General features: G+C 43.1%; 1 protein-coding gene and 1 long non-coding RNA gene across 2 annotated transcripts; both read left to right on the forward strand.

The window, feature by feature from the left end:
* The first annotated feature begins 25,719 nt into the window (after positions 1-25,719).
* LOC123429602 lies at positions 25,720-26,928 on the forward strand. Its single transcript, XR_006622712.1, has 3 exons — positions 25,720-25,776; positions 25,866-25,970; positions 26,901-26,928. It is a non-coding gene; the product is annotated as an uncharacterized LOC123429602 (long non-coding RNA).
* Positions 26,929-34,095: 7,167 nt separating this feature from the next.
* Positions 34,096-35,362, forward strand: LOC123429603 (MADS-box transcription factor PHERES 2-like). The gene has a single exon (XM_045113628.1). It carries the CDS (start codon positions 34,136-34,138, stop codon positions 35,174-35,176), a length of 1,041 nt encoding a protein of 346 aa, XP_044969563.1. The 5' UTR covers positions 34,096-34,135; the 3' UTR covers positions 35,177-35,362.
* Positions 35,363-72,089: the final 36,727 nt, after the last annotated feature.

The raw sequence follows: 72,089 nt of genomic DNA on the forward strand, positions 1-72,089 counted from the left end.
CATCATGTGACTCCGGTCCATATCACCATCATTGTTTACACCTCCACTATTTACCGCTTTCATTTACTTTTCCGTTGCAATCACTATTAGCTTCCCGCTTTTGTTTTGATCCTTTGCAAACTACAATGCCGGAGAGATTGACAACCCCTATGTACTCGTTGGGAGCAAAGTTATTTTTTTGTGTGCAGGTCCACGTCTTCTGCTAGCGCCAGGGTGGAAGACACCTACTTGTTGATCTAATGAGTCCTCCTGGTTCGATAAACCTTATAGTTCCCGTGTGAGGGAAAACTTGTTGCTGACTACATCTCAAGCTTCCACTTGGGGTAACCAACAAGGTGCGAGAAGTATAAACATCATCTCGTCATCAGCGGATAAATGTTTCACTTTGTAACTCTCCTCTTGGGAAAGACTCTTCGACCACTAGCTAAATTGCTTCTTTAAAGGATCCACGGAGTATTTGGGAAGGCCCCTCCGAACTGGCTCGGATAGGGGAACATCCTCGATATAAAACCACTCCGAGGGCCATTAGTCGAGTTCCTTCTTCGGTGTCCCAATCTGGTATCCTAGGCGGCTATGCACCACACTTCGGCTCCGCCCACTTCCAGGATTGTTGTTCCTATGGTTCGAGGAAAGACGTAGAAGTACCTTCTCTAGAGATAAAGTGGGGCTCGCAACCCAAGAACGTCTCGCATAAGGCCACAAAGCCTGAGATATGGAGGATGGAACCGGGGGTGAGATTGTGGAGCTACAACCTGTAAAATTTCAATAGCCCCCTTAGGAACGGGTGAATGGGGAATCCCACCGCTCGCAGCAGGAAGGGAACGAAGCAAACTCGCTCTCCCCTTTGCAGGGAAGGGAAGTTTTCCGTGAAAGCCTTCACATCAATGGAGGTCAGACCAGTGCGAGTAGGTGCGAGATTCGATTGGGGAAGATATCCCTACGCTTCAAGCTCATGCAGGTGGAGGAGAGAAACAAAGCAACTCGCCCATTCCCCCGGAAGGGTGCCGAGGGGGCGCGAAGAAGAACCAGCCATGACTCCACGACGTTAAGAGCTCTAGGGTTCTTGGCGAGGCTGAGATATGATGGGGCCTCAAGACAGATTTTGGTGTGTTTATAAAGGGCGCTACCCCTGTTTGCTATAAGGAAAGGTTTCGTCAGGGATTGCCAAGGGTGTTTGCCTCGACAAAAGCACGCGAGAATCGAGAAATATTGTTAATCTTTGTGCAGAATTAAAAGCTGTGGGCCCCGTGATGCTTCAATAATTGTGAACCGGTCAAAAACCAAGATCATCATTTCTTGCTTGGAGGAGACGAAGGAACTCGACTTGAAAGCTGAAAAATTTGGCCGTAATCATCCGAAGACCCATATCAGCGTTGAAGGCTAGTTCGGGGGATACTAAGGGAGTCCGGGATTAAGGGGTCCTCAGGTAGTCGGCTTACTATGAAGAGGTCGGCCTGATGGGCTATGCCTATGATGGACCGGGTGCTGTGATTGTCTCGTATTCAAGAAGGACATCACCGAAGACTGGCGTAGCGACCAAGTAAAGTAGACTAGGTCGATTGCATGTAACCCTAGGCTCCCCCGATGACTATATGAACTAGGGGTCCTCATCCATGTAGACGGATTATGACACCTAGGGTTTAGTATACACGATCTCGAGGTAGACTCTGTAATCATCATCCACATCAATATAATCAAGCAGGACGTAGGGTTTTACCTCCTTAAGAGGGTCCGAACCTGGGTAAACATTGTTTTCTCCTCTCTCCTGCAACCCATCGATCCAAGGTCCATAGTTCGGGACCCCCTACCCGAGATCTGCTGGTTTTGACACTGCTAGTGGTCACAGCGAAGTTGTTGGTGTAGATCGTCGTCATGATGGTTGCCCCGGCAGCGGTCCGTCACCACTAGGAGAGAGGGGGGAGAGCCCCCTTCCTTCTTCTTCTTCCTTAGTCTCCCCCCTAATGACTTGTTCAGTTCAACCTCCTCCCAAGGGGTTTGGAGATTGGAGGGGAGTTTGTCTTATAGGGGATTTAATTGTTGGAAATATGTCCTAGAGGTAATAATAAGTTAGTTATTATTATATTTCCTTGTTCATGATAATCGTTTATTGTCCATGCTAGAATTGCATTGGTTGGAAACTCAAATACATGTGTGGATACATAGACAACACACTGTCCCTAGTAAGCCTCTAAGGACTAGCTCATTGATCAAACTTGGTCAAGGTTTCCTGAGCATAGACATGAGTTGTCATTTGACAACACGATCACATCATTAGAAGAATGATGTGATGCACAAGACCCAAACTAAGAACATAGCATGTGATCGTGTCCGTTTATTGCTATTGTTTTCTGCACGTCAAGTATTTTGTTTCTATGACCATGTGATCATGCAACTCCCGGGCACCGGAGGAATGCCTTGTGTGTATCAAACGTCACAACGTGACTGGGTGACTATAAAGGTGTTCTACAGGTATCTCCGAAGGTGTCTGTTGGGTTGGCATGAATCCCAGACTGGGATTTGTCACTCTGTATGACGAAGAGGTATCTCTTGGGCCCACTCGGTAATACAACATCACAATGAGCTTGTAAGCAATTTTCCTAAGGAGTTATTCATGTGATATTGTATTATGGAATGAGTAAAGAGACTTGCCGGTAACGAGATTGAACTAGGTATGGAGATACCAACGATCGAATCTCGGGCAAGTAACGTACCGATGGACAAAGGGAACAACAGACATGATTGATTAAATCCTTGGCATCATGGTTTGATCGATAAAGATCTTCATAGAATATGTAGGAGCCAATATGGGCATCTAGGTCCCCTATTTTTATTGGCCGGAGAGTGTCTCAGGTCATGTCTGCATAGTTCTCGATCCTGCAGGGTGTGCAGACTTAAGGTTCGGTGTCAATTCGGTATAGTTGAGTTATGTATGTTGGTGACCGAAGGTTGTTCGGAGTCCCGGATGTGATCCCTAACATCACGAGGAGTTCTGGAATGGTACGGAAAATAAGATTGATATATACGAAGGAGGTATACAGGTTCCGGAAAGGTTTCAAGCATTACCGGTAAAGTACCGGGAGTGATGAATGAGTTCCGGGGGTTCACCGAGAGGGGCCACCCACCCTGGGGGGGCACATAGGCCTAAGAGGTGGTGCACCATCCCCTCGTGGGCTGGGCGGCTAGCCCCTATGGGCCTATGCGCCCAAAGTGAGGAGGTGGAGAGGAGTCCGAATAGGAGGAGGACTCCTCCTAGCGCCTCTACACCCAATAAGGCGATGGCGCCACCCCTTCCCCTCCCTCCTATATATATTGGAGAGGAGAGAGGCAGCCGCACCTGAAAAGGTTCTGGTGCGCAGTGATAACTCACAAGTATAGAGGATCGCAATAGATTTCGAGGGTAGAGTATTCAACCCAAATTTATTGATTCGACACAAGGGAGCCAAAGAATACTCTCGAGTATTAGCATTTGAGTTGTCAATTCAATCACACCTGAAAGACTTAGTATCTCCATCAAAGTTTTAGTAGCAAGGTGGTATGACACTAACGATAGCGGCGGTAACAGTAGCAATAGTGATTTGTATAGCAAGTGTGACAACAGTGGCGGTAAAGTAACTTAGCAAAGACCGGTATAGGAAAAGCTCGTAGGCATTGGATCGGTGATGGATAATTATGTCGGATGACATTCATCATGTAATAGTTATAACATAGGGTGATATGTAACTAGCTCCAGTTCGTCAATGTAATGTAGGCATGTATTCCGTATTTAGTCATACGTGCTTATGGAAAAGAACTTGCATGACATCTTTTGTCCACCCCTCCCGTGGCAGGCGGGTCCTAATGGAAACTAAGGGATATCAATGTCTTCTTTTAATAGAGAACCGGAACAAAGCATTAGCACATAGTGAATACATGAACTCCTCATACTATGGTCATCTCCGGGAGTGGTTCCGGCTATTGTAACTCCGGGGTTGCCGGGTCATAACACATAGTAGGTGACTACAACTTGCAAGATAGGATCAAGAACACACATATATTGATGAAAACATAATAGGTTCAGATCTGAAATCATGGCACTCGGGCCCTAGTGACAAGCATTAAGCATAGAAAAGTAGTAGCAACATCAATCTTAGAACATAGTGGATACTAGGGATCAAACCCCATCAAAACTAACTCGATTACATGATAGATCTCATCCAACCCATCACCGTCGAGCAAGCCTACGATGAGATTACTCACGAGGATGGTTGATGATTACGACGACGTCGATTTCCCCTCTCCGGAGCCCAGAACGGACTCCAGATCTGCACTCCCAAGGAAGAACAGGCGGTGGCGGCAGCTCTGTATCGTGAAATGCGATGAACTCTTCTCTCCTAGTATTTCTTGGGCGAGAGAGAATATATAGAGTTGGAGTTGGAGGCTGCGGAGCCACATGGGCCCCACAGGGGGCGCCTCCTGGGCGCGTGGGCCCCTGGCTCCGTGTCTTTGGGTAATTCTTGAGCGAGTATTTTTTATATATTCCAGAAAAAATCCTCGTAAGTTTCCAGGTCACTCCGAGAACTTTCATTTCTGCACAAAAACAACAGCATGGCAATTCTGCTGAAAACAGCGTTAGTCCGGGTTAGTTCCATTCAAATCATGCAAATTAGAGTCCAAAACAAGGGCAAAAGAGTTTGGAAAAGTAGATACGATGGAGACGTATCAACTCCTCCAAGGTTAAGGCCTTGCTCGTCCTCAAGCAATTCAGTTGACAAACTGAAAGAGACAAAAGAAAAACTTTTACGAACTCTGTTTGATCTTGTTGTTGTAATTATGTCTAAGTCATATTCGGATTTTTAGCAAGTTCATAAGCTAACCACATAAGCAATAACATTTAGGTCTCATGGTGTACTCATATCAATGGCATAATCAACTAGCGAGCAAGAATAATAAGTTTCAAACGTCAACACTTCAATCAAAACAATCATGATACAATATGAACAAATGGTATCTCGCTAGCCCTTTCTGAGACCGCAAAACATAAATGCAGAGCACCTTTAAAGACCAAGGGCTGACTGAAAATTGTAACTCGTGGCAAAGAAGATCCAGTCAGAGTCATACTCAATATCAATTAATAGCAAAGCATAAAAATGACGGAGGTGTTTCTAATTGGTGCCTTTTATAAGAAGAGGATGACTCAACAGTAATGTAAATAGATAGGCCCTTCGCAGAGGGAAGCATTGATTTGCAGAGGTGCCAGAGCTCAAGCTTTTAAAATAGAGATAAATAATTTTGGGTGGCATGCTTTCATTGTCAATGCGATGACCAAGAGTTTTCACCATCTTCCATGCTACACATATTGTAGGCGGTTCCCAAACAGAATAGTAAAGTTTTGACTCCCCCACCACCGATCAATCACACTCCACGACTAGCCGAATCCTCGAGTGTCGTCCATACCAACAACAATCCAGGGGGAGTTTTGTTTGCAATTATATTTTTGATTTGATTTGAGCATGGAACTGGGCATTCCGATTACCGCCCCCTTTCTCGTGAGTGATAGTGAATAAACACGTATCGAGGATAACACGCCTAGCATGGAAGATACTAACCGCCCCTTGTCACCACATGAGCGGTTCGGGCCTACAAAACAGATTATTATTTGAAGATTTAGAGAGTGGCACATGCAAATTTACTTGGAACGGCAGGTAGATACCGCATATAGGTAGGTATGGTGGACTCATATGGAACAACTTTGGGTTTATGGAAGTGGATGCACAAGCAGTATTCCCGCTTAGTACAAGTGAAGGGTAGCAAAAGACTGGGAGGCGACCAACTAGAGAGCGACAACAGTCATCAATATGCATTGAAATTAACCAATGTTGATTGCAAGCATGAGTAGGATATAAACCACCATAAACATGAATATCGTAGAGGCTATGTTGATTTTGTTTCAACTACATGCGTGAACATGTGCCAAGTCAAGCCACTTGAATCATTCAAAGGAGGATACCATCCTATCATACTACATCATAATCATCTTGAAATTCATGTTGGCATCCAAGACAAACCATTATAAGCTCCTAGCTAATTAAGCATGGCATCAGAAACTATGATCTCTAAGTTGTCATTGCAAACATGTTTCTCTCATAACAATGCTGAATTAGGAACGATGAGCTAGTCATATTTACAAAAACAAAATAGGTCGAGTTCATACCAGCTTTTCTTGGCTCAGTCACTTCATCATATATCGTCATTGTTGCCTTTCACTTGCACGACCGAATGATTTGAATAATAGTAAGAGTGTTCGTGCATTGGACTAAGCTGGAATTTGCAAGCAAACTCAGAGGAGAAGACAAAGTAATACGGGCTCTCTGATAGATAAACAATGATGCATATGAGAGCCACTAATCATTTTAATCATGGTCTTCTACCTCGACCCAACGAAAAAGAAAACTATTTACACGGGAAAGCTCCCAACAAGCAAAAGAAAAAAACAGGAAATCTTTTTGGGTTTTCCTTTTAATTACCACTAAGCAAGCTGGAAAGTAAACTTACAACTATTTTTTTGTTTTCTCATTTTTAAACAAACACACGAGAAGAAAGCAAGAAAAATAAATAAACTAGCATGGATGATACAATGGAAAAGTGTGAACACCGACTATCAAAGTGAATGTGTGAGCATGAATATTAAGTCGGTGAGAAACACGTAATCCTCCAAGCTTAGTCTTTTGGCCTAAGTTGGTCTACTCCCAAGGAGGGAAGTAACCGTCCCCGTGGTACTCCGGAGTGTACTGAGGGTGCCACTGCTGGTCCGGGCGATATCCAAAATCATAATGGGGCTTGTACTCGGATGCGGCAGCTACCGCCTGAATAGCTGCCTCACAGAGGCGAGCAACCTTCGCCCCCCTCTCATACTCCTCTGCCTCTCCTCTGGTTATGTAATATCTCCGTTTTCCCTAAAAGTCAAATAAGGCAGGAGCAGGAAGGGTAATATGGAAAACACGTTGTCGGTTAAATATTAACCGGTATAGGAGGGATTCATTATCCCTCTCAAGGAACTGATAATGTATCATAGCGGCGCGGTCAAGGAAAGTTGTATGGAGCGGGGGATCTCCTGTGCGGATGGGTATTCCAAGAAAATTTGCTATGCGAGTGGCATAGATCCCACCAAAGAAATCCCCTTCATTAGCATTATTATTTAGCCTCCTCACAATTATAGCTCCCATGTTGAAACTTCTATCACCCATTATTGCGCTCTTAAGAATACTAAGGTCAGGTGCGCACAGGTGACAATGCCCATGCTTGCCGAAGAGGGCAAAATAATGTAAGGCAGGAAAATGAATGCTCCCCATGGTAGCCTGCGTAATATCTCTAGTTTCTCCAATAGTTATACTAGAAATAAAATCTCTAACCGAAGACTTACGAGGGTCATCGGGACTACCCCAATCAGGTATCTTGCAAATTCTATTAAAATCCTCTAAATCCATAGTATACGATTTGTCATAAAGATCGAACAGTATGGATGTGTCATGGCCAACTGAAATTTGAATCTACGAACAAAAGAGGCAATGAGTGTAGTATACTGTTCACATTTATTGGAGATGAATTCTTTGAGCCCGGCGTTGCGAACGAATGTATCAAACTCGTCCTTGAAACCTGCATCGATCATGAATTCATCGGAAGGCCATTCACATGGTTGCACCAGTGCGTTCCTCGGCTGATAAGGATCGGGCTCCCGAATCACGAGACGGGGACCCCTTTTGCTTGAGGAACCACCATGATAGTTTTTCATGAACATCTCCCTTTTTCTGAAATTTTTAGTGACTCGAAATAAAAGTGAACAAGGCTTAACAAAACTCATAGCAACTACTCCTACAAGTGCCTAGAGGCCAGATCATGCATCAAAACTACTTGTGACCAACTAAAATTAACATGCAAAGCTTAAGAACAGGGTCACCAAGGAAGCAATAATATGCAATGAATAAAGCACTAGAACAAAAACTAATTGGACCAATGGAGGAGTCACATACCAAGGAACAATTCCCCAAAACAGTTTGGTGAATGGGGCTTTGCACAAGGAGATCAAAAAATGCAGCAAAATGAGCAAGAACACGGGTTTGAGTTGTAGAATGATTTTTTCTGGAGGTAGACGAACAAGATGGATGCTGGAATAAGTGGAGGGGGCCACATGGGACCCACGAGCCTGCCAGACGCGCCCAGGGGGGGTGGGCGCTCCTCCTGGGCTCGTGACCCACTGGTGCATCCCCCTGACTAGTTATCTATCTCAGAAATTTTTAAATATTCCAGAAAAATCATACTTGAATTTCAGGGCATTTGGAGAACTTTTATTTTCAGGTCACTTTTCTATTGAACGGAAAATGCGGAAAACGGGAAAATAAAGCTAAATTTATTATTTTTCCACTAAACAACACAAAGTAAAAGTTGGGAACAGAAGGTTATGGCTTCTAGATTCATCCATCCCATGGTCATCAAAAGAAATTCATCAATGAGGTTGATCAAGTCTCCTTGACAAACTTTTTTCGAATCACATAAAACCGGAGAGTTTTTGAATAATCACTAGATTACTCATACGTCTCCAACGTATCAATATTTTTTTATGGTTTCATGCTATTATCTTGTCAAACTTTGGATGTTTTGTATGCCTTTTATATATTTTTTGGGACTAACTTATTAACTCAGTGCCAAGTGCCAGTTCCTGTTTTTTCCATGTTTTTGACCCCTTTCAGAGGAGGATTTTAAACGGAGTCCAAACGGAACAAAACTTCCAAAAAGATTTTTTCCAAAACAGGAGAAGATCGGGAAGCCTGAGAATCAGGGCAGGGGCCACCAGGGACCCCACAAGCCCCCTAGCCGTGGCCAGGGGGGTCGCGTCTCCCAGGCTTGTGGGCTCCCTGGGCCACCTCTGCCCTAGGTCTTTCGCCTATATATTCCCTAAAATCCGATAAAAAATCAGGAGATCATCGAAAGTACTTTTCCGCCGCCGCAAGCTTCTGTCTCCGCAAGATCCCATCTGGGGCATGTTCTGGTGCCCTGCCAGAGGGGGGATTCGGATACGGAGGGCTTCTTCATCATCACCAAGACCTCTCCGATGATGCGTGAGGAGTTCACCATAGACCTACGGGTCCATAGCTAGTAGCTAGATGGCTTCTTCTCTCTCTTGGATCTTCAATACAAAGTTCTCCATGATCTTCATGGAGATCTATCCAATGTAATCTTATTTTGTGGTGTGTTTGTCGAGATCCGATGAATTGTGGATTTATGATCAGATTATCTATGAATCTTATTTGAGTTTCTTCTGATCTCTTTTATGTATGATTTCATATCCTTGTAATTCTCTTCGAGTTGTGGGTTTTGTTTGGCCAACTAGATCTATGGTTCTTGCAATGGGAGAAGTGCTTGGTTTTGGGTTCATACCATGTGGTGACCTCACCCAGTGACAGAAGGGGTAGCAAGGCATGCATCGTGTTGTTGGCATCAAGGGTAAAAATATGGGGTTTTCATCATTGGTTTGAGTTTATCCCTCTACATCATGTCATCTTTCTTAAGACGTTACTCTGTTCGTCATGAACTCAATACACTAGATGCATGCTAGATAGCGGTCGATGTGTGGAGTAATAGTAGTAGATGCAGAAAGTATTGGTCTACTTGTCTCGGACGTGATGCCTATATGTATGATCAGTGACTTAGATATCGTCATGACTTTGTGCGGTTCTATCAATTGCTCGACAGTAATTTGTTCACCCACCGTAATATTTGCTATTTTGAGAGAAGCCTCTAGTGAACACTATGGCCCCGGGTCTACTCCACACCATATTTTCAGCCTTACTCTTTTACTTCGTTGCACTTTCCGCCTTCAGATCTCACTTGGCAATCAATCTTGAAGGGATTGACAACCCCTTTATAGCGTTGGGTGCAAGCTCTTTTGTGTTTGCACAGGTACTCTGGACTTGACGAGATTCTCCTACTGGATTGATACCTTGGTTCTCAAACTGAGGGAAATACTTACTGCACATGTGCTGCATCACCCTTTCCTCTTCAAGGGAAAAACCAACGCAAGCAAGTCTCCGTCAACGTGTCAAATTCTAGCACTGTTGTTTGAGAAGTAGCAGAAGGATTTCTAGCGCCGTTGCCGGGGAGGATCAAGTCAAGAACCCATCCAAGTAAGTGTCGCAAACTCATCTCTTGCATTTACTTTTTTGCCTCTCGTTTTCCTCTCCCCCACTTGTGAAAAACAAAAAAATTTAAAAAAATATTTGCCTTTTTCGTTTGCCTTTCCGTTCGCCCTTTTGTCTCGCTTGCTCTTTGTTTGCTTGTGTGCTTGCTTGCTTGCCGAAGTCACCATGACTGAAAACACCAAACTTTGTGACTTTTCGAATACTAATAATAATGATTTTATTAGTACTGTGATTGCTCCCGCCACTAGTGCGGAGTCATACGAAATCAATGCCGCTTTGGTGAATCTTGTTATGAAAGAGCAATTTTCCGCCCTTCCTAGTGAAGATGCCGCATCCCATCTTAATACCTTCATAGAGCTTTGCGATATGCAAAAGAAGAAAGATGTGGACAATGATGTGATTAAATTGAATCTTCTTTACTTTCTCGTTGCGAGATAGAGCAAAAACTTGGTTTTCGTCTTAGCCCAAAAATAGTATCGTTTCTTGGGATAAGTGCAAATATGCTTATATATCCAAGTATTTTCCACCGGCTAAGATTATCTCTCTCCGTAATGATATCATGAATTTTAAGCAACTTTATCATGAACATGTTGCACAATCTTGGGAGAGAATGAAATTGATGATTAGAAATTGTCCCGCTCATGGCTTGAGTCTTTGGATGATTATACAAATCTTCTACGCTGGCTAGAATTTCGCTTCCAGAAATATCTTGGACTCCGCCTCAGGTGGAACGTTCATGGAAATCACGTTAGGAGAAGCCATGAAACTCCTAGACAATATCATGACGAACTACTCTCAGTGGCACACTGAAAGGTCACCTACTAATAAGAAGCTACACGCTATAGAAGAAATTAACTCGTTGAGTGCTAAGATGGATGAGTTAATGAATTTGGTTGCTAGTAAAAGTGCTCCTTTAGATCTTAATGGCATGCCCTTTTCTTCCTTGATTGAGAGTAGCAACGCTAGCTTGGACGTTAATTTTGTTGGTAGGAATAATTTTGGCAACAACAATGCTTTTAGAGGAAACTATGTTCCTAGGCCTTTTCCTAGTAACTCCTCTAATAACTTTGGCAACTCCTACAACAATACTCATGGAAATTACAATAGATTACTCTATGATCTAGAGAGTAATATCAAAGAGTTTATCAACTCGCAAAAGATTTTCAATGCGTCCACAGAGGAAAAACTACTCAAAATTGACGATTTGGCTAAGAGCTTTGATAGAATGTCTAGTGATATTGATGCTTTGAAAGTTAGATGTGGTCCTCCCAATATCGATATGGATGAAACTTTGAAAGCTATGCGTGTTTCCATGAGTGAGAGCAAAGAAAGAACCGCCCAAATTCGTTCTAGACATGAATGGCTTAAAAAGGCGTGTTCTCGTGATAAGAATCACGAAGATCTTAAAGTGCTTGGTGTGACTCCCATTGAATCTTCGTTTTCTTGTGTCAAACCTAATGATGATGGGGCTGGATATGAATCCACTTTGGTTGAAAAACACCCCAATGATTCGGAATCCATTTATCTTGATGCTAAAAGCATTGAAAGTGGAGTAGAAAATATTAAAACTTTGAGTTGTAACGAAATTACTACTTAGGATTTCAAGGAATTCAATTATGATAGTTGCTCCTTGATTGAATGAATTTCCTTGATGCAATCCATGCTAAACTCTCCACACGCTTATAGCCAAAACAGAGCCTTTACCGATCATATCGTCGAAGCTATGATAAAATCTCTTGAAGAGAAACTTGAATTGGAAGTCTCTATCCATAGAAAGTTTCATGATGAGTGGGAATTTACTATCAAAATCAAAATCAAAAACTATTAATGCAATGATTTGTGTGATCTGGGTGCTAGTGTTTCCGCGATTCCAAAGTCTTTATGTGATGTTCTGGGTTTTAATGAGATTGAAGACTGTTCTCTTAATTTGCATCTTGCGGATTCTACTGTCAAGAAACCCATGGGAAGGATCAATGATGTTATTATTATTGCAAATAGGAACTACGTACCCGTGGATTTCATTGTGCTTGACATTGGTTGCAATCCTACATGCCCTATTATTCTTGGAAGACCTTTCCTAAGGACTATCGGTGCTATTATCGATATGAAGGAAGGGAATATTAGATTTCAATTTCCTTTAAAGAAGGTCATGGAGCACTTTCCTAGAAAGAAAATAAGATTGCCTTATGAATCCATGATGAGGGCTACTTATGGTTTGAGCACCAAAGACGACGATACGTGATTCTATCGCCTTATGCCTAGCTAAGGGCGTTAAACAATAGCGCTTGTTGGGAGGCAACCCAATGAATTTATTTCTTTTCTTTCTATTTTGTTGCATCCACACCATCATAATTCTGTTATGATTGTGTCTTTTGTGTTTCTTTTTGTGTTTGAGCCAAGCAAAACCTTTATGACTAGTCTTGGTGATGGTTGTTTGATCCTGCTGGAAAAAGACAGAAACTTTTCGCTCACGAGATGATTTTTCATTTTTATTCAGAAAGAGCTTTTGAGTTGATTCTTTTTTCCACTGGTTTATATGCCTTTTCCCAGGCAGTCATAATTTGTCAGAATTGTTGAGGTACCAGAAGTATACGAAGTCTACAGACTGCTACAGACTGGTCTGTTTTTGACAGATTCTGTTTTTGTTAAGTTGGTTGCTTGTTTTGATGAAACTATGGATAGTATCGGGGGGTACTAGCCATGGAAAAGTGAGAATATAGTAATCTAACACCAATATAAATAGGAATAAAGATTTCTACAGTACCTAAAGTGGTGGTAGTTTGTTTTCTTGTGCTAATGTTATCACGAGTTTCTGTTTAAGTTTTTGTGTTGTGAAGTTTTCAAGTTTTGGGTGATGTTATCATGGACAAAGAGAAAAGGAGTGGAAAGATCTTAAGCTTGGGGATGCCCAAGGCATCCCAAGCCAAATTCAAGGAAACCAAAAATCCTAAGCTTGGGGATGCCCCGGGAAGGCATCACCTTTTTCGTCTTCAATCCATCGGTAACATTACTTGGAGCTATATTTTTATTCACCACATGATATGTGTTATGCTTGGAGCGTCTTGTATCGTAGGAGTCTTTTCTTTTTGTTGTGTCACAATCATCCTTGCTGCACACCTTTAGAGAGAGACATGCACTCATCGTGATTTTGCTAGAAGCTCATAGTGCTTCACTTATATCTTTTGAGCTAGATAATTTTGCTCTGTGTGCTTCACTTAGATCTTTTAGAGCACGGTGGTGCGTGACTTGGTAGTTGGGTTATGCTATGAAAGTAGTCCCAAAGGTGATAGGTACCCAAAGAGGATACAAAAACCTCCCTCTTCATGTGCATTGAGTAAAAAGAGAAGTCTTGATTCCTCTCAATTAGTTTTGAGACGTGGATTTGGTAATATTAAGAGTCATGTTAGTAGGGTGTTGTGAATCTAGAAATACTTGTGTTGAAGTTAGTGATTCCCGTAACATGCACGTATGGTGAACCGCTATGTTAGGAAGTCGGAGCATAATTGATCTACTGACTGTCATCCTTTGTGTTGAGGTCGGGATCGCGCGATGGTTAACACCTACCAACCCTTCCCCTAGGAGTATGCGTTTAGCACTTTGTTTCGATTACTAATAAAAACTTTCGCAACAAGTATGTGAGTTATTCATGACTAATGTGAGTCCATGGTATAGATGCACTTTCACCTTCCACCATTTCTAACCTCTCTAGTGCTGCGCAATTCTCGCCGGTACACAAACCCACCATATGCCTTCCTCAAAACAGCCACCATACCTACCTACTATGGCATTTTCATAGCCATTCCGAGATATATTGACAAGCAACTCCCACCGTTCTGTCTCATGACTTGTGCCGTCACTCTCATATTGCCATTGCATGATCGTAAGATAGCTAGCGAGATGTTTCAACTTTATACGCCAAGCTAGATCGTTGCACATCCCGGTACACTGTCGGAGGCATTTCCTGTAGAGTCATCGTCGTTCTGAGCTTTGAGCTGTGAGTAAATAAAAGTGTGATGATCATCATTATTAGAGCATTGTCCCATGTGAGGAAAAAAGAGGCCAAAGAGCCCAAATAAAAAAAAGAAAAAAAAGAGGCCCAAGAGCCCATAAAATAATATATAAAAAAAGAGAGAAAAAGAGAGAGGGTACAATGCTACTATCTTTTTCCACACTTGGGCTTCATAATAGCACCATGTTCTTCATGATTGAGAGCCTCTCGTTTCGTCACCACCATATTCTTGTGGGAATCTTCATTATATAACTTGGCTTTTATATTCCAATGATGGGCTTCCTCAAAATTGCCCTAGGTCTTCATGAGCAAGCAAGTTGGATGCACACCCACTAGTTCTCCTTTTGAGCTTTCACATACTTATAGCTCTAGTGCATCCTTTGTATGGCAATCCCTACTCATTCACATTGATATCTATTAATGGGCATCTCCATAGCCCTTTGATACGCCGAGTCAATGCGACCATCTCCTCCTTTTTGTCTCACAACCACCACCACACTCTATTCCACCTATAGTGCTATATCCATGGCTCGCACTCATGTATTGCGTGATAGTTATAAAAAGTTTTGAGAAAGTAAGAGTGCGAAAACAAATACTTGGCCAATACCGGGGTTTTGCATGATTTACATTAGTTGTGTGAGGATGATGGAGCATAGCAACACTATTTGATTTTGTAGGGATAACTTTCTTTGGCCTTGTTATTTTGAAAGTTCATGATTACCTTGCTAGTTTAGTTGAAGTATTATTGTTTTCATGTCAATAGCAAACTATTGTTTTGAATCTTACGGATCTGAACATTCATGTCACATGAAAGAAGTTACAAAGGACAACTATGCTAGGTAGCATTCCACATCAAAAATTCAGTCTTTATCACTTCCCTACTCGAGGACGAGCAGGAGCTAAGCTTGGGGATGCTTGATACGTCTCCAACGTATCTATAATTTTTGATGGTTTCATGCTATTATCTTGTCAAACTTTGGATGTTTTGTATGCATTATTGTTTGGGACTAACTTATTAACTCAGTGCCAAGTGCCAGTTCCTGTTTTTTCCATGTTTTTGACCCCTTCCAGAGGAGGATTTTAAATGGAGTCCAAACAGAACGAAACTTCCAAAAAGATTTTTTCCGAAATAGAAGAAGATCGGGAAGCGTGAGAATCAGGGCAGGGGGGCACGAGGGACCCCACAAGCCCCCTAGCCAGGGGCCAGGGGGGCGCGCCTCCCAGGCTTGTGGGATCCCTGGGCCACATCTGCCCTAGGTCTTTCGCCTATATATTCCCTAAAATCCTAGAAAAAATCAGGAGATCATCGAAAGTACTTTTCCGTCGCCGCAAGCTTCTGTCTCCGCAAGATCCCATCTGGGGCACGTTCCGGTGCCCTGCCGGAGGGGGATACGGATACGGAGGGCTTCTTCATCAACACCATGACCTCTCCGATGATGCGTGAGTAGTTCACCATAGACCTATGGGTCGATAGCTAGTAGCTAGATGGCTTCTTCTCTCTCTTGGATCTTCAATACAAAGTTCTCCATGATCTTCATGGAGATCTATCCTATGTAATCTTCTTTTATGGTGTGTTTGTCGAGATCCGATGAATTGTGGATTTATGATCAGATTATCTATGAATCTTATTTGAGTTTCTTCTGATCTCTTTTATGCATGATTTCATATCCTTGTAATTCTCTTCGAGTTGTGGGTTTTGTTTGGCCAACTAGATCTATGATTCTTGCAATGGGAGAACTACTTGGTTTTGGGTTCATACCGTGCGGTGACCTCACCCAGTGACAGAAGGGGTAGCGAGGCACGCATCATGTTGTTGCCATCAAGGGTAAACAGATGGGGTTTTCATCATTGGTTTGAGTTTATCCCTCTACATCATGTCATCTTGTTTAAGGTGTTACTCTGTTCGTCATGAACTCAATACACTAGATGCATGCTGGATAGCGGTCGATGTGTGGAGTAATAGTAGTAGATGCATAAAGTATCGGTCTACTTGTCTCAGATGTGATGCCTATATGTATGATCATTGCCTTAGATATCGTCATGACTTTGCGCGGTTCTATCAATTTCTCAACAATAATTTGTTCACCCACCGTAATATTTGCTATTTGGAGAGAAGCCTCTAGTGAACACTATGGCCCCGGGGTCTACTCCACACCATATTTTCAGCCTTACTCTTTTACTTTGTTGCACTTTCCTCCTTCAGATCTCACTTGGCAATCAATCTTGAAGGGATTGACAACCCCTTTATAGCGTTGGGTGCAAGCTATTTTGTGTTTGCGCACGTACTCTGGACTTGACGAGATTCTCCTACTGGATTGATACCTTGGTTCTCAAACTGAGGGAAATACTTACTGCTCATGTGCTGCATCACCCTTTCCTCTTCAACGGAAAAACCAACGCAAGCAAGTCTCCGTCAATGTGTCAAATTCTAGCACTGTTGTTTGAGAAGTAGCAGTTACCTCAACGGGGATGTGCATATCCCCAATAAGTATATCATATTTCATCTTGACAGTAGGAATAGGGCATTCAAAGCTTTCAATAATAATTGATGAAAAATTTTCAATAGCATTTATGCAATGAACTCGATATTGTTTCTTCGGAAAGTGCACCGTGTGCTCATTACTAGTAACATGGAAAGTGACATTGCCTTTGTTGCAATCAATAACAGCCCCTGCAGTGTTTAAAAAGGGTCTTCCAAGGATGACCGCCATGGCATCATCCTCGGTAATATCAAGAATAACAAAGTCCGTTAAGATACGTTCGCAACCACAACAGGCACATCCTCGCAAATGCCGATAGGTAAAGCAGTTGATTTGTCGATCATTTGCAAAGATATTTCAGTAGGTGTCAACTTATCCAATTCAAGTCTATGATATAAAGAGAGAGTCATAACACTAACACCGGCTCCAAGATCACATAAAGCAGTTCTAACATAATTTCCTTTAATGGAGCAAGGTATAGTGGGCACTCCGGGATCACCTAGTTTCTTAGGAGTCCCACCCTTAAAAGTGTAATTAGCAAGCATGGTGGAAATCTCAATATCAGTTATCTTCCTTTTATTAGTCACAATATCTTTCATGTACTTAGCATAAGGGGACATTTTAAACATATCAGTCAAATGCATTTGCAAAAAGACAGGTCTAATAATTTCAACAAAGCGCTCAAAATCCTCATCATCCTTTTTCTTGGATGGTTTGGGAGGAAAGGGCATGGGTTTCTGAACCCATGGTTCTCTTTCTTTACCATGCTTCCTAGCAATAAAATCATTCCTATCATATCGCTTGTTCTTAGGTTGTGGGTTATCAAGATCAACAGCAGGTTCAATCTCCACATCGTTATCATTACTAGGTTGAGCATCAACATGAACACCATTATCAATATTATCACTAGGCTCATGTTCATCACCAGATTGTGTTTCAGCATCAGAAATAGAGACATCATTTGGATTCTCAGGTGTAACAGCAACAGGTTTACTAGCATGCAAGTCCCTATCATCTTTCTTTTTCTTCCTATTACCAGGATGACTAGGTGCATCAGTATTAACTCCTTGAGAATCTTGTTCAATTCTCTTAGGATGGCCCTCAGGATACAAAGGTTCCTTAGTCATTCTACCACCTCTACTGGCAACTCTAACAGAATTGTCATTCAATTCATTGAGCAAGTCATTTTGATCCTTAAGTACTTGTTCTACTTGAGTAGTGACCATAGAAGCATGTTTACCAATAAGCTAAGATCATTAACATTTCTATCCACACAAGCACTTATACAATTAATCATCCGAGCATTTTGTTGCAGTTGTCTGCTAACATAATCATTAAAATTTGTTGTTTGGCAACAAAGTTATCAAATTCATCTAAGCATAAGCTAGCAGGTTTATCATAAGGAATATCACTCTCATTGAATCTACAAAGAGAATTTACCTCTGCTACCTGTGTCGGGTTATCAAGACCATGTACTTCTTCAATAGGTGGTAGATTCTTAACATCTTCATATTTAATACCTTTCTCTTGCATAGATTTCTTGGTTTCTTGCATATCTTCAGGACTGAGGAATAGAATACCTCTTTTCTTCGGAGTTGGCTTCAGAGGTGGTTCGGGAATAATCCAAGCACTATCATTGCTCAAGATATTATTCAATAGAATTTCAGCTTGTTCCACGGTTCATTCCCTGAAAACACAACGAGCACAGCTATCTAGGTGGTCCCTAGAAGCATCGGTTAGTCCATTATAAAAGATATCAAGTATTTCATTTTTCTCAAGAGGGTGATTAGGCAAAGCATTAAGTAACTGGACAAGCCTCCCCCAAGCTTGTGGGAGACTCTCTTCTTCAATTTGCACAAAGATATATATATCCTGCAAGGCAGCTTGTTTCTTATGGGCGGGAAAATATTTCTGAGAGAACTAGTATATCATATCCTGGGGACTACGCACACAACCAGGAGCAAGAGAAATAAACCGAGTTTTAGCATCACCCTTTAGTGAGAAAGGAAACAACTCAAGGATATAGTAATGGCGATTTTTTTCCTCATTAGTGAATAGGGTGGCTATATCATTTAGTTTAGTAAGATGTGCTACAACAGTTTCAGATTCATAACCATGAAAAGGATCAGATTCAACCAAAGTGATTAACTCAGGATCGACAGAGAATTCATAATCCTTATCAGTAACAAAGATGGGTGAAGTAGCAAACTTAGGATCATATTTCATTCTAGCATTCAGAGATTTTTCTTTCCACTTGCATAATAAATTCTCAAGATCATAGATATCCTTACAATCAAGAATGTCTTCAGCTACCTCTCCCTCCATAACATAATCCTTAGGTATATCAGGCAATTCATATCTAGGAGAGCTAGGTCTAACAGGTGAAACAACAGGTTCTAATTCAATAATTTCATCAGTTTCAGAAGTATCATCAGATTCAGCAGTAACTCTAGCAGTTTGTGCATCAAGAAATTCACCCAGTGGCATATCATTATCAAGCAAAGCATCATGGATAGCAGAAGTAGCATCATCAAGAACACGCTACATATCAGAATTACTAGTAGGTGGTGGTGTCGCAAATTTACTCATGACTGGAGATGAATCAAGTGCAGAGCTAGATGGCAGTTCCTTACCTGTCCTCGTAGTTGAGGGCAAGACTTCAGTTTTTGGATCTCTCGGATTCCTCATAGTGATGAACAGATATAAATCCCAAGTGACTCAAAGAATAGAGCTATGCTCCCCGGCAACGGCGCCAGAAAAAGGTCTTGATAACCCACAAGTATAGGGGATCACAACAGTTTTCGAGGGTATAGTATTCAACCCAAATTTATTGATTCGACACAAGGGGAGCCAAAGAATACTCTCGAGTATTAGCAGTTGAGTTGTCAATTCAACCACACCTGAAAGACTTAGTATCTGCAACAAAGTTTTAGTAGCAAGGTGGTATGATAGTAGCGATAGCGGCGGTAACAGTAGTAGTAGTGATTTGTATAGCAATAGTGACAGCAGTGGCGGTAAAGTAACTTAGCAAAGACCGGTATAGGAAAAGCTCGTAGGCATTGGATCGGTGATGGATAATTATGTCGGATGACATTCATCATGTAACAGTTATAACATAGGGTGATATGTAACTAGCTCCAGTTCGTCAATGTAATGTAGGCATGTATTCCGTATTTAGTCATACATGCTTATGGAAAAGAACTTGCATGACATCTTTTGTCCATCCCTCCCGTGGTAGCGGGGTCCTAATGGAAACTAAGGGATATTAAGGTCTCCTTTTAATAGAGAACCGGAACAAAGCATTAGCACATAGTGAATACATGGACTCCTCATACTATGGTCATCTCCGGGAGTGGTTCCGGCTATTGTCACTCCGGGGTTGCCGGGTCATAACACATAGTAGGTGACTACAACTTGCAAGATAGGATCAAGAACACACATATATTGATGAAAACATAATAGGTTCAGATCTTAAATCATGGCACTCGAGCCCTAGTCACAAGCATTAAGCATAGAAAAGTAGTAGCAACATCAATCTTAGAACATAGTGGATACTAGGGATCAAACCCCATCAAAACTAACTCGATTACATGATAGATCTCATCCAACCCATCACCGTCCAGCAGGCCTACGATGAGATTACTGACGAACGGTGAAGAGCATCATGGAATTGTCGATGGAGGATGGTTGATGATGACGACAGCGTCGATTTCCCCTCTCCGGAGCCCAGAACGGACTCCAGAGCTGCCCTCCCGAGGAAGAACAGGCGGTGGCGGCGGCTCCGTATCGTGAAACGTGATGAACTCTTCTCTCCTAATTTTTCCTGGGCGAGAGAGAATATATAGAGTTGGAGTTGGAGGCTGCGGAGCTATGTGGGCCCCACGAGCCTGCCAGGCGCGCCCTAGGGGGCGCCTCCTGGGCTCGTGGGCCCCTGGCTCCGTGTCTTCGGGTAATTCTTGCGCCAATAATTTTTATATATTCCACAAAAAATCCTCATAAGTTTCCAGGTCATTCCGAGAACTTTTATTTCTGCACAAAAACAACACCATGGCAATTCTGTTGAAAACAGCGTCAGTCCGGGTTAGTTCCATTCAAATCATGCAAATTAGAGTCCAAAATAGGGGCAAAAGAGTTTGGAAAAGTAGATACGATGGAGACGTATCACACAGCAGCACTCAATTTGGTCACGGCGCAGCCGCACCCAATTACGTCATGGCACAACTTTCTCTCCCTCCTCTCGTTCGTTCCTCCTCTAGATCGATTCGCTAACGCACGTCGCAGCCCTGCCAGATCAGCTCTATGAACATCGCTGCCATGCCGTTGTGCTGATGGAGAACTCATCTAACTCTCCGCCCCCTCTTGCTGGATCAAGAAGGCGGAGAACGTCATCGAGCTGTACGTGTGTTGAACGTGGAGGTGTCGTCCGTTCGGCACTAGATCGGGATGAATCGTGATGGGATTGCGTGACGGATCATGATGAGATCACGGGATGGATCGTGATTGGATCGCGAAGATGTTCGACTACATCAACCGCGTTATATACGCTTCCACTTAGCGATCTACAAGGGTATGTAGATGCACTCCCCCCCCCCCCCTCGTAGATTTTAGTCTCCATAGATTGATCTTGGTGAGCGTAGGAATTGTTTTTGTTTCCCATGCGACGTTCCCCAACATCAATCCCTGGCAATCCTTGTTAAAACCCCTCGAACCGAATAGACCCTAAGTGGGAGGAGAGTTCTCCCTCTGGACCGTGGCCTCCATGGCTCACACAGGGCAGCAGCCCCTCCGATATTTATCGCTTTTGGACTTCTTTTGATATGGAATTTCTACGGAACAAAGCACACACAAAAAACAGGAACTGACAGTGGGCACTCGATAAGTAAGTTAGTCCCATAAAATAATATAAAATACTGCCAAAAGTATATGAAAGTTGAATAATATTGACATGAAAAAATCAAATATTATAGATATGACGGGGACGTATCACTTGTGATGATGCTAGAAAAATGGCTAGCATTATTAGTGATCAAAACTATTCACTATGCTAGCATTCACACTTCATAAATTACTTCTTTTATCATTTACCTACTCGAGGTCGATTAGGAATTAAGCTTGGGGATGCTGATACGTCTCCAACATATCAATAATTTATGAAGTATTCATGACATATTTGCCTATGCTTATAATACTTTCATATGGTTTTGATGTATTTTATATGATTTATTTAGAATTAACCCAGACTCCCACTGTTTTCAACAAAATTACCGTGGTGTTGTTTTTGTGCAGAAAATAAAAGTTCTTGGGATCGCAGGAAACTTTTTTATGATTTTTCTGGATAAAATAAGAAATACCGAAGCGAAGAACCACTGGAGAGGGGCCACATGTAGACCACAAGCCAACAAGGTGCACCCACCCCCTGGGCACGCCCTCATGTGTGCTGGGGCCCACGTTGTTCCGTTTGTCGTGTTTCCAATGCTGAAAAAACCTATATATACCAATACCCTCAAAAATTAGGAGAGAACTTCGGCTCTGTCACTTCAAAACTTTTTATTGAAGAAAAACCTATCTGGAACCTTTCTAGTAGTCTGTCGGAGGGGGGAATCATCTCCGGTGGTTGTCTTTATCATCCTGATGGAGGCCGTGACGAGGAGGGAGTAATTCACCCTCAGGGCTGAGGGTATGTACGAGTAGCTATGTGTTTGATCTCTCTCTCTCTCTCTCTCTCTCTCTCTCTCTCGTTTTCTTGAGATGGCATGATCTTGATGTATCACGGGCTTTGTTAATATAGTTGGATCATATTTTGTTTGTTCCTTGCTACCTTGTTTTGATGAATTGAATCTTTCCCTTTGAGATCTCGTTATGTTGGATTGAACATTGGATTTGAGAACACTTTATGTATGTCTTGGTACTCAACTTGCGGATTCCCATGGTGACAATGGGTAATCTATGCATATGGGTTGATACCCGTTCTTGTCCTACCTTCTTCGATACAAACCTTGGGGGTACTCTTTGAAGTTTTTTATGTTGGATTGAATATGATGAATACGAAATTGTTTGATGCATGTCGAATAATTAACCCACGGATACTTGAGGTGACATTGGAGTATCTACGTGAAATTATGGTTGATTGATATGTATCGTAGGTGATAAGTCTTCAATGTATCATACGTGATAAGTTCTTGTCCTACTCGAGGACGAGAAGGAATTAAGCTTGGGGATGTTGATAAGTCTCCAATGTATCTATAGTTTTTGATTGTTCCATGCTATTATATTATCAATCTTGGATATGTTATATGCATTTATATGCTGTTTTATATCATTTTTGGGAACTAACCTATTAACCCAATGCCTAGTGCGAGTTGCTATTTTGTGCGTGGTTTTGGCTTTTCAGGAAATCAGTACCAAACGAAGTCCAAATGCAACAAAAGTTTTTAATGATTTTTATGGACAAAAATAAGACCTGGAAGCTTTGGAGGAGACCAAATGCCACACGGGGTGGTGCCAAGCCAACATGTCGCGTCCAGGATGGGTGGCCACGCCCTCATGGCTTGGAATCACCTCCGGCAGCCTCCTAACCTAACTCCACCTCTATAAATCCTAATATATTGGGAAAACACCAGAGAGCCACCCGATACACTTTTTCCATCGCAACAAGTCTCTGTTCTGCCATGATCTCATCTGGAGCCCTCTTCAAGTGCCCTGTGGAGGGGGAATCAATCACAGAGGGCCTCTACATCAACCTTGCTGCTCCCATGGTGATGTGTGAGTAGTCTACCGTAGACCTACTGGTCCATAGGTAGTACCTAGATGGCTGATACATCTCCAATGTATCTATAATTTTTGATTGTTCCATGCTGATATATTATCAATCTAGGATACTTTTTGGGCATTTATATACCAATTTATAATATTTTTGAGCACTCACCTATTGACCCAGTGCCCAGTGCCAGTTCCTATTTTCTGCATGTTTTTTTCTTTGCAGGTTTACCCTACCAAATGAAGTCCAAATGCCACGAACCTTTAATATGACTTTTCCTGGACTATATGAAGACATGCAAGCATCATAGGTGGACGAGAGGCCGCACGAGAGATACACAAGCCAACAACGCGCTACCGAGGGTTGGTCGCGCCCTGATAGCTTGTGGCCCCCTTGGATGCCTCCCGATGTCCTCTCTAGCCTATAAATTCACAAATACTCCAAAACCCTAAGAACGCTCCCGAAACACTTTTTTCGCCGCCACAAGTATCTGTTCCGACGGGAGGCCATCTAAACCTTCGTTCGGGTGATCTTTCAAAGGGTATATCAATGACGGAGGGCGTCTACATCAACCTTGCTGCCCTCACCATGATGTGTGAGTAGTTCACCATAGACCTACGGGTCCGTAGGCAGTAACTAGATGGCAATCTCTCTCTCTATCTCTCTCTTATGATCTTCAATACCATGTTCATCGCGTCTTCGCTTTGATCTATCCGATGTAATCACTATGTATGGTGTGTTTGTTGGGATCCGATGAATTGTGGGTTTATGTTCAGATTATTCAGGAGAAGTAGTTGAGTCACCTCTGATTATTAAGATTCTTAATTGCATGATCATCATAGCTTCGTAATGCTCTCCGATCTATTGAGATTGTTTGGCCAACTAGTTTAATATTTCTTCAGTGGGAGTGGTGTGTTGTAGTAGGTTCAACCTGACGAATTTCTATATCCTAGTGACAGAAGGGGACAAGACGCGTATTTGTGTTGCTCCTACTAAGGATAAAACGATGGGGTTTATTCATATTAATTGAGTTTACTTTGTCTACATCATGTCATTGTTCTCGAGGCATTACTCTGTTTTTACTTAATACGTAGAGAGGCAAGCTGTGACAGCCCGAGACCGACGCCCCAGAAGATTCCCCTTCTATTCCGTTTTCGTCGTGTGTCTATTTTCTTTTGTCGCATCATCTTCGCATCACGCGCATCATCAGCATTGCATCGGCATCCCGTTGCCGCCAGTTTTCAAAACTTGCATCCGTTGTTAGTTGCCGGTTCGCGTCGTTGTCCGTCCTGAGCCCGACCGCACACGCACGCGCCCGCGGCATCGTCAAAACCCTGTTTTAAAAGTGTGTTGAAAACTTTCTCTGATCCATGTGAAACTTGGCATGCGGTCGTGACTAGTTATAGCTAGGCCGTGTGTCGAATTTCGTCGCGATCGGAGTCCGTCTGGTACCCGAACGGTCGACCGTAGCGGCATCGTATTCGGTCTATCGTCGGACGTTTTTCGGTGTTTTAAAATTACATTGTCGGGTGCCCATTCTCCCTCTCATCTCCGCCTAGTCACTCTACACAGTGCACCGACCCTACGCGCAACCTAGTTCGAAGACCTCCCGAAACCCAAAACCCGGCGGTCGTAACCGTTGGATCCGGATCAACCCCGTTTTACCCTAAACCGTCATCAGTTTTGCAATTGAAGACCCTAGACTATATATCTCGACCGTCCGATTTAATCGCAGGATCGAAACCCTAGATCATTTTGCTATATAAAGACCACCTAGACCTAATCCCCTTATTTCTAGGTGTCCTCCTAACCGCCGCCACCCGACCACCTAGTCTTCCCCTTCCTCGGTTTCCAAAACTAGCCAACCAAAGCTATAGCCGGATCCAGCAAGCCAGCCAACGAGGTCCCTCACCCGCGCCCTGCCTCCAACGTGTGTTCCACGAGCTCCCCTGCACCCGAGCCTCCCCTCGAGCAGTTCCGCAGTCCCCTGCCGAGCTCGCCCCAAGCTCGACCCCGCCGTCGCTGCCCAGCACCTGAGACCAACCTCTCCTCTGCCCGTTTCGGCGACCAGCTGCTGGAGCCGCCGCGCCGCCCCATCATCCGACGAGTTCCTGGCCGCGCCTCCCCCCTTGCCCTTTCTTCTCCTCCCTCTATTTTACCCTCTACTCTCTCTAATCTCTGGAGGTCTCTCTCTTTTCTGCAAGAGGACAGGAACAAGCATGAGCTCACCCGTGGCCTTCCCTGCACGTCGCCGCCCCGGATTGACCTAGCCCCGAGGTCCTCGTCGCTGGGCCAGGAGCACCTCGTCGTCCTGGACCTCGCCGCCGTCAGGGACCAGCACTGAGGAACAGAACGAAGGTTGGTGTAGCCCCAACATGGATGCCCTTGCTGCCCTGCAACTCCCCATCCGCCGTCGTTCTCCAATGGATCCGGTCGATGCTCGCTAGGTCCGCCCATTCCCGGCCTGGGACAGCCCCGTCGAAGCCTCCAAGTCCCTCCGGATCGACGATTGACCCCGTCTAGAACAGCCATGGACGGGCAGTTTCAGTCAGGTGCAGTTCTAGCCGCGATTCAGATTCAGTTTTTGTTTAGATTTAGTTCAGTGTGTTTGTACTCATCTAGCGAAGGGACTCATTTTTATCACTAGCGCGTCTCAGCCTAGGTGGTTAGTGTGTTGCGTTCCTCTCCATGCGCTCAGCTTCTGCCATATTTATTTTTGTGCTGTTTTGTCAATGTTGACACAACCACTTAATTAGTTTGGTGATAGGGCTACCAATGTCCACGCAAGGGATCTGGGGTTCAAATCCTAGCAATTCCATTTTTTTATATTTTGGACAGACTCAAATGCCCTTTTGTAAAATTCATATAAATTTAACCATGCACCAGATTAAAATGTTTTCAACACGTAAGTTGCTTAGAATTTTCTGTAGTTTCACAAAAACCAACTCTCATGCATAATTAGATCTGTTTAGTGTGCTGTTTGCATCGGTTTGCGTCTCGGCGTGTTGAAAACAGTTTAGGTCGTAACTATTTGACCGTAGCTCCGTTCGAGATGAGCCTTATATGTAAATGGTCTAGAACGATGTGTAGTTCCACGTGAACCACTTTTTTTGCCGTTTAACAAACCTAAAATGTGATGAGGACAAATCTGGACAGAATTAAGATTTAACACGTGGGGTCATTTCGGAGATGCTATATTTCGTTTCCGGTCTCATTTAAAATGCCTAGCTAGGTAGATTAATTTGTGCTTCACCCTCGTGCCATATTTAATAACATTTAATATAGCCGTGTACCTGAACGGGAGTGAACTAAATAATTGAACATGGAGTTTCGTCGATATGCAAGTCGTTGCATATCGAGCTTCACTTAATGTGTAGTGTTTGATTGTTGTGATTGTCATGCCTTGCAATAGACGGTTCATGCATCATATGTGTCTTGCACCGTGTGTTGATGCTTGTTTCCGGTTTGCTTCGTCTCGATAGAGTTCCGCAAGCGTGTCGGATTGTGAGGACCCGTACGACTACATCGGTTCGTCTGCTTCACCGAGTCGTTTTTCTTCTCAGCGGGATCTCAGGCAAGATGACCATTTCCCCAGATACCATTACTATCATTGTCATGCTAGTTATTTCGATGCTATCGATTATGTCTCGTTGCCTACCACATGTTAAATTCCAGCCTCTCAACAATGCCATGATTACCTTCAACCTGTTCGACTTAGCAAACCACTGATTGACTATGTTACTGCTTATTTAACCTTGTTGTTAGCGTTGCTAGTTGCAGGTGCACATGCTGCCATGTGATAACATGGGTTCCTTGTCATATCACCATAATTAAATGCTATTTCATTTAATGCACCTATATACTTGGTAAAAGGTGGAAGGCTCGGCCTTTCTAGCCTGGTGTTTTGTTTCACCTTTGCCCCCTTAGTTTTCGACTACCGGTGTTATGTTCCATAAACGAACGCTCCTAACACGATCGGGGTTGTTATGGGGACCCCCTTGATAATTCGTTTTAGATTAAAGCTAGTCTGGCAAGGCCCAACTTTGGTACTACATTTGCCTAATAACTAATGAACTGCATATGGAGTAATTAACCCGAGGAAATTTAATCAACCCCCGGGCCAGTGCTCCTCATGAGTGTTGGCCCCACTTGAGCGATGTCCGGCGCCCCTCTGGTCACCCAGAGGTTTAGCGATCCCGACGTCTAGCTCATCCGTCGTGTCCTGAGAACGAGGTACGCGACTCCTATCGGGATCGTTGACACGTCGGGCGGCCTTGCTGGATTAGTTTTACCTTTGACAAAATATCTTGTGCATCGGGATTCCGGTGATGCTTTGGGTAATCTCAGAGTTGAGGTTTTCCACTAGGGAATCCAACGAGATCGCGAGCTTCGTGATTGAGGATTTTTATGCGGCTTGTGGTAATTTGTGGTGGACTAGTTGGAGCACCCCTGCAGGGTTAAATCTTTTCGGAAAGCCGTGCCCACGGTTATGTGGCAACGTGGAAGCTTTGTTTAACACTGGTTCTAGATAACTTGAAGTTAACTTAATTAAAACTTGCCAACTGTGTGCGTAACCGTGACTGTCTCTTCCGTGAGTTCCTTCTCCGATCGAGGACACGGTGGGGTTATGTCTGACGTAGGTAGGTGTTCAGGATCATTCATTTGATCAACTGTAGTTCACGTCCGCTATGCGTAGATCCTCCCCCTCTTTGTTTTCTTGTACTCGTAAGTTTAGCCACCAAATATATGCTTAGCCGCTGCTGCAACCTCACCACTTAACCATGCCTCACCCATTAAGCGTTGCTAGTCTTGATACCTTTGGAAATGAGATTGCTGAGTCCCGTGTGGCTCACAGATTACTACAACACTAGTTGCGGGTACAGGTAAAGGTTACTTGACGCGAGCGCATTGATTGTTCATTTGGAGTTGCTTCTTCTTCTTCTTCTTCATCGATCTAGGATGGGTTCCAGGCCGGCAGCCTGGGATAGAAAGGATGGACGTCGTTCTTCTTTTGTCGGTTGTTTTCGTCCGTAGTCGGACCCTGCTCTTACTCTTGATGAATATGTACTGTACTGCTGTGACTCTGATGTAGCTTGTGGCGAGTGTAAGCCAATTCTATAGATATATATGTCTCTTCTTTTTAGTACATGTACTTGTAATGATATCTATTCTTGCGACACGACGAGATGCGCTTCTATCCCTGACGAGGCCTTCATGCCATATTAAGGATAGGGTCGCATCTTGGGCGTGACACAAGCATAGAAGCTCTCTTGAAGTGGAGTAATAGTTATAGGTGCAGGCAGGAGTTGACCTATTTGCTTATGGACATGATGCTTATATACACATGATCATTGCCGTGAAAATTGCATAATTATTCAGTAGTCTATTAATTGCCCAACAACAATTTATTTACCCACCATATGCCTTTGCCATGAGAGATGCCACTAGGGAACACTACGACCCCCAGGTCTATTCACTTATATATTTACAAACGCTACTACTAACTTGCTGCCATTATTTGTGTTTTATTTTATTTTGCAATTTACAATTATCAACAATTATCTGCACACCTCATTTGCTTGCAAATAACGAGATCAAGGGAATTGACAACCCTCTTGCCCGTGTTGGGTGCAAGTTGTTTGTTTCTTTGTGTGCAGTCGCTCAAGACGGTTGAGGATTGATATTCCTATTGGTTCAATAAACCTTGATTTCATAACCGAGAGAAATACTTACCCGCATTGTGTTGTGATAACCCATTCCTCTTCACAGAAAACCCAACGCAGATCACAGTCATCAATGACTAGCTCTCTCTCTCTCTGTACGAAGGTCAATACAAAGTTCACCGCGATTCCCGTGGTGATCTATTCGATGTAATCTTCTTTGCGATGTGTTTGCTGGGATGTGATGAATTGTGGGTTTATGATCAGATTATTCATGAAAATATATTGATTCTTTGCTGGTTTCTTATATGCATGATTATCATAGCTTCCTATTTCTCTGATCTATCGGTTTGGTTTGGCAACTAGATTGATTTATCTTCAGTGGGAGTGGTGCATTGTGATGGGTTCAATCTTGCGATGCCCAATCCCAGTGACAGAAGGGGACATGACATGTATTTGTATTGCTGCCATTAAGGATACAAAGATGGGGTTTATTCATATTAGTTCTGTTTATTTTGTCTACATCATGTCATCTTGCACCAATAGTTACATTGTTTTTACTTAAAACTCTAGATGCATGTCGGATACCGATCGATGGGTGGAGTAATAGTAGTAGATGCACGGAGGAGTCGGTCTACTTACCTATGGACATGGTGCCTATATATATGATCATTACTGCGAATAAATATTTCACGACTATGCGCTTTTCTATCAATTGCCCAACCATAATTTGCTTACCCACCATATGCTTTCTTCGAGAGAGAAGCCTCTAGCAAAAACTATGGCTCCGGGGTCTTCACAAATATTATTACAAAACACCAAAAATATTGCCGCCATTTACCTTCTGTTATTTTATTTTATATTTGTATGATCTATCTATCACTACTTAATACTTGCAAGTAACGAGTTCAAGGGGCTTGTCAACCCTCGTGCCCGCGTTGGGTGCAAGTTTGTGCTCTTTTATGTGTAGGTGCCGAAGACGGGAATTTGCAAGGTTCTCCTATTGGTTCGATAACCTTGGTTCTCACCGAGGTAAATACTTATCTCTACTGTGATGCGTCTCCTCTCCTCTTCGGGAAAAATCCCAACGCGGTTTACAAGTAGTAGTACTTAGTTGAAATACATATCTTCTTAATAATGATGCATACATGGATCTTTGAGAGAAATTTTCCATAACTTCTTCAGTTTATGACTATACGACCATGAACATTGTGTCTTTCCTTTCTTTTTTGCAACCATTCTATTGATGAGCATTGAGACATGAAACATTGTGAGAAATGCCAATTTTACTAATGAAATTGGTTAAGTCATAATACGCATCAACCTAATTAGTTTACATGGAAAGAATTTCACAATCGAATTTTGATTCCACGAGAAACTAAAATTTTAGAGTATAGAGAACACATCTCACTTTTTCAGAACTTAAATCCATACACACTTACTATAGTCATCTATAATGCTTAACTAGTAGGTGTGATGACCAATGATGAAAGAAGGTATTGGTACCCTAAAATTAGAAATAACAAGCTCGGTGATGTGGACACACTTACATATTTCAGATAACCAAGCTGGTGAGTCTTTCACATCTACTTCGATGAATTACAATCCTCATGGCATGATCATTGATAAAAAAGAAGATACGACGAAGTTCCATAATAGTTCCATTATCGAGGGTAGTCATTAATGAGCTTTTCAATGCCATGTGTAGCATGGAAAATATTTTTAATATGCAACGACGGTTAGGGGTGTGAAAAATAATATTACCAACATGTTATAATGCCCATATATACCTACTTCGTTTGAGGCATAAATGTACTAGTTCATTTCAATGCACTATTAGGTCATTGTCGAGCCAACACACTTGTTGTTGGGGGCATAGATGTCCTCGAAGCGGTACCACAACACGGGCATGACTGAAATTACTTACTTGGACTACATAACCAAGTCGGAAAGTAAGTACACTTCAGTGAACACAATGACTACGATCTCTCGGTCATAAAGCAAAGGTGGTTCAACTTGTATATTTGGAATGACATTTAAGAGAAAATGGGAGAACTCTATTAACACAATGTGTATGATAAATTTGGGCTTAACTGCTTATATATCTTTTAAGATTAGAAATTTTGGCTTACCACTCCATTACGAGATAATTTATCTGGTATGTTATTTATTACAATTTTCTTAACATGGTGATGATGAGACGTTGTACGTGTTTGACTACCAGTTCAACTTAAAAAAAAAAGCAAAAGGGCCCGTACATTGTAACGGATTTTTTTTTCATAATCTGCAATGGCTATGACCACATTTTGTTGCATCATGGAGATACATTATCATTCTCATTCTTGTTGCATGTACCGATCTAGGTGGGGTCATTCCCAAACATATTTTTCCACCCAATACCATGTGGCATGGCCCAGGTTGGGGGATTCCCCTATCTAAAACATTTTAGGCCCATTTTTGGTTTCTTCCTCACCGGTTTTGGGAAGGTTCTAGAACCTTTCATGGAACTTTTTTCCTTCATCTTTTCTTTTTTATATCCTTTTCTATTCTTTGAATATCTTCTCAAATTTGCTAATATTCGTGTGAAATCGTGATGAACTTTTGAAAATCATGTACATTTTTTAAACTCATGAATATATTTGATGTCATGAACATTTTCTAAATGCGATATTTTATTACAAATTTGCAAATTTTTATAAAATCATGAACATTTTTTGAATTCATGAATATTTTAACCTATTGGACAATATTTTTATGAATCTGTGATCATTTTTTTGAAACATTTTTCTGAATCGGTGCATATTTAGAATCGACGAACATTTTTTTGGAAACTGGTCAAAGAATTTTTGAAATTTATGATTTTTTTTATCTAAAAAGACTTTCTAAAATGCATAACCTTTTTTGAATCATTGATCATTTTAAGAATAGTTAATCTATTTTGTAATCACAAATGCTTTTCAAACTTTTGGACATTTTTTATATATTTTTTAAATAGGCAAACATTTTAAATACATGACCTTTGTTTTCGAAATCCTAAACATTTTTTCCCAAATATTTCCTGGCAAAATCGATTTCATTTTACTAAAATCACAAAAAAAATTCGGATAAACAAACATTTTATGATATGTTGCAGAATTCATTTCAAACCTCTCATTTTATTTCTTTGAAGTTCCAATTTATTTAAAGGAGAAAAAACGAAAAAAATAATGTTAAAAGACAGGCTGCCCGCATATGGGACAGCCTAAAATTGAAGACCCAATTTATTTAGAATATAAAATAAAAAATAATAATGGGAAAGTAAAAATGAAATATGAATTAAAAAAAGGCCTCCCGCACGGGGTCGGCCCTAACGGGCGCACTACATCTTCTTGCAGCGTACGGAACGCCGTATTAAAGGTCTATTACATGGGCCAGCCCAGCTGAAGATATTTCCTTGTGTGAAATGTTTCTTGTCACTTATAGACGGTATTAGTGGATAATATTTTGTAAGTTTGGAAGCAATTTTCAGATGAACGGGCAGGAGGACTTATCCTTTCATTAGTAGGTATAAATTAAATGTAAAATTAATTTTGTGACATGTATTGCCAGCTAAAACACTTATCTTGTTAATAAAGATGCATGTGCGTTATTCTCTATATGACTATGTATACGTAACACTATAGAAAAGTGTTTTCACCGTTTTTTCTCTGGGTTGATTCTTAGCAATTTTTAAAGAAAACCGGTGGTGTTTTTACTCTTTAAATTAGCACAATTATATTTTAAATGCGATAATATTTTATTACAAATTTGCAAAATTTTATAAAATCATGAACATTTTTTGAATTCATGAATATTTTAATCTACTGGCCAATATTTTTATAAATCTGTGATCATTTTTCCGAAACATTTTTCTGAATCGGCGCATGTTTAGAATCGACGAACATTTTTTTGGAAACTGGTGAAAGAATTTTTGAAATTTATGATTTTTTTAATCTAAAAACACTTTCTAAAATGTATAACCCGTTTTGAATCATTGAACATTTTAATAATAGTTAATCTATTTTGTAATCACGAACGCTTTTCAAACTTTTGGACATTTTGATATTTTCTTAATTTGGCAAGCATTTTTAATACAGGAACTTTGTTTTCGAAATCGAAAACTTTTTTTCCCAAACATTTCCTGGCAAAATCGCTTACATTTTTCTAAAATCACAAATTGTTTTTGAATAAACAAACATTTTATGATACGTTGCACAATTCATTTCAAAACTCTCATTTCTTTTGAAGTTCCAATTTATTTAAAGAAGAAAAAACGGAAAAGAAAAATGTTTGCCCGCAGCCTAAATTAAGGACCCAATTTATTCATAATATAAAATAAAAAGAATAAAAGAATAAAGGTAAATAAAAATAAAAATACGAATTTAAGAAAGGCGTCCCGCACGGGGTCGGCTCAAACGGGTGCACTAAATCTTCTTGCAGCGTACGGAGCGCCGTATTAAAAGTCAATTACATGGGCTGGCCCAGGTGAAGAGATTTCCTTGTGCGAAATGTTTCTTGTCACTTATAGATGGCATTAATGGATAATATCTTATAACTTTGGAAGCAATTTTCAGATGAAGGGGCAGGAGGACTTATCCTTTCATTAGTAGGTATAGATTAAATGTAAAATTAATTTTGTATGTATAGCCAGCTAAAACACTTATCTTGTTAATAAAGATGCATGTGCATGGGTGTTTGAGAGAAATTTTCCATAGGTTATTCTCTATATGACTATACATACGTAACACTATAGAAAAGTGTTTTCACCGTTTTTTCTCTGGGTTGATTCTTAGCAATTTTTAAAGAAGACCGGTGGTGTTTTTACTCTTTAAATGAGCACAATTATCATATGAACGTCGAGTAAAAAGCTGTAAATGTACGCCAAAGTTAGAGATGAGCACAATGAGGGCCTGAATGGTACAGCTTGCTCATCTTGTCCGGTCCTCCCCTATAAATCCACGCCTCCTCCCTTGCTTTCAACTCGCCAAAGCGAGCGACCTCACTTCCGACCTTCTTCTTGTTTTACCCATCGTCCGGCGATGGCCCGCAAGAAGGTGCCCCTCCGGTACATCGGCAACGGCGCCAAGGAAACAAGCCGGCGCCGTGCCTACGAGACGCGCCGCAAAAACCTGATGAAGAAGGCGCGCGAGATGGGCATCCTTTGCAACACCAAGGCCTGCGTGGTGGTGTATGACGAGGGCGCATCGGCGCCGGATGTTTACCCGTCCCACGCAGAGGCCGTCGCTATCCTGAACAGGTACAAGGATACGCCGAACATGCCACGGTTCAAGAAGGTGGTGACCCAGGAGGAAGTCCTCACCCAGCGCGTCGCCAAGCTCCGGCATGAGGCCGACAAGCTCCGACGCGAGCGTGAGGACCGCGAGACCAGGATGCTTCTGCACAAGGCCATGCGCGGTGGCAACCTGAACGTCGAGGAGGTCGCCAGGGTTGGCAGTAAGTTGGAGGAGATCCTCAAGAGCCTCGGCGAGCGCATCGCAAAAAACAGCATGCAGCCGCCCGTCTTCCAGCCCCAAGAGCCGTACGGCACCGGCAGCGTCGATATACCGGCGTATCAGGTGCCACTGCCGCAACAGCAGCAGGGTCCGCAGCCACCGGTCTTTCAGCCCCAGGCGCCATACGTCACCGGCAATGTCGACATGGGGCCTTCGCCAACGTATCAGATGCCGCCGCCGCCGCAGCAGCAGCAGCAGGGCTGGCAGCCACCGGTCTTCCAGCCCCAGGCGCCACACGTCACCGGTAGTGCCGACATGGGGCCTTTACCGACGTATCAGGTGCAGCCGCAGCAACACCACCAGGGTTGGAAGCCATCGGACCTCCTGCCCCAGGAGCCATACGTCACCGGCAACGTCGCCATGGGAGCTCCGCGGATGTATCAGGCCCCGCCGCCGCAGCAGGAGGGCTGGCTTGACACGGGGAGGTCCGAGGGGAACCACGATGCACTGCTCTATAATGCTAACAGTACTGGTGCCCCCGACGGTACAGCCACCAGCTCTAGTGCCGGCTTCCCCTTTGATGATCTGATGCAGTTCTTCGACGATATGGGGTCTGAGTTCCAGTGAGGCACCGATTCCGGAGATGTTCTTCGAGTAGAGGATCGATCCTCACATGCAGTGCAAGGAAATGCGTCTCATCTCATTTTATTCAGTTTTGGCATGGTTGATATGCGGGTATAATGGCATCGTTATTTAATAAGTTGAGATATTCAGTCTCTGTAGTGCTCTTTGAGCGAAGGCATGTTTATTCTAGTCGTTGAAAATTGTTGTACTGGATTTTTCTTCCATGATCTGTTTGTTTGATGAGGTATCTAATGTTTATTTGATCATATAAGTTTGTAACTCGTCACTACGCGTACTTCCTCCGTCACAAAATTCTTATCTTTGATTTATCTAAATATGAATGTAGTCATGTGTTTGTATTTAAATACATTCATTTCTAAGCAAACTTAAGACAAGAATTTTAGGACGGAAGGAATACTTTGCACCGGCTCTCTCTATATACATGTTTTGTCAGCAGGCATAGCTGTGCGGATACTTACTTAGGTGTGTGTATGCTTACATGGCTCTTTGGTCGTGTGTTGGAAAGTACTGCTAGCTAGGCCTTCATTTTATCATGACCAGATTTTCTTTTATTTTTTGGTATGAACATTTTAAAGTTGTAAATGTGTCCTAGAACATGCTGAATGTGCCTGTTCGTCTTTGCCTGGATAACCATTTATAAATTAATTATTACATGTTGAGAACGAGCCAGATTATATCGGCCAATATGTTTTCTTTTAATGTTTAGCTTATGTCTTCATCACATCGAAATACTATTTCAATCCGAAAGACACTCGGAAAAGTATTACAAGGATTATGAGAACCCAAAAAATGACAATGAAAGCTAAAATAAAAAGAAAAAACTAGAGATGGTGTGAAATGTGGTACAAATAAAAGGAAAGAAGCAGGCTAGTCTTGTGTGAGGTTACATCTCGTATTTTCGGTCGATATTTCTGCTTAATTACCTCAGTAAGTAGGTCGGTCGACGACGGGATGGTGGCAACGATCGTCGAAAGTGGGGCGGAAGGGTTTAGAAGGAGCATCGCCGCAGTGGGAGGCGACGCCGTGGTGGCGTGCTTGATTGGGGTGCGAAAACGAGTACAATTTGAAGACCAAGAGGCGGGTGTGTGGCAGCCGCAACTTATAACCCAAATATAAGCCGAAACTCGGTTTAGAAGGGAGGGCGAATGATTTCCGTTTAAAAAAACAAATATATAAAGCTATGAGCCACAATAGAGTAGACAGCGATTGCCGTCACGCTGGCCGCTAAGCGTGTCGTCGATGACAACGTGGCAACAAATGTTAACGAGTGTCCGTTGTAAGCCCGAGTACATTTGAATTTTATTCTGAGAAACTTTTTCTACGACCTCTTGGCATACTGATACATAAGCCGAGTGGTCCAACCTGTATGTTTGGAATAACATTCAATTCATATGTGGGAAAAAATGGCAGAACTTTATTTGCACAATGTGCATGATAAATTCAAGGTTTAATTACTTATATATCTTTGTAGATTTGTATTTTTTTTGCTTACCACTGTAGTACACTTTCTATTTATTGATATTTTCATAAAGTGGAGATGAGACGATGTACATGTTTGAACACCAACCCAAATTTAGAGAAAATTAAATGTGGCGAGCCGAAATACATATCTTGTTAACAAAGATGCATGTCTGGGCCATTGAAATAAAAAATTCCATAGTTTATTCAGTATATGACTATATATGCCTACCATTACATAAATATTATTTCACGGTTTTTCTCTAGATCAATTCTTAATAAATTCATGTTAAATATAAAGAGAACTGTGGTGTTATGACACACTAAATTAGCACAATTATCATATGAACGTTGAGTAAAAAGTTGTAAATGGACACCAGTGTGCAGGATATCCTGGGGCACTTGGTCCCGCAGCCATGGTCCAGTACATTGACCTCTAACAATGTCTGCGCGTTGAATTTTTAGTTGCGTCCCATACCTTATACTCCCTCCGTTCCTAAATATAAGACTTTCTAAAGATTTTACTATAGACTATATACGGATGCATATAGACATATTTTAGAGTATAGATTCACTCATTTAACTTCGTATGTAGTCTATAATAAAATATCTAAAAGGTCTTATATTTAAGAACGGAGGGAGTATATGCTAGCATTCAAATTCATTGTTTTGACCTTTTTACGAAAGTTAAGTCGGATATGATCCCAATTGAAAAAAAAATCAGATCGGGGTATGACAACCTACCGCCGCGGACCGTGACGGTAGAAAAATGGCCTACCGTCGAAGAGGCTGAGGGTAGCACATGTAAACCTACCGCCAAGGGGTCCTGTGAGGTAACACATGTAAACCTACCGCAAGGGGTCCGGCGATAGGCACGCGCGCGCACTGTGTCCGTAAATTAGATTTTTTTTACAGTAGGCGTGTAACCCTACCACCAGGGACCTCGGCGGTAGATTGTTATCAGTGGTGGAGCCATCGCCCAGCTATCCTGGATAGTTGCCCTGGCTCAGCTTGCAATCCGTTTCTTAAAATAATGTCAAGGATGAAGAAATTTAGGCTTTTTTATGGGCAAATCACAAAATAGCTGCCGGCTATTAGGAACCTTCATATGTTGTCCATGCTATCACATTTTTTGATATGAACATTTTGAAGTTGTAAATGTGCCGTAGAACATGTTGAATGCGCCGGTTCGTCTTTGCCTGGATAACCATTTATAAATTAATTATTACGTGCTAAGAATTAGCCCGATTATATCGGTCAATATGTTTTCTTTTAATGTTTAGCTCATGTCTTCGTCACACAGGAATACTATTTCAATCCGAAAGACACTCGGAAAAGTCTTACAAGCAAAAAGAAGAAAAAAACTAGACATGATGTGAAAGGAGGTACTACCTCCTGTCCTTTTTACTCCGCATATTAGATTTGTGATAAGTCAAACTTTACAAAGTTTGATCAAATATACATTGAAAAATATCAACATTCTACAATACTAAATATTTTGTAATTAATCTAACGATATTAATTTGAAATTGTGAATGTTGATACATGTTTTTATAAGTTTGGCCAAAGTAGACATACTTTGACTTCGAACAAAGCTAATATGAAGACTAAAAAGGACCGGAGGAGCACAAACAAAAGGAAAGAAGCAGGCTAGTCTTGTGTGAGGTTACATCTCGTATTCTCGATCGATATTCGTGCTTAATTACCTCAGTAAGTGGGTCAGTCGACGACGGAATGACGGCGACGATTGACGATAGTGGCGGCGGAAGGGTTGATAAGGAAGTCGTCGTAGTGGGAGGCGATGAGGGTGCCATCGGTGGTGGCGTGCTCGATTGGGGTGCGAAGACGGTACAATTCGAATACCAAGAGGTGGGTGTGGGGCAGCCACAATTTATAACGCAAATTTAAGCCGACACTCGGCTTAGAAGGGAGGACAAATGATTTCCCTTTTACAATAAAACAACAAACAAGCCAAGAGCCGTAATAGAGCACCCAACTTATATCGACTGCCATCACGCTAAGCGTAAGCGCGCTGTCGACGACCATCGTTTGAATTTTATTCAGAGTATTTTGTGTAGGCCGAGATCTTTTTCTATGACCTCTCGGCATGCTGATACGTAAGTTGAGTCCTTTTTTTACCGTGTGTAATTTAATTGTTACTATGCTTATACAATTGTAAGCCGAACACCTGTGTTTCCACATTTGGCTTACACGAAGATACACAAAACCTGTATGTTTGGAATAACATTCAATTCATATGTGGGGCGAAATGGCAGAACTTTACTTGCACAATGTCCATGACAAATTCAGGTTTAATTACTTATATATCTTTGTAGATTTGTATTTTCTTGCTTACCACTGTAATACACTTGCCATTTATTGATATTTTCATAACGTGGTGATGAGACAATGTACATGTTTGAACACTAACACATATTTAGAGAAAATCAAATGTAGCGAGTGGAAAAACATATCTTGTTAATAAAGATCGATGTATGGGCCTTTGAAAGAAATTTTCCATAGTTTATTCAGTGTATGACTATATATGCTTACCATTACAGAAATGTTATTTCACGGTTTTTCTGTAGATCGATTCTTAACAAACTCGGGTTAAATATAAAGAAAACCGTGGTGTTATGACACACTAAGTGAGCACAATTATCATACTCCCTCCGTTTCAGTTTATTAATCCGGCACGTATATCTAGGTTGTCAATTTGATCAATTTAATAAGAGACATATATTATAAAAAATATATCATTAGAAACTTTAGATGTTCTATTTTCTAATGATATAATTTTTATGTTAAACAATATATTTTATATAAGTTAAATTGACGACCTAGATACGCGTGCACGCCTTATAAACTGTGATGGAGGGAGTATGAACGAAGAGGCAAAAGTTGTAAATGAACGCCATGGTTCAGTACATTGACCTCTAACAGTGTCTGCGCGTTAGATTTTTAGTTGCGTCTCATGCCTTATGCTGTCACTGAACCACCTCCCACGTACTTAGCTGGTTCCTACTACCAAGCAGTCTTTTATGGCGCTTGCGAATACTCCACGGGAAACTGACAAATTTTTATCTAAAAAGATCACATGTTCAATACAATTAACAAAAAAGACCATTTTAAATTAAATTATCAGAAAAGACCACTTAAACCGTAACGACAGACGTGTCAACCGACACGTAGCACCTGCCGCCGCGAGCAGAGACAACCCCTGCCGTTTTAGGACCAGGCGACAGGCGTTGCATTACCTGCCCAGACAAACGACGACGGAACGGGATCGGCCGGTGGGCCCGGCCGCCAAATAGCCAGACAGCAGGCTATGGGCAGGTGGGTCGTGACGCCACCCATCCAGGCGGCATGGAGATGCATGCGCATCGAACGTCGATGTCAGTCTCTCTTGTGCAGCTGATTGGCATCCCATATTCTGTAGTTTCTGTGTGTTTATTTTTCACCTTTTCGAACATGTGTAATGACAGTCATTCAAGCCTGAGGGAATACATATGCCAGTTTTGGCGTTTGATTGTATATCGTGTTAGGTTGAAGTAGATGCAAAACGAGACCAAGGTTTGTCTCACTCTCTCATTAATGTGTGGTGTTGAGGTTCCTCGCCTTGCGAAACACTTGCGTTGCATGTTGCATGCATCTGCATGCCGCCTGGATGGGTGGCGGCAGGGCCAACCTGCCCACAGGCCTGGCTATGTGGTGGCCGGGCTGATCGGTCAATTCCGTTTCGTCGCCGTTTGTGTGGGCTGGTAATGCCAGGCGGCAAGGGGCTCCTGTCTCCGCTCGTGGCGATAGATGACACCTGTAGGCTGGCACGTCTCCCGTTACGTTTTAGATGATTTTTTCTAACAATCTGATTTGAATGTGGTTCTTTTTATCAATTACACTCGACAGATGATTTTTTCGGACAAAAATGCGAAACTGACCTGTCAGTCATGACGCCGTTGCGAATCATGTTTTTTCTATGGCGGGCTATGTAGGACCGTTGTTGGATGGCAGATTGCCTCGCTCGCCATGGTCTCTCTCAGGAAACTACGGTTGTGTTTGGTTGAGCTGTAGCTTCTATAAAAGCTGTTGTGAGCTGTGAGCTGTGAAAAAGTTATTGTGAACTTTCAGCCGTGGAAAAGTTGAAAGCTATTTCATGAAAATAACTGTGAAATTGTAGATTTGAATTGTCTGTAATGACCCTGGCAATGAGTCAACTTTTTTATGTGCAACTTAACCGTAAAATGATGATATTTACATTGGAAGGCAATAGAACGACCGTTTTGTAAAGGAAAATTATGACAATTGAGATGATTCACAACTAACATATATGAATTCAACGATTATACTTTCATGTTGCATATTATATATATATATATATATATATATATATATATATATATATATATATATATATATATATATATATTGATTTCATAATAATATTACAAAAGACATGCACCATAGAATATACACTAGCAGGCAGAAGCGCGGCGGCATGCCGCGTGTATGTAGGTTGTTCTTTTGTTTAAACGAGATTGTGGTTATCACCACACAGGTACTCCTGCAACTCTTAACATGGTTCTGAACTTCTTAGATTGAATCTTGTATTAGCAGCTAAGAATTGTAAGCAATGCAGCCAATGATTTGCTAGTGTATCCAAGAACAAAACCAGTGGCATGTAATTCCATCTAGTACCTAAATTACCTCATATGTTCATTTAAGGCAGTGTTCTTAACACCATATTGACAATCATAAGGACGGACGCACATGGCATCTAGTTCTAAACAGACAGAATATTTATTCAGATATTTTCCTAATTTAAAAAAGTGGCAAAACAGAGCAAGGCAAAAGTGCTTCAATTTTGCACACAGAGCATCTATATATACAAAATGACCCTATGGACTTTGAGCTTCACTGTCGCTTCACAGAGAAAAATCAGCAAAGAATACACCATACCTATTTTCATTGTTGAACATTTAAAAAGGTAGCAGAAGAAAAGCTTTGATGAAGATCCATAGCAGATACAGCAACATGCAAATTGTCCAGTTAGTAGAAATAATAAAAAGTGATAAGGTGATAGAAATCAATTGCGACAGTACCTGAAAAATAATCATTCAGCTAGAGTGTGTTGATGATCTCGTTGACAATATTCTGAGTCACATCTGTTTTAACTCGGCTATCATCCTTGATGAGAAACTTCAATCCTTGCTGAGAAGTACCATGAGAAAATACATGCTTAGGAAGTTAAACACAGAACTTTGAAAGTGACTGACCTTGACTTTAAATTATTGTCATACTACACACAGCAAGGCGGGTCACTCACAAAAGCACAAGAAGATCATACAAAATAAGAAAGTAGAAGACAAATCTCTAAAAGTACTCGAGGACTATTTGCCTCATGAAGAGAAGACACGCCGTCGTGCTTCAGTAGGACCAAGAGGTCCACCTAAACAAAAATATTCAGTGATCACAAGAAAACAACAGTTAAGGAAGACAACAGAGGAACAACCAAGATGACACAAAAAGAATGACCAACAACCGAAGAATCCATCACCTAATTGCCAACAACAGGAACAACCATATTAGAACAACATCTTGCTCTCATGCCAGAATGGTTTGCACAGAGCACACCACCAGCGTGTGCTCGACGTGATGACACTACACACTCCTCGTCTTCTCCTGTTGGGCACTAAGCAGGTGGGAGCAAGTCGTTCGAGGCCGGCTGGAGAAGGGGCACTGGAGGTCGCCAGGTCGGTCTCGCGGGATCCTTCGCTGGCGGCTCGAACCCGACGAGGGGCGGTATGGATCTGGCGTTGGTGTGGCATTGCTGGTACTGGTAGGCTAGTGGCGTTGCGATCGCCAGTGAACGTCGCCGACGAACTGGGAGGGGGTCAAGGCTAGAGGTGATGCATGGATGGCGTGGCGTCATGGATGTGGTCGTATTCGTCGGGCCGGGGAGGCGCGACAGGCCTACAGGCAGGACTGGGGAGGGTCCGTGGCGGCGCCTGCGAGGAGTCCGCGAGGACTGGGAGAAGAGGGTGGAATAGAGACCGAGAGAGACGGATCGAGACGGTGTTGGTGTGGTCGTGTGGTGCGCAATTTCTAGAACCAATGAGAACAAGCTAAACAAAACATGTTACTTCCATGTAAGATGGACAGACGGCGACGAACGCAGGAAGAATTTTTGTCCAAAAGGACCCCCTCGCAAACGAAATAGCCAGAAAAAATCACATGCGAATGCTAAAAACGGAAAGGACTCCCTCCCCTGTGGCGGCAGGCGCGGCAGGCGGCACGTGGCACCTGCCGCCACCGCCCGAGGCGGCTGGGGCCTGCCGCCACAGGCCCAGGCGGCCGGCAGGGCTGCCGCCACGAGGCCAGGCGGCCGGCTGCGGAATCCGTTCCCGCCCTGCGGTACCGTAACGGTGACAGCTAGGTGGGCCCTGCCGCCTCGGCCCCAGGCGGCCGTCCGGGAATCTGGTTGGCCTCGGAGTCAGCGCGTTCTTCCTGTGATTTGCGCTCCAAATTTTCCCGCCCACATGCATGCGGTATTATGCCATGCTTGGGATGTACTCTCTCCATTCCAAAATATAAGACTTTTTAAAGATTTCATTAGAAGACTATATATGAAGTAAAATAAGTGAACGTATAATCTAAAATATGTCTATGTACATCCGTATGTAGTTCATAGTGCAATTTCTAAAAGGTCTTATATTTAGAAACGGAGGGAGTATTTTTTACTAGAAGACTACACTCATTTTAGAATGTAGATTCTGTCATTTTGCTTTGTATGTAGTCATCTAGTAAAATATCTAAAAAGACTTATATTTAGGAACGGAGGCTGCCTGCTGTATTTGTTCCCGCCACATGCACGTGATAACGACGGACGAGCAGTGCAATTTTTTTCCGCCTAAGTTTCCCGCGTTAATTTCCCACCTAAGTTTCCCGCGTTAATTTCCCATCTAAGTTTCCCGCCTAAGTTTCCCGCTGAAGTTTCTCGTTTTCGCGCCGTTTTTCCCGCGTAGACATCCGACAGAGCCTATAAAAGGAGGCAGGGAGTGAAACTCTCTTCACCATCAGCCAGACTTCAAAGCACCTGCACCTCCATAGTCAGTATGAGTTTGCCTTGTTCGGATGAGAGCATTAGGCCTAGGAAAATGCAGAGTGCAAGCTTGCCTCGGGGGGTGGAAGCAGTTCAATGTTGGTGCGGAGATGTCTGCAAGGTGAAGGAGGTGACGGATTTTTCAGATTGGTTGGGCATGAAGTTTTTCATGTGCGCCAATTATGAATCTGATCCACCCGAATCTATTTCTGCGTACGTCAGGCCTCCGGTATGCTCAAGTCATCCAGATTATTGTTTACTTGATATTATTGTTTACTTGAATCTGATCCATCCTTTAGTCTCCTCCTCCCCTGTGCATGTACTATCGTTGGATTGACACGGAAATGCCGGACTGGGCGGTGACCGAGATTCGTGAAAGAGGTCGCCGTGCATGGGCTAGCTTGGACTTGGAAGAGCGTCGTGAGAAGGCTGAAGCAGAGGAGAAAGCAGAGCAAAAGAAAGAGTGGGAAGATTACTGTGTGGAGCAGAGGGCTTTTATTGATGAGATGATAAGGAAAAATCAAGAAGAGAAACTTCGGCTGGAGGAGGTTTACAGACAGCGGGAACAGGCCCGTGAAGCTGAGAGGGAGAGAAAGAGAGAAAGGGCTCGTGCCGCCAAGGCAGCAGAAGAAGTTGGTGATGGAAAAGGAAAATATCCACGTTGGACTCAGTAGATTTATTTTATTGTATGTTAATTTGTGTTAGTTGTATCTTAATTTCTGCAAGTTGTATCTTAATTTCGGCAAATTGTATCTTATTTTCAGCAATGTCTATCTTAATTTCGGCAAGTTGTATCTTCATTTCCGCAATGGGTATTTTAATTTCAGCTACGTTTATGTTCATTTTATCCCGCAATTTATTTCCCGCCTCGCTTTCCCGCCATTTTTTCCCGCGTATAGCTTTGCCGCCATTTTGTTCCTGCCTCGCTTTCCCACCCTCGCTTTCCCGCCTCACTTTCCCTCCTCGTTTTCCCGCCATTAGTTATTCGTCTCGCTCTGCTACACCTATAAAACCCCCTCCAGACCAAGGTGGGTAAGGAGTGTCCTGAAAATGTCTCATTATCCTTTCGATCGTAGTTTTCACAGTGGTATGTCCGAGTGTCTTCTGTGCTTAGCTAGCAATTTTAAGATAGATAATAGAATAGTTTCATGGGACGAACTCATCAGTAGTGACACGGTACTGAATGAGGTTGCCCACGCATTAGCTAGGAAGGGGTGGCCTCCAAGGACATATGAGGAGATTCGGAAAGAACTTCTGCGGTTGAATGAAAGATGGAAGAAGAAAGGCCAACACATACGCGTTGGAGGTGGAGTAAAACATCCCTTTTTATGGATTGACGATAGTGAGGACGAAGACGATATATTCATGCCGAGTACCAAGGCCAAGAGCGCATCATCGACGAAGGCCAAGAGTAGCGCTTCGTCAAAGGGCGAGAGCTCTGCATCGTCGAAGGATGATGACGACTTTATGTAGTTTTTTTATGAACTCTACATCTTAATGTATCTTATTTTATGTATGTTATTTTATGAATCTTATTTTATGTATCTTATTTTATGGAAGCAACTTTAAATTGGAAAACTGCGTCGAAATATATCGAGAACTTTTATTTCATCAAACTACATAGATGTCTTGTACGTACATCTGAAAGTTTGAAACTGACATAGAGAGATAGAATAGTTCGCACACATAGATAGACGAATCACCCTATGCGACGACGACCAGCTAGCCTTGCCCAACGACCGAAGGGTGACAATCATTCAGGGGGTGTGTGTTCACGAAGACCACGGCCGTACTGTCCCTCGTGTTCCTGTGTCTGCGACTCATGCATAGGTGGTGGAGTCTGAAATCCATATTGAGATGATTCTAAATTGTAGGTGAATGGCTGTGACTCGGAATTGATATAAGATGGACCAATAACGTCCTGCCCCGAAAAAATCATTTATCATTCCTGGGAGCGTGCATTGAGTATCATGGGTTTCTGTGAGTATTTCTTTCTGTACGCCACGCTGGGTATGTTCATCTCCCCATGATGGATCATTCATTTCCTGCGTCGAAAAATTGTGTTTAAAATAAACTGTGTGTAAAAAAAATGATGTGTAAATAGAAGTTATGTAATTGCTTATTATAATTGTACATACCTGACCGCTGTTGTAGCTTTGTGCGCCCTCGCTTGTCTCAGCCCAACGATTCTCCTCGGGCATCCTAATCCCTCGCGTGGGCAGATATGGCTGAGATCCTTGAGTGTGTGCGCCATATGCTGTATATGCATCCTGCTCCATGAAATGAGTCTGTTCGGGCGTCGAACCTAAATCTGGAGCATTTACCTGTGATGTCTGCCCATGTATTGGTAGAGACGAGTCATGTCATGGAAGTGTCGGCGTAGTATTAGGACCCTCTCCCCACCGCATGGACGACGACGGCGCCGCACTCGGTCTAGCTGACCTCGGTTCCGGAATGTTGTATGCTCCAGTGACAACATCGTTCTCTGTACCGCATCTCGTAAACCTTGTGCTGACGAATTCGCTAATTCTTTTAAAGAAGGACCTGCCTTTAGGATCAATTCCCTGGGCTCGCATTCCTTCCCTCGCCATCGCTTGTACTTGGGTGCAAATATCAATCTGAAAAAAATCGTTGTTCGTTGGTTGAATTGTTCACGAAATGATGGACCTGAATAGCAAGATGTTGATGATTACCGCGGAGTCACGATAGTAAGCTGGTGATGTGTCTATCCGTCTCTGCAACTGTTCCATATGCGTTGGATGTGATGGCATCGTAGGTGATTCACTCGTCAGTCTAGTACGCGTGCTCATGAGATACCAATTATAGTACGCTTCTGTCGTAGTTGCATCGTACGTTCTGCATAAATAAATAGTTACATCACATTCTGTATTTTATAAGCACATAATTAAATTAACATTAGTAAAATTACCGTTGCTGAGGCACTATATTTTGTAGAGCTTCATTATTCCACTGATTTATCCATTGAATGTTTTCTGCATTCCAGTCCACACCAGATCTGCCCATATTGCTCATCCTGAAATTATAGATAACAAAAAAAATTCAAGAACAGGTGATGGAATATCTATTTAGCTAGGTCACATCTTACTTACTTATGAGTTTCTTCGTCGATACATCTTGGAACCGGTGGTGGAATATCTTGATATAGACCGAACTGTCTCATGACACGGTCAGGATTGTACGGCTCCACAAACCACAGATAGAGTAAATTGCAGCGAGTCATCCAGAAGGCACTATCTCTCACGCATTCCACTGGCATGTGTTGCGAACCAAATACCATATCAATGTGGGCCTCAGTCCACGGATTCCATGTTATTAGTGAGTCGTTAAGAATCTCAAACTGATCATGGTATATGGGGTAACAATTTTTTGCAATTTTAGTAGACCATTTTTTTCGACCCAGCATCCACCGGCTGGACATAGTTACAACACCCTCACCATAGTTGTACGGGGTTGCGGGTTCTCCAGAAGGCAACAAGTGTCTCTTCGTTGTCTCAGGATCAGCATAGGTAGATAAAATTTCGAAGTTAGTACGAAGCCAGCTGAGTGGGACACCTCGAGGCGGACCAGAACGATCTGATATGGGCATTTCGAGCCTCAGACGGCCAGAGACGTCTGCTGGCCAATTAGGAGAAACTCGTGGATGTACCACTGGCACACCTCTAATTGGTAAAGCTGTGATCATTGACACATCTTTTAGAGTAGGTGCAAGCTCTCCACATCGAAAGTGAAATGTGTGGGTCTCCGGTCTTCATCTATCAACGAGGGATGTCAAAAGGGATGGGTCGGCAGTAAAACTACCTCGACGAGCTGCGATGTTCGCAAAATGAAGGAGTCCATAAGCCTCAAGGTGTTCAAGGAAACGATTATGTATTGACCAGGGCGTCTTTACGGTTCGAAGCCGGAAGGTCTGAGGAGGATTTTCATGATTTGGATTTATGAAAAGTTGGCAACGGTGGTGGTTGTCGTGATAACCATTCAAAAGCTGGGGCATTTCAGCCATAACCTGCAATCACGATGAAATGAAATGAAATTAAATATTCTGAATATTACATCACGATGAAATTAAATTAAATATTCCAAATATTACATCACGATGAAATTAAAATACATATTCCGAATATTACATCACGATGAAATTGAATTAAATATTCCGAACATTACATCACGAGGAAATTAAAATACATAGCGTGATTACATATCACGCAGTGTTGTTGTTACGATACGGACACTCCCTACGCAAGTGACCAGCACACCTACATACGCGGCATCGTCTTGGTTCTCCCAACTGGCTGTGGTCCATGTCATTGCGATGACGCCTAGACTGACGCCGTCCCTTGCTGGTTCGCATCAATGCGGGATCTGGAACCCATGTGGTCCCTTCTGGCCATAATTGCTTGTAGTTCATATCAATGCCCCATGCCCAAAACTCACCGTTCCAAGTGTTGTACAAATTGTGCATGTTGAAGTATGGTGATACGTATGGCTCGACACTAATTTTTTGATCTGCAGCTGCCCGCAATACGTGACTGCAAGGATATCCCAGAAGCTTGGGCTTGTTGCAAGTGCACTCACACGAGGTTGCGCCAAGCGTCACAACTTGTTTTTTTGCTCCCCTGTGATGACCCTTAACAAACTTTGCTCGCACACTAACTTCCCATTTATTCCTAAGTGCATCTACCTGCCTGCACCCATGTCTTTGCGACTTCTTTGCTTTGTCATCAAGATGTCTTTGCATCTTCTCAGACCAGGGCTTGTTCAAATCAACTAGTGCCTTGGCAACGGTGACTCTGTCTGCAAAGTATGACACAGTCCGGTTCCAAGTTTCATCAATTAGTGCTGTGATAGGTAGTGCCCTCACCCCTTTAAGAACACCATTGTACACCTCGGACATGTTGCTTGTCATTATACCGTATCTAGCGCCAGTGTCCTGAGACTGCGCCCACTTGTACAAATTGGGACAATTCTCACTGATCCACTGGCTCAAATTTATTACTGTTTGACGACCCCTCCGGTCTTCTCTCGCCGGGAGGGATGCGCGCTCGATCTCACCATTGATACCTGCCTAGATAGCATTCATTTTTGCTGCAGTTTTCTGCATGCACATCCTCTTGAATAGCTTGAACCAATCTTTGTTTTTGAATTTCGAATAAAAATTAGCTGCCAAATGCCTCATGCACCACCTTGTCTCCAGATCGGGCCACCCCCAATCTGGATCTTGTGAAGCCTTAATTATCTCGAGCGTTCTTAATAGTATGGTGTTGCGATCAGAGATGATGCAAACCCCTTCCCGATCTTTGATGACACCCATCTTCAGGCAACACAGGAACCATAGCCAACTATGTTTGTTTTCGCTCTCCACTAGTGCATAGGCAATAGGAAGAAGTTGATTGTTTGCATCAGCTGCCATCGCCACTAAGAGTGTGCCCTTGTACTTTCCAGTGAGAAATGTACCATCAATTGATACAACCGGACGACAATGCTTGAATACTTGTATAGTCTGGGCGAATGCCCAGAATAAGCGGTCCAGGATTTGCTCGTCCGGGTTCAATGGATTTGGACGTTCTTTCCGGAAAACTTGAGTCCCCCTGTTAGCAACTGAAATCTGATGCAACATTCTAGGGGCAAAAGAGTACGCCTCCTCATAGGTTCCATACAACCTCTGAAATATCTTTTCCTTTGCATGACGAGCCTTGCTATAGCCGACAGGGAAACCAATCCGATCAGATGCAGTTGCACGCAAAGCCCTAATACTAATATTAAGACTTTGCTGCACAATGGTTTGCATCACCTGTGACACATATTATGCAGTCCCATTGCGGTGCTTTGAAAGAGTGCCGGTTTGCTCACAACCATGTTGCTCTATTTTTGTGACATGCCATGGCTGACATACCCCAGGCTTCTGGCGAGCAATAACTCTTCCGCGGCAACCCACTTCACGATGGATGCATATGAGCTTCAACTCCTTTTTATCAGATTGTTTCACTCTATGTTGCCTGTGTATAGCAATTGCATAGCTATGTATTGCTTGTTTAGCAAATTTCTTATCTGGGAAAATCTATCCAACGGCCAGACTTCCCGCGTCTAGGCCAGCAACAGAGTGAAATTCATTGGTGATGCTCATAACCTGTAAAAACTCTGGGTTGATTGCTGCAGCGACCGCCTTCTCAGGAGGAACAACTTCATCATCATCTGATTCCGAAGAGGCAGAAGAATGACCATCATCGTCATCATCTAGCGCCTCCGGCAATCCCTCGACATGTTCGCTCATGTCAACGACCGCAGACCAATATCCCGTGTCATACACTTGTTGGCCACCTGTTGGTTCCGATGGGCCGGCGTCGGGGGCTACAGTTATGGCCACTTGTTGGCCACCCCTTGGTTTCGATGGGCGGGCGTCGGGGGCTACAGTTATGGCCACTTGTTGGCCACCCCTTGGTTCCGATGGGCCGGCGTCGGGGGCTACAGTTATGGCCAACTCGGCCTCACCGGCACCGCTACTGCACTCGGCGACATCACTGGCAGAAATGAACTCCACATAAACCATGGGTTGTCCATACATGGAGTTATTGGGATTGCTTGCAAAACCCATGTACGACGCCCATGCTCTTTCACCAGTAACCCGCCGCAGAACCCAACGATTTCCTCCCTCAACCACGAAAGCCTCCATGGTCATTTTTTTTCATTCATCGCTGAACCAAACACCGCTCGGATGCACCTTCTAACTGCCGCATACTCTACATTAACCATGTCTTTCACTACAACCGTAGTCATCTCGCACCTAGACACATCCACACCAGAAGGACCCTCACGTACGATGTGCCCATAAAATACTAACAAATTTTCCATAGTACCTAACGAGAAGCCATATTTACATCGTTAGTCCACTAAAAATCATATTATTATATTTATATTGTACTAACATCCATTACCTATCTATTTTTACATATAACAATTTAACAAATATTCACAGACGGCTGTACATCTACGCATAATAATTTATATTGGAAACATCATATTGTTTTATTTATATTGTAATAACATCCATTACTTATCTTTTTTTACATATAACAATTCAACAAATACTCACACACGACTTTACATCTACACATAATAATTTATATTGTACCATTTGTCGCGACACTACATCTACAAAATAAATACAAGATAAATTACAATATGTCATTCATACCTATGGTTTAATAAGGATATCCTTGTGAATACAAAATAAAAATATCACCAGTATAATATCAGCGAATTCGACCTATTATCATATGAACAAAAATATTACACACATAATTTTTTCCAGGGTAGCAAAAGTTTTAAAATACATAGTGCATGCATCTACATATCACGAATCATATATCTACGGGGTTGACAAATTATTACATAAAAAAATATTACACACGCGTCATGCATGTAATAATACTAATATAGTTAACATATTATTACATTTTTTGGGTGCTTTCTAAATAACAGTTGCATGCAAATACGAACAAATCACCGGTAATATATGAACAGAGTCGACCTATTATCACATGAACACAAATAGGAACAGTCTCATACCTTGATCTTCAACTTAGTAGTTCATATCGCATGACAAAATAGTTCCACAAAAATGATAATACGCTCCCTAAGACAAAATAAAACACATACTTAGAAACTAATCAAACAAAATAAAAACATCATGCATGCAAACACGACCAACACAAATGGAAAGCTCTTACCTTGATCTATCTTTTCTTCAATTACAACGTCTTCAAAATAGTTACACAAAAGTGCTAATACACTACCTAACACAAAAGAAAACACATACTTACAAACTAATCAAACAAAATAAATACATCATGCATGCAAACACGACCAACAGAAATGGAAAGCTCTTACCTTGATCTATCTTTTCTTCAACTACAACGTCTTCAAAATCTAACTTTAAACCATCCTAAATCGCCACTTAAACCTTCATACGGAGTAGATCTTGAGAGAAAGAGAAGAGAGTGAGAAAGAGAAAGAGAAGAGAGTGACACAGGAGGCAACGACAGGAGAAGAGAGTGAGAGAGGAGGCAGCGACGCGGTTCGCTTATAAAGAAGAACTTTCGCACTGTTTCGTCGATGGGAGCGGGAAATATCTATCTCAGCATGGGAATCAGTGCGTACGGAAATCAACACAGTCAGCAACTGTGCGACATGTGTGTCCGCGCGGAAACAGTGTCGGCCGCCTCCTCCCGAGGCGGCAGGGCCCGCCTGGCCGCCTGCTGCCGAGGTGGCAGGACCCACCGTGCTGTCACCGTTCCGTTGCCGCGTTGCTAAAACGGGAAGCTGCGTCGTCTGCCTGGGCTCGTGGCGGCAGGCCCCAGCCGCCTGGGCTTGTGGCGGCAGGTGACGCGTGTCGCCTGGAGCGCCTGCCGCCACGGAGGGAGGGGGTCGTTGCGGCATATTTCGTTCACAGGTGGTCTTTTCTCGCAGTGACGTACGAGAGGGGGTCCTTTTGGACAAAAATTCATGCAAGAACGGTGAACCGCCCACACCGGTTAATAACAGAAAACCCATAACAAAACTAACTGTAAACTAGGATAAAAATCATATCCACGTGTCGAGCTGTTGGCAAACTTCACGTTACATTGAGAACTCTTCCTAGCCGGGCTAGCTTAGTAGCTTTAATTATTAATTATTAATTAATTATTTATTTATTAGTAAGTATATATGGTTCACATGATGATAACCTTCATCAAAGATAACTAACCTATGTTGCTATCACAAGACAAGCAGCCGCTATCCTACTACAAATACTATCCATGGTATTTTCATTCTCCTCCTCTTCAACGGGATCCGCTTGTGTTGTTACTTTCGGTCGTCGCAAAATAATTACATAGCAATATATCAATACATAGAAATATGCAACACTATTAGCATTGGACACTACCAAATCACATAGCAATATGCACCACTATTAGCACTCGACACCACCAAATCAAATGTGTAGGTTCTATTCACATTTACTTAAAAACCCGTTAAGATATGCATTTAAAGAGAATGTTATAGTTGTATGAAGAAGATGGAAGAGGGAGGGAGGGAGGAGAAAGGAGAGGGGGAAAGAGAAAGGAGGGCCTCAGCGGAGAGGGAAAGGAGGAGAAAGGAGGGAGGTGGGAGGTACAGGAAGGCCTGGGAGACGGCGCCGACGTCGCTGGATGGCCGGACGGAGAAGGCCCATGGGGGAGCGCAAAGGGGAAGTAGGGAGGAGATAGGGAGGAGGAAGGTCTTCAATATACCACTACAAGAAGTATGTCAATTTTTGACCTTCAATATTGGTAACTGAATGATTGTTGTTTTTCATTTGCGACCTTTTTATGAGCAAAAACAATTGGCCAAAAGTTGACTGTCTTTAATGACCTATAACGACCTTCTTTGTGAAATGGTCATAGAGGCAACGACCAAAACGAAAAGGTCGTTGGTTCTACGACCAATTGTTTTGGTCACTGGTTGTCTTCCCAGGCCGAATCCAACGTGGCAAGCTGACGTGGCAAAGTTACGACCAATTGGATTGGTCATTGACAAGAATCAGCCCGTTCCAATTCGGTGCTTTACATGGGCCGAGCCCAACAATTCAGCCCTTTTAACATATTTTTTTCTGTTGATTTTGGTTAGATACATGGGCCTGGCCCAACTTTTCAACCGTTTTTTTTGGTTTCGGGGCTGTGGGATTTTAACATTGTTTGGGCCATTATATTTGGTCTCACCAATTAGATAGGTCCCACTTGTCATAGTCTCACACATATTGGGCCCACATGATAGAAATTTCAAAACTGCTCAAATTATTTTCATAACTGGGTCCCATCAGCCAGATTCCATTTCACACGTTTTCAAATCACATAATCAATATTTCAAATAGAACAAGAATGGTAAATAAGCGTACTACAATATGTACATGTCTAATCCAACCCATACATTCCTACCATTACAATATTACAATCTTTACATTCTATTTAGTACGCCTCGAGCTACTGTAAAAGAGTGAACACGATTTATATTCTCAGAGTGACGAAGGGCTGGCAACACTGCCGCCCGGATGATTCCTGATGTTGGTGTCAAGATTGATCAAGTTGACCTATAGGTGGTTAAAATATTAGATTGGCAAGAATGTCCAAAAGTTCAAACACATGCATGAAGAAATTTATGTATGAAATGAAACGTTAGTCTTATTTCTAAGAGTTTGATTCAATATCAGTGGCACATGGGCCTACAAGGGAAAATAATGGATTTGTGTTTTGAAGAACATGAACTGAATTAATTATAAATTTCACAAAAATATGTTTATTGTATAAGATTTCTCACTCAGGTCAGGTGAAATTCATATCAATTACTTGTTGGACAATGAAGCAAATCCATTTCTTAATGTAAGTTGAAGAAAATTATATATCACTGCCTCTGAGAACTTGAAAAGACCTCGATGACGCCTAGAGGGGGGGGGGTGAATAGGCTATTTAAAAACTTCTTCGGATTTGGCTTAACCTAATGCAGAAATAAACTAAGAGGGTACTTGTCAAGCACAAATCCTAAATGCACTAGGCACTGCAACGTGTAACAACAACACGATCTACCAAGATGGACACAATACAATTACTAACAAGCACAAGTAAGTTACACAAACTTACTTGAGCTATATCACACGACAAGTAGGTGAACGACACAAGATACTAGATCACACTATAGCACACGATATATCAAAAGCTGCAAGTGTGAACGTGTGGATATAGAGGGTATGCTTGAATGATTAATCTTGTAGAAGAAATAGCCAACACAATATAATGAGCACAACCAATAAGAAATGTATGTATGCTCAAGTAACACAACTATACCACAAGTAAGGAGTTAGGGTTAAGGATAACAAAGGTCACTAAGACGAAGATGTATCCCGATGTTCACTTCCTTGGAGGGAAGCTAGTCACCGTTAGAGAGGTGGATGTTACCACGAAGGCACACCAATGCCTCGAAGGCTCACCCTATTCTCCCTTTGAGATAACACCACGAAGGCGTTTCTCAACCACTAGTGGTAAGCCTTTGAGGTGGCTTCCAAACCCTCACAAAATTTTCCGGGGGGGGGGGGGGGGGGTAATCACACGGATTGATTCCTCTCCGAAGAACTCCTACCGCCTAGGACTCTCCAACCTCCAAGAGTAACAAGATCACGGGGAATGCTCAAAACTTGCTCAAATCTCAAATAGCTTGGGTTGAGAGAAGGAGAGGGAGATGATCTATCTTTTGATTGGAACAACTCTCAAAGGGGCTCACAAATGCTCTTGGGATGTAAGATTTGGTGTGAGCAAATGTGTGTGAGGTAGAAATGTGTTCTTATGAGGATAAGGCTGTATTGGGCACCCTCTCTCAAAGTGGGAGGGGGATATTTATAGTGAGGAGAGAAAAACAGCCGTTGGGGACACTTTAAGTCACACACGGGTCGGACGTCCGGCAGTTTACGAAAGTTCGGGCGTCCGCAAGGGGTCGGACGTCCTACAGGGTCGGTCGTCCAAGAGCTGTAGATATGTCTGGAAACACTGTGAGTTGAACAGGGACTGGACGTCTGGAGAAGGCCGGGAATCCGAGTTATTCGACTCAACTTCTTCTGGTGCAAGGTTCCGTATTTCCGAAAGTGGACAGACGTCCGGCCCTCGGATGTTCGGAGGGAGCCGGAAGTCCGAGTTATATGGCTCAAGTACTTCTGGTGCAAAGCTCCGGATTTCCGAAGATGGTCGGACGTCCGGCCCTCGGACGTCCGGAGGGAGCCAGAAATCCGAGTTATAGAGCTCACGTTCTTCTGGTGCAGGGCTCCGGATTTCCGAAGCTGGTCGGTCGACCGACCCTCGGATGTCCGGAGGGAGCCGGAAATCCGAGTTATAGGGCTCAAGTTCTTCTGGTGCAGGGCTCCGGATTTCCAAGGCTTGTCGGTCGTCCGACCCTTGACCGGCCCTCGGACGTCCGGCGGGAGCCGGAAGTCCGAGACATTAGACCCGTTTTGAGATAGGAGAAGAGTAGAGAATATGTGGTATTGAGCATAATAGTGGATATCTAGTTTGAGCAACTTCATCACAAAAACCCGTGATCCCCTCTTAATAGTGCGGGATCCCTAAAGACTCAAGAATTGTAAAAGGGATACCGATGATCCACACTTGAGTGTGTACTTTTATTCGCTGATCATCAGTCCGCACCGCTAACATCAAAGTAACTGATACCTTGAGTTAGCCCTTTCACTTGAGCTTGATGTTGTTGTTCCTTCTTGGCTCAAGTTGAAAGCAAGACATGATGAAGTCTTCAAGTAACTCTCCCATACACAATGTGGAAAGCCTAGCTTATGTATTCATCTTCATTTGTCCATCATGTGAACATCCACAAGAATCAAGCATGTAATGCTCAGGAATGCTTATCTTGATCTTGTCCTTGTTAGCACATGAGCTTGTCCTTATCAACACATGATCATTAACAATAGTTTCAATGATATATTCATGCTGATCCACTTGAACTTGCACACCACAATCTTGATGACGATCACCACTTGACGTCATCCTTCATGGGTTGTATTAGATCTTCCTTTTGACGCAAGCCCATGGAAGCACACCTAACCCCCACATAGGACTCTCACAAAGACCATGGGTTAGTACACAGACACGTAATGGACAATGCTTACCATACCATGGGATCACTTGATCCCTCTCGGTACATCTTATACGCTTTATGTGTTGATCATCTTGATTTACTCTTTGTCTGGGATCTTGATCAACCTAGTGTCTCTATGACCATTCTTTGGATAATACCTTGAATACCATCTTGGTCATCATATAAACTCCTTGAACCCAACAGATGGACTTCAAGAAGTGCCTATGGACAAATCCTATAAATATAACTTAAGGCAACCATTAGCCCATAGGAATTGTCATCAATTACCAAAACCACATATGGAGATATATGCTCTAACAATCTCCCCCATTTTGGTAATTGAAGACGACCACTTCAAGAGAGTTTATATAAGGAAATAAGCATAACCAAGCGCACTCATGCAAGGTAGTAATGCATGCGTGCAAGATGTAAATGCTTACGCAATAATAGCAAAACCCTCTAAACATATCCAAAGTAAACACTGTAAACTTCTCCCCCATTGGCATCGATTGCCAAAATGGACGAAAAGTTTAGAAAGCTAATATAGTAGGTGGTCCTCCAAAAAGTGTGTACTTCTCCGCAAATGAGTGCACAGAAATACACAAATACAATGATAAGTAGTTGGAGGGAAACAAACTATACTGAGGACCTAAAGATTGCAAATAAAAGGATCGTATGCCACAAAGACATACAAAAATAGAGGCAAGCAATCAAAAGATTCCAGATGGAACAAACAATCATATGATCCTTCGAACCACATGAATGAAATATATTATGATAAAGGCAACAGAGTGTTTTATCAAAAACTAGGGAAGCTCCCCATGATTTGTGCACTAATACGAGATTTTTGTATTTGATACAGGTGCACAAAATAGGATCGTTGCTCCCCCAAAATTAATAAAAACACACAACGAGTGCAAGAAGATAGATAAGACAATAAGCATATCAATTGCACAAAACAAATGGTTGAGCAACATGTAAAAGAAGCAACTTAAGAATAGGCTCAACCAAAGTAATGTGTGTGAGTCATGGCAAAGCACTTGAGAAGACTAAGATAAGGATGAGCATTACTCATCAACATAGTGTTGATGAAATGAGATACAAAGTGCAAGACATATCATTCCCTCACACACATACTAGAAAATGGGTTCACAAGCTTACTAATAAACAAAAATAAGAACCCACGCTTGTGACAACCCATTGTGAAGATAGGAAGTAAGAACCTTGTCAAGAGGAGGGATACTAATTGAAATGGCAAAACCCTCATCAAGACAAGCATGAGGAAAAATATTCTTCACGGCCAAAGAGTGCATCAAGATGTAGGAAAATAAGATACGCACTCAAAATAAATCCTTTCACGAAGCCACCAAAAACTGAAAAAGGAAATGCAACGATGGACGTGAAAGAAAAGAGGATATCAATTAGAGATGTACCTTCTCTCATGTGTAAAAGATATATATCATCATGATTGTCTTCTACTTAGAATCTTTTACACATGAAATGGTTACAAGAAGGAACAAACTAGATATCCAAAAGGAAGTCATAAATATATCAATGAGATCTTTTGCTTGGAAGCATAGCACATGGCCTAATATTTTCTTATTGTACAATATGAACTTCCAACATACGAACCTCAAGGACATCCCAACTAGTAGTAAGACATCATCGTTCGGATGCTTTGAGAAAGCAAACAAGTACTACAAGAACGAATCAAGAGATCCATGCCATGATGCAACCTGGAAAGGAAAAGACAGGTTGGGGCCTTTGCAAGAAAAGAATGCATGAAGTGGATACTTGTTACCGAGACAACATTGGATTGATGTAGTAGATAGTTGTTCTTTGATCCTCCTAACTTGGCTCCAATAATCACATGGTCTCAACACCTTCCTCATAGGTGAGCCGAGCATCCAATGCATCTCCAGTTGTTCCTGGAACAGCAAAACAAACAAAATGGTGCCCAAACTCATTGGGACCAAAGAGTTAGAAAACCAGCAATACATAGGACAAACTCCACATACATATGTGCATATAGATATGAATTTGAATTTCATGCACGCTTTAGTCAATTTATGACAAGGTGGAGTTTCCCCTATATATTGGGTCAAAGAAGGAAAGCAAACAAAAGAAGTTGTATATAGTAGATATGCATGCTCAAGACTCTCAAGAATCAACTCAACACAAAGTTGATAAGTCACCAAAAGACAAGGTATCAAGTGATAATAAGATCCTAAACAAAAAGAATTATCACTTGAAGAATATCAATTAAAAGATACCTCAAGGAATGAGATATCCATTGACACATGCCAAATAAAAGGAAACAAGAAACCAATTGAAGGAAAACAAACACGAGGTATCTAATTTCCAAAAGAGAGCTAGGTTCCAACAAACCAAGCCCTCGACAAATTTTCATGATGGCACAAAGCATCATAAAGAGCAAGACTTGCCTCCCATCAACACACACTTGATGGGGATCAAAAGATTTTATGATGGGTGAATAAAGAGAGTGTTCTAAAGAAAATAGGATAGCTCCCCCAAGGGACGTGCTTTATATAGAATTTGCATTTAAATACAAAATGCACACGATGGGATCATCACGTTCTCTATATCTATAAAAACACTAGACATGTTAAAATAGATCCATAAGAGGCAAGGAAGACAAACGAAACAAAAAATCCAATGTAAAGACGATTAGCAATTCCTATGACATGATGGGAATACCAATTGTCAAGGGCAAGAAGTATTTTGGAAGTGATACTCATTGGTAGATCACAAATATATCCAAGATCATCTTTACCATAAAACGCAAGCAAATGATACTTGTAGAGCTAACATGCCACCTAGGAACAAGATAATTTACAATATCAACACTAAGTGGGAACACCTCAAATGTACACATTTTCTAGGTTTGTAATATGCGCATAGCATATTACTCCCCCATAATGTGATAAACCAACAATATTAACAAGTGGAAAATTAAAACCAACAAGAGATAATTAATGGACCATATAGAATTTGAATTTCTCATGAGTAAGACATACCACATAGAAACTAGATAATCTTGAAATATCAAAACCAAGTGGTATTCCCCATGTATACACATTTATAGGATTGTGAGGTGTGCAAAGCACATTACTCCCCCATAATGGGATAATCCATTAATCTCTCACAAGAGCCAACGAAAATACAAACAAGATGCAAAAAGGCTCAATACAAGACTCACATGTACATGATATGCAAACCAACATACACATACTCGATTACTCAAGATAAGCAAGTTCGAAGCACAACATATACAAACGCATGCAAGGTACAAAACCACAACATGCAAAGGGGCAAGCACCTAACAATGTAAACAATTTAAGTATAAGTTACCGTAAGGAGGCACATTGGATATAAGATAGAAACTCAATAATCCAAATGACTTGGCTTGAGATAATATGAATGATGAAGACCCCTTAATTCTTCATTATGTATCCAAGTCTCTAATGTCCTCCATAGTGACCTATTGATCAAGTTTGAGCTTGTTGGTCCCCAACTACGTTGGGTCCTAAGAGGTTAATCAAAATAGGCTTGGCAACCCAAATGGTTCTTTTCTTGACACCATTTTGAGTACCAACAAACTTGGCAAACACATTGCCAACCTTATCCTTCCCAAGGGAATATATATCATTAATAGTGATTGGGTTGGATAAGTTACCTCTTGTGCAAGACGAAGCGACGTGACCCTTATCACAACATAAGTAGCAACATCTACCCTTTGCTTTCTTCCCAGTTGATTTCTCACCTCGGGGAGTGTTGGCTTGGGTCTTATTGGGAAGAGGCCTTCCTTCAACTTGTAGCTGAATATGTGATTGAGTTTGTGGCCGCTTCCCTTGTTGCTTGTGACTTTGAGACTTCGTCTTCAGAGGGAAAGATCTAACATGGTGCCCTTTAACTTTGCACTTGAATCAAATGATTTTGGCCGAATTATTGACTTGTTCTAGGCCCCTCTTGTTCTTGTTTGAGTTTACTCCAACATCATTTTTGTCGTTCGGAGATGTTTGCTCACACAGTACGTTGTTGAGTGTGGTCATCCCTTCATGACACTGTTCCAAGTCTTTCTTCAAAGAAGTGACTTGGGCCTTGAGCTCTTCGATTTCCTCTGCACTGTTAGTATCAATGCAAGTACTAGAGGAAGTGTAAGCTTCAATGTTAGAGCAGCAAGGCAAGGAAAGTAATTCATCATACGAGGTAGCAACATTATGAGTAGACGAATTACGAGGACTAGCAGATGGAAATATAGTACTTTGACTAGAAGTAGTGCCATTGTCCACATGAGGCTCACTTGATGTTACCTTGGTGATGATAGCCTCATGAGCTAACTTTTGCACATTATGGGATGTTAGAAGATCGACATGAGAGCTTGTGAGCATTACATGGTTTTCTTCCAACTTCCCATAATTGCTAGTTAGTAAATCAAGTTGAGCACGTAGCTCAACATTCTCCTTCAATGTTGATACTTCAAAAGAGATAGGGTTAGATGTACAAGTATCATCAACAATATGAGAGGAGTAAGTAGCGATTAGAGACTTCTCATGAGTAGATTGAAGCTCCTCATAGATCTTAGAGGTTTTAACGAGCTCTCCCTTGACATTCTTGCATTCAAGGAGAAGGACCTCAAAATCCCATTTAAGTTTATCATGAGCAACTTCAATCTCTCCTTTTGAAAATCTTAAGTATCTACATGCTTGATGACTCTTCTCAAGTTCATGTTCAAGTTGTTCACTTTTAGCTTGTTCATGATTAAGTGAATCATTACAATTTTCAAAGTAAGCAAGAACATCTTGGAACCTTTGAAGAGCGTTATATATTTTTAGCTTTATAAGAATTTTACTGATCACATAGATATTTTCAGTCAAGTCATCATCATCATCCTCATCGCAAATATCATCGTTATTGCACAGGGAGGATGATACCTCATTATTACCTCTTGCCATGAGGCACATGTGAACTGGAGGAGTTGATGATGATTCTTTTGGTGAATCAGATTCTTCATTAGTCAAAAGTACTTCATATTTCTTGATTCCCCCTAAATGATTAGTCATAGAGCAACTAGGGAGAAACAAGATATTTTGATCAAGAGGACACGGGAGAGCAGGCATATCACCACAGACATTTGTCGAGGGATCTTTAGGTGAAATTCATGACTTATCAGCACAATAATTTACACTATGTGTGGTGCTAGATATGCTCATGTCCACAGAGGCTATGAAATTTTCATCAACATATATTTCTTCACTCACCATGTCATTACCTTGTGAGATTGAAGATGCTGAGGTGTGCAAGCAATCGGATATGGAAGTAGTGGTGGACTCTTTATGATCGAGAAGAGTGAAGAGCTCATGCACCAACTCCTTCATCATAATATCGTCTTCATCAAGATTGGACCCACCATATATATCTTCAAGTTTAGTCCAAACTTCATGAGCTGACTTGCAAGTCGAGATAGACTTAAACACTTCAACACTTATGGTTCGATGAAGGACAAGAAAAGCCTCACAATCAAGATACATTTCATTAGTAGATGAAGATGCATCATCCTTTTTGTCGGCAATCCCTACAAGAACAATTCGTAAAGTGTTTGGGCCCATGGCCCAAAAGTGATGAAGCATACGAATTCTCCATAGGGTATAATTTGTGCCATCAAAGTCAAAGGTGTCATTGTGCACTAATCCAATAGTCGACATCGATACTCTCTAGGTCGTGAAACCTAATTAAAGAGAGACCTAGATCTGATACCAATTGAAAAGACCTCGATGACGCCTAGAGGGGGGGGGGTGAATAGGCTATTTAAAAACTTCTTTGGATTTGGCTTAACCTAATGCGGAAATAAACTAAGAGGGTACTTGTCAAGCACAAATCCTAAATGCACTAGGCACTGCAACGTGTAACAACAACACGATCGACCAAGATGGACACAATACAGTTACTAACAAGCACAAGTAAGTTACACAAACTTACTTGAGCTATATCACACGACAAGTAGGTGAACGACACAAGATACTAGATCACACTATAGCACACGATATATCAAAAGCTGCAAGTGTGAACGTGTGGATATAGAGGGTATGCTTGAATGATTAATCTTGTACAAGAAATAGCCAACACAATATAATGAGCACAACCAATATGCAATGTATGTATGCTCAAGTAACACAAGTAAACCACAAGTAAGGAGTTAGGGTTAAGGATTACCAAGTTCACTGAGACGAAGATGTATGCCGATGTTCACTTCCTTGGAGGGAAGCTAGTCACCGTTAGAGAGGTGGATGTTACCACGAAGGCACACCAACGCCACGAAGGCTCACCCTATTCTCCCTTTGAGATAACACCAGGAAGGCGTTTCTCAACCACTAGTGGTAAGCCTTTGAGGTGGCTTCCAAACCCTCACAAACTTTTCCGAGGGGGTAATCACACGGATTGATTCCTCTCCGAAGAACTCCTACCGCCTAGGACTCTCCGACCTCCAAGAGTAACAAGATCACGGGGAATGCTCAAAACTTGCTCAAATCTCAAATAGCTTGGGTTGAGAGAAGGAGAGGGAGACGATCTATCTTTTGATTGGAACAACTCCCAAAGTGGCTCACAAATGCTCTTGGGATCTAAGATTTGGTGTGAGCAAATGTGTGTGAGGTAGAAATGTGTTCTTATGAGGATAAGGATGTATTGGGCACCCTCTCACGAAGTGGGAGGGGGGTATTTATAGTGAGGAGATAAAAACAGCCGTTGGGGACACTTTAAGTCACACATGGGTCGGACGTGTGGCAGTTTACGGAAGTCCGGGCGTCCGCAAGGGGTCGGACGCCCGACAGGGGTCGTTCGTCCGAGAGCTGTAGATATGTGTGGAAACACTGTGAGTTGAACAGGGACCGGACGTCCAGAGAAGGCCGGGAATCCGAGTTATTCAACTCAACTTCTTCTGGTGCAAGGTTCCGGATTTCCGAAAGTGGACGGACGTCCGGCCCTCGGACGTCCGGAGGGAGCCGGAAGTCCGAGTTATATGGCTCAAGTACTTCTGGTGCAAAGCTCCGGATTTACGAAGCTTGTCGGACGTCAAGCCCTCGGACGTCCGGAGGGAGCCGGAAATCCGAGTTATAGAGCTCACGTTCTTCTGGTGCAGGGCTCCGGATTTCCGAAGCTAGTCGGTCGACCGGCCCTCGGATGTCCGGAGGGAGCCGGAAATCCGAGTTATAGGGCTCAAGTTCTTCTGGTGCAGGGCTCCGGATTTCCGAGGCCTGTCGGTCGTCCGACCCTTGACCGGCCCTCGGACGTCCGGAGGGAGCCGGAAGTCCGAGACATTAGACCTGTTTTGAGATAGGAGCAGAGTAGAGAATATGTGGTATTGAGCAGAATAGTGGATATCTAGTTTGAGCAAGTTCATCACAAAAACCTGTGACCCCCTCTTAATAGTGCGGGATCCCTAAAGACTCAACAATTGTAAAAGGGATACCGATGATCCATACTTGAGTGTGTACTTTTATTCGCTGATCATCACTCCGCACCGCTAACATCAAAGTAACTGATACCTTGAGTAAGCAAGACATGATGAAGTCTTCAAGTAACTCTCCCATACACAATGTGGAAAGCCTAGCTTATGTTTTCATCTTCATTTGTCCATCATGTGAACATCCACAAGAATCAAGCATGTAGTGCTCAGGAATGCTTATCTTGATCTTGTCCTTGTTAGCACATGAGCTTGTCCTTATCAACACATGATCATTAACAATAGTTTCAATGATATATTCGTGCTGATCCACTTGAACTTGCACACCACAATCTTGATGACGATCACCACTTGACGTCATCCTTCATGGGTTGTATGAGATCTTCCTTTTGACGCAAGCCCATGGAAGCACACCTAACCCCCACATAGGACTCTCACAAAGACCATGGGTTAGTACACACACACGTAATGGACAATGCTTACCATACCTTGGGATCAGTTGATCCCTCTCGGTACATCTTATACGCTTTGTGTGTTGATCATCTTGATTTACTCTTTGTCTGAGATCTTGATCAACCTAGTGTCTCTATGACCATTCTTTGGATAATAGCTTGAATACCATCTTGGTCATCATATAAACTCCTTGAACCCAACAGATGGACTTCAAGAAGTGCCTATGGACAAATCCTAAAAATATAACTTAAGGCAACCATTAGCCCATAGGAATTGTCATCAATTACCAAAACCACATATGGAGATATATGCTCTAACCGAACTACAGAGCTACTATCACTGTAACTACATAGACACAACTGTAAATCTATATAAGCTTGAGTGTAAATTTATAGAAAAGATGAAGTTGTAAATCTCTAGAAGCATGACTGTAAATCAAAAATCACTTAATAGATATTTAATCTTGATTCCACAACAATTGGATTAAAGCATGCTGAAAAACTGAAGCAAACATCAATAAGGACACATAATAGTGTGCTACAAAGAACGAACTTAGAACCAAGACAAGTTGTTGAGATGTAAAGAGAACACTTTGAACTAAAATTCCTCTCATTTTGGAAAAAAACCACCTTACCAAGTGCTGAAACAAGCCAAAATTCCTAGGTAGAGGAAGTTATTCTCCTCTCATTTTGGAAAGGAAGCACATACAATACACAACCATGAAAGGAGCAAATAGACAATTGTTCTATCTTGAGTGGTTTCTTCACTTGAGTATTTACAAGTCAAGATAATACATTTTGTCATATAATAAGCATTAAAAGGTACCTCTGTCTACGCATATTATGTGAAAAGAGCTCGATTGTCCGTGCTACATCTAAATCAGATTTCATCCTCGCAACACTTGGCATCACTAAACTACAAATCTAGCAGCCAGTAGTAGTGGGCTCTGATCCTACATGGAGGAGCTCAAGATAAATGGCACCACAAACCATCCATCCATCATGAACACTAGAAATCAACAAGTATGGCAAGCACATGGTTTAGCAGCCATGTCGGCAAATTGTATCAGGCATGGTCAACAAGTATGGCAGATCATGGGCAAGAGAGAGCAGCGTTCGCTTACCAGCCATGCCCGAGCAGAAGAAGACCAGACCGGAGGCATCGAAGTGGAAGAAGAAGACCAAATTGCTGGATCTATCAAGAAGCTACAGTTGCACCTGCACTTGTGCGAGTTAAGGACTGCATCCATCAGGGAACCAAATCGCCGACCATCTAGAACTCACACCGACAAAACTATATGGCAGGTGTAAAACAGGGAGGGGAAAGCCACGACGAGCGACCTAGCGGAGATGTAGGTGAGGAGGGCGTCGGTGACAAAGGTGTCAACGCACAAGGAATGGAGGGTGTAGGCGGCGCGGTCGACGATGGCGCGGGCCATGGCCTCGGCCTCCTCCGTCTCGAGGATGTCTCCGTGGTGGGTCATGTCGAGGCGGCACCACGCACGGCACGCCCGCCCGACCCCCGTCAGGATGTCGGCCACGTCCAGCTTCCCAAACACCACAAAGAGCGCATCCGTCGGCATCCCCGCCTAGTTGCGGATCTCGACCTCGCCCTCGCCCTCCCCCTCCTCCTCCTCCATGGCGTGGGCATGGCCGAGCAGAAGGAGACGACCATCTCCCAGCGACCGTGCCCTCCTGCTCGATCTGGCCGCCACTTGTTCCAACTTCTTCAACCTACAACTCCTGTAAAAGAGAGGAAATGATCGTTATTATGGTTGTCGAGTGAGAATGAAATAAATATTTTCAAACATACAACACCAAGGAAAAGAACAATGAACAAAGTAATAAACCGATACACAAGCAGCGATGATTCAATCCCAAAGCACGAGGCCATGGATAACAGTAAGAACCATGAGGAACAAAATATCATAGCGTAGAATGCTGGTTGGGTGGCATGCAATCATGTGCACCAAACTTATCTGAGAAACAACTACAAGAATGCTGGTGGCTGCAACACAGTGGTAGAAAAAGACCAGTTGGGTGTTTAGTGCGGTAGACATTAAACTACCACTAATTGAGACATTTTTGAGCTCTACTACTTACCACTAAAGGAAGGAAGGAATATTGACACATTGTTCTGTATAAAATTTGCAAGGAAGGAATAAAGAAGTGACAATATTAAACGATGACATGCTTTTGTCCCCACTACTAAAAAATTTAGTATTCTGAGACAACTACTTTAGCTACATTCTATCTCGTCATGTTTCGAGTAGATAAACGCATGTTTGTGAGGATTCCCCTAATTGGGCATCATGAGGGTGATATGGGTATTAATTCCACTGATAGCGCACCATGACACATGTGGCACTATGTAACCACAATTATACCGATAGTTCTAGAGAACAAAATCCTTGGTCGAATTGACACGAAACAAGTGTATGCAACATCAAACATCACTACTCGTGCACCAGCTCTAACCCTGCATTTTGGCAGCCATGCATAGACCAATTTAACTGTGTTCACACTCCAAGCAATTCTTACTACAAAACATTAGTTATCTTAATACATTGTACATGCAATTTATAATTGCTGCCATTTTAGGATGAAAAATTAATTTTCCATTTTTCGAGTGACCAAAATGAGTTTTTTTTGTGAAGGACCTATCATATATTTGTTGCAAAATTGGACCAAATCATTTTTATAAAATATTACTACAAATTTAATGTAAAATTGACAAAATGGTTGGGTGTAAAAATCTTTTATCCACCTCTTATGAAAAAGACAAATTTCTGCCAATTCAGGAGGAAGCGAGTCAAATTTGAACTGCAACTGCCTTATAGCTTCTCACGATTTTTTCCATAAATAATTTCCAGGTACATAAGTGTCCATTTAATTAGAGATACATGGTGTGGTGGCAAGAGACCGAGGTCTGGATGGTATAAGGCGGCCCAAACTCGAGAGCACATAAACGAGCATGCCAGTCGCGTGGTCACCGCGTGACCGTGGCATTGTGACGCGTTTTGGACGGCCTAGGCATGTCTGGTGGGTTGGTTACTGTCGTGGGAACGATTCCGACATTAGAGATGGGTAAGATAACAAAGCATGATCTACCAAGATGCAAATGGGTGACTCGGTGATTTTAGTGAGTTCGGGCCTCTCATGGTGGAGATAACAACCCTACTTCTCGTGCTCCGGAGAGGCTTTTCATATCTGTCATGAACACAGAGTTACATGGTGTATTAGAGAGAGAGGGAGAAGAACAGGTCTCCAAACTAAGTCCTGAGACTAGAGAGAGCCAGGGCTTCATGAGGAAGAATGAGCCCCGGGGGGTGAAGAAGCCAGACCTTGAGCTATGTGGTGGGGGTGGCTTATATAGAGTGAGTCAAGCCCTCACCTCCTATGTTACAAGATGGAGCATTAGTGCCATGATGACAGCCCACTACAAAACCTCCACTATGAGTATGATGCTTCGACTGCCTTGTTGGTCTTTGCATATCCGAGTGAGACATATGGCCGAGTGGTTTACCGTCGTCCGAGTGGATAGTATGTATGTATTTGTCTGGGCCCACCTCATGTGTGGACCCCATACTATTATGGTATTTCAACCCTTCATGGGCCTACCCATTTTGTGTATCCCCAACAGTAGCCCCTGAGACTCTGACTCATTGGTGGTAGTCGGTTGGAGTATGTTGAACTTGAATGTTGTTGTTGGACCTGACCAAACAGAATGTTTCTTTTTTGTATTTCTCTTCCAGTGGGGGCATGCTCAGTGCACCCACTCGGTGTAGTCCCCGAGCCTCTATCGGACTAAATGAGTCTGGCAGAGGGTTTAAGTCCTCTAGTGCTAGTCATGTTGAATGTTTGTTGAGTCTTCCTTATATGATTTATGCATCAAGGTCGAGTCCCCGAGTGTATTTTTTAACTTCGGCGATACAGGGTTGCAGCTAAGCCCCCGAGTGTGGAGCATGTTTGTACTCGGAGTTGTTTTTAGCTTAGGCGATATGGAGTCGCAGCTAAGTCCCCGAGTGTGGAGCATGTCCGTACTCAGAGTTGTTTTTAACTTAGGCGATACGGAATCACCGCTAAGTCCCCGAGTGTGGAGCATGTCCGTAGTCAGAGTTGTTTTTAACTTAGGCGATATAGAGTCGCGGCTAAGCCCCCGAGTGTGGAGCATGTCCGTACTCGGAGTTGTTTTTAACTTAGGCGATACGGAGTCGCAGCTAAGCCCCCGGGTGTCGAGCATGTACGTACTTGGAGTTGTTTTTAACTTAGGCGATACAGAGTCGCACCTAAGCACCCGAGTGTGGAGCATGTCCGTACTCAGAGTTGTTTTTAACTTAGGCGATACGGAGTCACGGCTAAGCCCCCAAGTGTGGAGCATGTCCGTACCCAGAGTTGTTTTTAACTTAAGCGATATAGAGTCGCAGCTAAGTCCCCGAGTGTGGAGCATGTCCGTACTCGGAGTTGTTTTTTAACTTAGGCGATATGGAGTTGCAGCTAAGCCCCTGAGTGTGGAGCATGTCCGTACTCGGAGTTGTTTTTAGGCGATACGGAGTCGCAGCTAAGCCCCCGAGTGTGGAGCATGTCCATACACGGAGTTGTTTTTAACTTAGGCGATACAGAGTCGCAGCTAAGTCCCCGAGTGTCGAGCATTTCCGTACTCGGAGTTGTTTTTAAGTTAGGCGATACGGAGACGCAGCTAAGTCCCCAAGTGTGGAGCATGTACGTACTCGAAGTTGTTTTTAACTTCGGCGATATGGAATCATAGCTAAGTCCCGAGTGTGGACCATGTTTGTACATGGAGCAGTTTTGAACTTAGGCGAAATCAGGTTTGCGGCTAAGTCGTTCACCCACTAAGGTTTATGTTGTATATGTGTCTAGCTGAGCGATGGTGCATAGAGCGGCCGACTGATGAAGACAGGTCGCACAGAGTGGCGATACGCGGGGCACCCGAGTGAAGTAGACGCGTCTAGCTGAGTGGTGACGAGCGGGGTGGAAAAGTGATGTAGACGCGTCCAGCACAGTTGCGATGCGTGGGGCATCCGAGTGAGGTAGATACATCTCAGTGAGTGGCGACGCACAGGGCGGTCAAGTAACGTCGTGTGGGGCGGCCTAGTCGAGAATGTTGTCGCGGAGGTATCCGATCGTGTGACGGCACGTGGGACGTCTCTGTCGAGCATGTCGTTGACAATGGCGCACAGAGGCATCCGGGTAACCTGTGTATGAAAAATAACACAAGCTAACATAAAAAATTCTCGAAGTAACTTGATGTTTGTTGAAATGATTTGAGTAAATTACACCCCTAAAAACCGGTTGGGTGTGCCAGGTTCTTGCGTGTCCGGAACCAGCAAGAGTCTAAAAGAGTGAAGCATTCGACTGAACTTGTGAAAGTGAAGGATCCGACTGAACTCATTTGGAGTACTGGACCGAGATAAAGCGGAAATGTAGTGTTCTGACATGAAAATAAACAACCGAGTGCAAAGGTACATTCGGTGGAGTGGCCTTCGAGTGGACGTCGTGCCCGACTTTACATGCCACTTGATAATGCGGAAATAACTATTTGATTGAATGGAGTCTGTGAAGAATGACTTAGCTGTCTGACGACACGCGGGGCAGTCGACCGAAGTAGGCACGTTCGGCTGAGTGGCGATGCACGGGGCGGCCAAGTGACGAAGACGTGTCTCGCCGAGTGGTGATGCGTGCAGCTGCCAAGTGATGATGGGAGCACGGTGACGATGGAGCGTTCAGCAGAGTGACGGCGCGCGGGGCGGCCGAGTGACGATGGCGTGTCTTGCCGAGTGATGGCGTGTGGGGCGGCCGAGTGTCGATGGAGCGTTCAGCAGAGTGACGGTGCGCGGGCAGTCGAGTGACGATGGCGAGTCTCACCGAGTGGCTATGCACGGAGGTGCCTAGTGATGAATACGCGTCCAGCAGATTGACGGCGCACGGGACCGCCGAGTGACGATGGCGCGTCTTGCCGAGTAGCTATGCGCGGAGCTGGCGAGTGATGAAGATGCTTGCAGCAGAGTGACGGCGCACGGGACGGCCGAGTGTCGATGGCGTGCCTCATCGAGTGGCGATGCGCAGAGCTGCCGAGTGACGACGACGTGTCTAGCAGAGTGACAGTGCGCGGGGCGGTCGAGTGATGTAGACGCATCCAGCGGAGTGACGGCGTGCGGGGCGGCCGAGTGACGATGGCGCATCTCGCCGAGTGGCTATGTGTGGAGCTGCCGAGTAAGGAAGACGCGTCCAGCAGAGTGACGACACGCGGAACGGCCGAGTGTCGATGAAGCGTTCAGCAGACTCACGACACACATGGTGGTCTGGTACGTCCATTTTGCATCATTGTCGGGGGGATAACCCCGGGGTAGGCTCATCGAGCCTGCTCCTTCATTTCCTGCCCAAAGGATATGACCAAGTACCGTTTCCCAAGGCCCAAGTCTTCTGGCCGGCTAGGCTGCACCTGACGGCTGGAGGACAAGGCGGCCAACCCTCTGGCCGGCCAGGCAACCCCTATCGGTTAGAGGCGAGACAGCTACCTCTTCTTGATCGTCTTGGCCAAGCCAGCCAGCTAGGAACGAGGCGGCCGTGCCCAAGCCGGCTAGCCGGCCGGGGACCTCAAGTGACATCAGATCGTAGGTCATGACGAGACCCTACGATTAAAGGTAGCTACGCGTCAGCAAAGGTACTGGATCAGAGTGCTCGGCAGGTACGAGCGTCGGCGGCCACGCCGTTGACCTACCCCGACTCTGATCCATCACCTAGCATAGTGTCGGACTGTCAAACTCCCACTCCATTATTGCACTCGGCGTGGGGAACAGTGCAGGCGGTCGTACTATCTGCCCATGATGAATCTCGCTGGACGACGCCGGACGTACAACACGTGCTCGATGTCAACCTTACGCGAGAGCTTCATTGGCCAGCTGGCGGGTCCCACCGCCAGACGAGACCATGCAACCGGCGGGCCCCTCAAGTGACAAGACAAGACCCTCGTGGTCCCCATGGCCAGCCGGCGAGGCTGCCAGCCGGGTCCCACTCTTTTACCCTTTATCCATATTGTAGGCCGGTGGGTTCGTCTATAAAACCCCCCGGTCACCCTCCATGCAGAGGGGCGGTCGAACAACACTTCACACCCACCAACCACATAGAGAGAGGCAGAGACGTGTCAGCTGCTCCCCTCTTCCTCCTCCTCAACACAACTCCAGGAGCAACCTTGTAATCCATCCATACACATCATAGACTCTGGCAGGACTCCAGGAGCAACCTGGGTACATCTTGCGTTCCATGCTTGTACCAACCTCGTCCCCAGCGCCCTCCGTTGTCCCTTCGGTTCTCACCAACTTTAGCCTACCTATGGCATATGTTGTGAGTATTCACCGACATTTGGCGCCCACCATGGGGCCGATCGCGGCATCGACTGGCGTTACACGCTGGGCGGGGCTCTGCCCCTACACCACCTGATGCATCGCATCTGGATCGATCTGCATGCCCGTGGTGCCCACTTTCTATGAGGCAACACCGATGATGATTGACGTCCCCGTCCGCCATGCGGATTCGGGCGAAGATTCCGATGACGAGGCGCTTCCTAGCGTCGTCGTCGCTGCTATGGAGAACCTCAGCGTTCTCTTTAGCGACCTGCGTCTCAACGATGGTCCTCGCTAGTTCGGCGAGGACTTCGACGTTCAGGCGCTATGCGCCAGCTTCAGCACGCTCTCTATCGCTGAGATGCCTCCACAT

This window comes from Hordeum vulgare, chromosome 2H (assembly GCF_904849725.1).
Source record: "Hordeum vulgare subsp. vulgare chromosome 2H, MorexV3_pseudomolecules_assembly, whole genome shotgun sequence".
Classification (NCBI taxonomy): Eukaryota; Viridiplantae; Streptophyta; class Magnoliopsida; order Poales; family Poaceae; genus Hordeum; species Hordeum vulgare.

Excerpts from the sequence above, each read along its gene's own strand:
- LOC123429603 (XM_045113628.1), top strand. The coding sequence starts at position 34,136 with ATGGCCCGCAAGAAGGTGCCCCTCCGGTACATCGGCAACGGCGCCAAG.